Source organism: Sebastes fasciatus, chromosome 2 (assembly GCF_043250625.1).
Source record: "Sebastes fasciatus isolate fSebFas1 chromosome 2, fSebFas1.pri, whole genome shotgun sequence".
NCBI lineage: Eukaryota > Metazoa > Chordata > Actinopteri > Perciformes > Sebastidae > Sebastes > Sebastes fasciatus.
Genome location: NC_133796.1, coordinates 39,909,715 through 39,971,825, shown reverse-complemented (window position 1 = coordinate 39,971,825; position 62,111 = coordinate 39,909,715). Strand labels below are relative to the sequence as shown.

Here is a 62,111-nt window from a genome sequence, read left to right as displayed (position 1 = left end):
CACAGCTGAGGGGTGGCAGTGCTGGACAGGACACGGGACGGCAGACGACCTGCAGCGAGTCCTCATCACATATACAGTCGTTACAGTTTTCTGTCCACGTTGAATTGGCCTGAAAGGACACAATGTTTACGGCAGAATTATGGCGGGAGGCATGGCATTATCACCTATTACTGGCCAGTCAAAAGATGACGTAAAAAGGGAGTGGCATTGTAGACACATCACTTACCAGTAGCCATTTTCCATTTGGCAGCCGACAAATTTCTATTTAGAGAAACATATAAAACATAAAGTCAATTCCATTCATTTGGGGCTTTGGCCAGCCGGCCTCATGGAGCTGAGGCTAGTAAATCCTGAATGCATCCTCTCTGAAATCACGTTTAAAAATCGTTTTTAGGTTCTTGAAGACGTTTCACTTTTCATCCGAGAAGCTCCTTAAGTTCTGAGAGCTGAACCAGAACTGAAGAAGCTTCTTGGATGAGAAGTGAAACTAAAACAGGTGAAGCAGAAACCATATGAGTGCAGGCTACTAAACATAAGGGAAAGTTGACAATTCTGCAAAACGGTGGATTAGATAATGACATTTTTTAATGTTTCTTTAAAGGGACTTTTGTAACTTCTTACACGTATAAATCATTGCGGGTCGGTGTCCCATGCGCGCTCGCGTGTGGCTACGCTGTTCAGACAAGACTACAACACAAACTACACGGAAGCACCAAAACCTCAAAGTTGTATCTAGTGAAGCCCGTCTGTTAAACAGTGTTGGCCGCGGTCGGAGGACGCAGGGGAGACCGTAGCTTTGGTCTCCAGGACCTGAGTCTCTGCTGTACTCTGCTCCTCTGCTCCTCTGCCTGCTTGCCTTCACTCACACACCACGCTCGTTCTCGGTCTTTCGCTCCACTCTCACGTGCATGCGTGCACACTCCACACTGCAGAAGAGTTAGTTTAGCTCTGAGAATATCTAGTGAATGCACAGTTGACGTTTGTGCAGAAATAACTGCTGCAGCTCCTCCAGACCAACAGAGGTTTCCCGTGTCTTGTGAAGTGACGGGGCTCCGCAGAGAGAAACGTTATCGTCTCCGGCCAAAACTCCGGTGTCTCCCCTGTTCCCTCCGGCCGCGGTCGGGAGGCTGAGGCAGGAAAAGCCAACAATAGGATCAGCAGTGATTCATGGAGAGACCTTCGTCTGGTCAGCTAACATTACTGCCAAGCAGGTGAAATATAGAGTGATATTGTGGTTTTAGTTGACGTGTGTGGCCTCACTGTTTTGAGCGATGCTCGTTCATGTCTATGTAGAGCGAGCACAAGCGCGAGCAACAGGACGCTGACTTTCGTTGACTTAACGGCCACAGGTGATGCTGTTAACAAGCAATTTCTGATTCTTACAAACAGCCCCTTTAAGCAGTATCCCAACACATCAGCTACAGTATGGCAGTGTTATGGTAAACACTTTAAAGGTGGAGTCAACGATTCTGGAGAAAGATTGTTGCTATTTGAACTCTACACTCAAAAAATGTCCCTCCTCCAGATTTGCCGTCCCTCTCGTTCAAACTGCCTTTCTCTTTATACATCCATGGCCTTTCCCCTGTCCTCCTGTACACGAGCATGAACACCCTCTGTTGCTGATTGGCAGAGATAGTATTGTGTTTTTCCCCATTTACAGAGCCTGGGCTGTGTATGAACACAGTTTTTAAGCGCACACACAAAACGGACAGCTAGCGGAGGAGATATTCGCTGAGTTGTCGCTGACAAAATGTGTAATGGATTAGAATAAAAAAAAAAAAGAAGTAAAACCTCAAATCTGAATGGGTTGATTCCCCTGACCTCTACACGCTCAATACACTGTATCCATAAACTTGATAGAAAAATAAATAGGATTTTTGACTTGGTCACAAAAAGGCCATCAAAAATACAGCACATTCTTAAATGCATCATAGCTGTTGCCATACAGCAGTGCTATCTGCTCTTACCACAGGTGGGCACACATTCGTCAGAGTTGGAGGAGAGGAGGAAGGTGCCATTTGGGCAGTTGCAACCCTCCAGCTTCTCAGTTGTCATGGCACTGAACTCATTGACAGTATAGATGAATTTCTGGTTGTACCTGCAGAAACAACAACATATTGTGTAAGGCCACACCTTGATGTTGAAATTTGAGTCAAAGCATAAATGAACGAAAATTGATTGACTGTGATGAGCAGCAACAATGTGTTGGTGGATTGCTGTACCAAGAATCACAGGTCGGCTCCACCTGAGGGACACAGGCCGCATACACTTTGGGACTTGGACATTTATATTCTATTAAGAGATGAAGAGAAAATGAACATGTTTTAGTTGAGATCATTGCAGCAATGTTGTTAGTGAAATTATAAGTAATAATATTAGTGCTTGACTTCAACATTACATATTCCGATTGCATACCACAGAGTCCATCGGTGGCACTCCTCCAGTCAATACACACTCCAGACTCGGCACAGGCATCAGCATAGGTTTGTAAACTGGTGCAGCCAATGTGTTTAATGTGCAGGTGGCAAACGTCAAACTCACAGGCCAAAATAAATGGACTGTAGTCGATGATCTTGTGGCAAGCTCCAAACACACTGGGAGAAGATGGTATTTATAGTCAGTATGGACACAAACTGAATGCATCGTTATGCAATATCAAGACATGTAAATAAACTAGTGATGTGTTGCTTTGTCAGGTGTGTCTCAAAGCTGGGATTTGTCTAACTACTTCAGTGCCCGTTCAGACCTGGAACGGGCCGATTGCTTGGCACCCCAGAAGTGTTGCTTGCAGCGTTGCAGAGAACCGCGGTATGGCTGCTTGCAAGTGTGAAGTTGATTGGATGAACGGTTCTCGAGATATGTGAAGGACGGTCATGTATACATACACAGACAGAGATTCCTTCCTCAATAGTTAAATCATATCTACACATGCCCATCAAATGTGGTCGCAATAGCACAAAGCGTTCAGGAGATATGACATTGTTTGTAATAGAAGCCCTGTCCACAGCATTTGAGCAAACTGCTATAGAAAACTTTTATATAACATCAAAAATCCAAAAAAGTAACTATTCCTGGCTTGGTCCAAAGATGCTTTATACCAAATTTTGTAACGATTCTCAAAATGTGCTTAAAATACGATTTGGACACAATTAAAAATGGCGGAAAATCGACCCAGACGCAAATGGGCATGGTTTACAGTATATGGATAGATTTGTCTTGACCCACAAAATCCAGGAAAAAACTAATTTTGTTTTTGAGATTTTTGGTTAAAAGGTTACAGGACAAAATGGGAAATTCATTATCATAACGCCATCATTTGGCCAAATTGCACCACATTCGACACTGCACTCCCTTGGACCCTGAGCAATACACATGCCAAGTGTGAAGTCAATCGGATGAATGGTTATTGAGATATGCGAAGGACATACGACGAGACAGAGGTTCCTTGCTTTATAGTTAGATATCAGGGATGGAATGTGTAAAAGTGCTGGCTTCATTTATCTGTTAAAGTAATGGGTTTTTGTCATTCAGACAGAAGTGTCTGTTATCTAAATGTTTATAATGGCTTTAGACATGACTGTATCTGTATCAGACGCCGAGGGCCACTGATCATGGATATTGCAGATGACTGGTGCTATTTCTGACACGTTTTCACCTTTTCGTCTTACCTGCTCTTGATGATCTCACAGGTGGTTGTATCGCAGGGAATAGGTGTAGGTGTTGGTTTGGGGGGAACTTGTCCACAGTAACTGTCGTTAGCATGCCACTCGTGTGCCATATTAGGACATGAAGGATCAATTTTGCCACTGGGCAACATGCAGTCATCTGTCCGGTTGTTGTCACATGTGCCTAGAGAAACCCTCATCATTATCAATCATACTGATTGCAGAATGTGTCAATTTGTTACAATAAGGTTCTATCTGTTGCAAGTATAAAGGTTCACAAAACTAAAGATATGCATGTCATTTATCAACTGCTGTCCAAACTCTACATAGAGTAATTTATAACTATTAATTTCTACTGCAGGACTCACCACACTGTCCCCAGGTGTTGCCGCCAAATTCACTATAGGGCAGATTGATACTGAATATGAGCCCTGAGAAGGTGATCTTGGCATGGATTTTAGGGATGACGAGCACTGTATCAATACCGGTGGTGGTTATACGGAAATCACCAGTCTGGTATGCAGGACTTACATGCTTGTCATTCACAGAAATCTAAAACAAAAAGCATAATGATATAATGTCAGAAATAATCCTTTACAAACGTCTTTGTCAGGTCCAATGCACCTATAGTAAGCCCTTCTTTGGACAGTTTTGCAAATTTAGGATCAGGTACAGTTCAAACCAGTGCATTTGTACTGAAGACAAAAAACGGGGAGTTGCTGCTAGGATCATGACTAGAGTTTGAATAACAAATGGAGAAAGTTAATAGCGCCATTCACTTACCTGATTTGTGAAAATGCCATCGATATCTTTCTGTATCATAAAGATCTTGTAGCTTCTGTAGAAGATGGTGATGGACTGAGGACAGGACAAGCCATCATCTTTACCACAGTAGTAGTTATCGATCATAACACTGAAGTTGTATTTGGGCACGATCTCTTTCATCAGCCAGTAGGAACAGTTGCCTTGAAAACCATAGTAGGTTCCATCGAAGGTGACATAATGGGGGTCTCCCCAACCGTAGCAGATACCTTCATATGATACATATATTAAATTGAGAGGTCAAGTAATCTGGTATCATCTGAGACACAATATCCAGTGTTAAATAAAATATTAGTAAAATAAAAAAAGAAAGAAAACATTGTTATAGTTAAAATGCTTTACATGTTCAACCATGGGATTTTGCAACCAAGCAACATTTTAGTAGGTCAGACTTACATTGGCATTCATAGTGGAAGCAGCATCCATCATCATCCAGCACTTGTTTAGGAGGGAAGTTATTTGCGCACACTACAGGCTTTAGAATTGGACACTGCGTATGGCTATAGGACACCTTGCCATTATCACATGTTCCTACACGACAGTTCTTTTCCTTCCAAATTTCCCCATCCTATGAAGACAATCATAGATCGGAATTAAAGAAAAAAGAGAGGGCTGGTATTGTCATAGAATACCATATTAATAATCATGCATCATCTAGCAAATCTAATGATAGCCTTTTAAGGATGGAGCAGCACTGCTTAACAATTGCATATAAAAAGAAAGTTAAATATGTATGGAATGGAAAAAAAGAAGTACCTTTCTTTCTTCTTCATTTACAACACAATCGCTTGGTGTAGGACACTGGTGATGTTTGAGCACGACATGACAGCTCTCATTGCAGTATCCTGTGAAACAGTCGCCATCATTGTCCGTCTCATTGTAGACTATGGAGCCTGAAAATGAGGGAAGATTGTTGAATATCACATATGTGATCTCATATATTACAGAGACTATCGTATGTATGCACTATAAACGGTACATCCATAGATACATGTAGACTTGGATACCCTTGCTTATTTTACCACTTCAATCACTAATGTTTCTCTTCGACAAATTAAGCTGCCTTCGCATGAAGATATTTGCTCTTCACTCCCTGCGAGGTAGGGCACAGAGACTTTCAGGGGCAGCGGGTATATCTCCCCAAAAAGAGAGCATGAAACACCATTCACCGTTTCTAGGCAACAACAGTTGCAGCTGTTCTCATTGGTCGCGCTTTGAAAGGTCAGCTGCAACGAGGTCAAAGTTGAAATAATTTGAACTTTGAGCGCAGTGCTCGGTGGTGATTTTGAGCGGTTCGCCAATCCCAAAGGGTAGCGCTTTCGACTAGTTGGCTGGCACCGCTCTCCCCGTAGGAAAACAATGGCACAGCCAGCGCAGAGAGATTTTACCGCTGATCATGTGTGGATGGCTTTAAGGAGCAGCTAAACACTCTCTCTACAAGGCCATTACGAAGATGTTGATGCTTTGGCAACTCAGCTTGTAAATGACTAGCTGTGACAAAATGTGACAGAATTGTGCCTTTGAGCGGATGATTCATTTGCAGGGGCAAAGTAAATCTGTGCAAATGTTATGTTCCGAACACACAAATTTACGCCGTTGAACAATAGCAAACTATCTTGACAGTGCTGACCTCTGTGGGAACACAAAGCCTGAGAGTTCAAAACAAAAGGAGCTATCACAGTCTCAATAGCTGTGCACCATCTACTTTTGTGGGGAAAACTACTCTTTATTTCAACTTGGCTTTTATTAACACTAAAAATTGGTCCAACTCGGCAATATACACAAGCAGTCAGCGGATGACACCAGTTGTAGACAACTCGATAGTGTGTCCAGATAATCCAAACCACTTCATTTGGATGTAAAACCAAAAGTAAACACATGGAATGTCGCCAATAATCCCTCATTGCACAGGGAAACCGTGAGTGCATGAATCTACACAGCAGATCAAAGTTGAACAAGGAAGTCGATTTGTAAACTGTGATGTTTACACTATTTTTAATAATTTAGCCGTTCACCTTTCTTTACTCTTCCAAGTTTGGCTAACCTAGGTTGTGTTTCCAATGTTTCTGATCGTCTGACTGCTCATGTTTTCGGCCCTGAATTTAATGTACCGATGTCACTGGACTTTGTCAGAGCAATGAAAATGACAATTGAAAAACTATTTCTTTTTTTTCTTTTTTTCTATGACATTAATTGTTAATTGTTAAAACTACCTGTTGAGTGAAGGGTGGTTTGGAGCTTGCTAAATGTAAAATATTTAAGTTAGCCAGCCAACTTTTTCATGTGTTAAATAGGAATTACATTATTTTTACTAGTTTTGACAAGTTAACATGGAGACAAGGTTTCTGCACGTGCACAATACCAGCATAGTCTTTATGCTGCTCAGAAATTCGCAATGGTGTCTGAAATAGATGTGACACAACTGCAATAGAAATGTTGTTATAAAATGTGTGTCTTCGTTGATCAGAACTTACCAGGGGGGAACATTGTACCATTATGATGGCAAAGGCAAATTTGTCGCTCAGTAGCTGGTTGAGAGGTTTCTCCTGTCACTACAGGTAACTCAGCTGTGGTAGGTGTAGTGGTAGTAGAAGTAGCTGTAGTACTTGTTTCACTTGTGGTAGAAGGTGTGGGTGGCCGAGTTGTAGTTGTTGTTTCAGTTGTGGTAGAAGGTGTGGTGGTTGCAGTAGTTAAAGGTGTTGTAGTAGAAACTGTAGTGGAGAGAGTTGGACACCCACAGCATTTAAATTGAATCTCGTAATCAAAACACTGTTGCCGAAGCCCTTGTTGTTTGTTGTAGCATACGAGACCGACGTCTTTATTGCAAGTCACATCTTGTCCCACCTCTGTCATATTAAAATGTGGGTAAAGAACAGCTCTACACTTGACTTCTTCAGGAGCTGAGCATACATGATGACCAGCAGAGATTATCTTCTGGATGGATTCATTGTATCCACCATCAGAGCCTGTTGTGGGCTTGCCAAGATTGATCCATTCTGACCAACCACACGTCATATCATGTCCCCCAGGGCAAGGTGTAGTTGTAGGTTGCCTAGTGGTAGTTGTTGTTTCAGTTGTGGTAGAAGGTGTGGTGATTGTACTGGTAGTTGTGGGTGGCTGAGTTGTAGTTGTTGTTTCAGTTGTGGTAGAAGGTGTGGTGGTTGTACTAGTAGTTGTGGGTAGCTGAGTTGTAGTTGTTGTTGTTTCAGTTGTGGTAGAAGGTGTGATGGCTGTACTAGTAGTTGAAGGTGTTGTAGTAGGAACTGTAGTGGAAGGAGTTGATGGAGTTGGACACCCACAGCATTTAAATTGAATCTCGTAATCAAAACACTGTTGCCGAAGCCCTTGTTGTTTGTTGTAGCATACGAGACCGACATCTTTATTGCAAGTCACATCTTGTCCCACCTCTGTCATATTAAAATGTGGGTAAAGAACAGCTCTACACTTGACTTCTTCAGGAGCTGAGCATACATGATGACCAGCAGAGATTATCTTCTGGATGGATTCATTGTATCCACCATCAGAGCCTGTTGTGGGCTTGCCAAGATTGATCCATTCTGACCAACCACACGTCATATCATGTCCCCCAGGGCAAGGTGTAGTTGTAGGTTGCCTAGTGGTAGTTGTTGTTTCAGTTGTGGTAGAAGGTGTGGTGATTGTACTGGTAGTTGTGGGTGGCTGAGTTGTAGTTGTTGTTTCAGTTGTGGTAGAAGGTGTTGGGATTTTACTAGTAGTTGTAGGTGGCTGAGTTGTAGTTGTTGTTGTTTCAGTTGTGGTAGAAGGTGTGATGGTTGTACTAGTAGTTGAAGGTGTTGTAGTAGGAACTGTAGTGGAAGGAGTTGATGGAGTTGGACACCCACAGCATTTAAATTGAATCTCGTAATCAAAACACTGTTGCCGAAGCCCTTGTTGTTTGTTGTAGCATACGAGACCGACATCTTTATTGCAAGTCACATCTTGTCCCACCTCTGTCATATTAAAATGTGGGTAAAGAACAGCTCTACACTTGACTTCTTCAGGAGCTGAGCATACATGATGACCAGCAGAGATTATCTTCTGGATGGATTCATTGTATCCACCATCAGAGCCTGTTGTGGGCTTGCCAAGATTGATCCATTCTGACCAACCACACGTCATATCATGTCCCCCAGGGCAAGGTGTAGTTGTAGGTTGCCTAGTGGTAGTTGTTGTTTCAGTTGTGGTAGAAGGTGTGGTGATTGTACTGGTAGTTGTGGGTGGCTGAGTTGTAGTTGTTGTTTCAGTTGTGGTAGAAGGTGTTGGGATTTTACTAGTAGTTGTGGGTGGCTGAGTTGTAGTTGTTGTTGTTTCAGTTGTGGTAGAAGGTGTGATGGCTGTACTAGTAGTTGAAGGTGTTGTAGTAGGAACTGTAGTGGAAGGAGTTGATAGAGTTGGACACCCACAGCATTTAAATTGAATCTCGTAATCAAAACACTGTTGCCGAAGCCCTTGTTGTTTGTTGTAGCATACGAGACCGACATCTTTATTGCAAGTCACATCTTGTCCCACCTCTGTCATATTAAAATGTGGGTAAAGAACAGCTCTACACTTGACTTCTTCAGGAGCTGAGCATACATGATGACCAGCAGAGATTATCTTCTGGATGGATTCATTGTATCCACCATCAGAGCCTGTTGTGGGCTTGCCAAGATTGATCCATTCTGACCAACCACACGTCATATCATGTCCCCCAGGGCAAGGTGTAGTTGTAGGTTGCCTAGTGGTAGTTGTTGTTTCAGTTGTGGTAGAAGGTGTTGTGATTGTACTAGTAGTTGTGGGTGGCTGAGTTGTAGTTGTTGTTTCAGTTGTGGTAGAAGGTGTGGTGGTTGTACTAGTAGTTGAAGGTGTTGTAGTAGGAACTGTAGTGGAAGGAGTTGATGGAGTTGGACACCCACAGCATTTAAATTGAATCTCGTAATCAAAACACTGTTGCCGAAGCCCTTGTTGTTTGTTGTAGCATACGAGACCGACATCTTTATTGCAAGTCACATCTTGTCCCACCTCTGTCATATTAAAATGTGGGTAAAGAACAGCTCTACACTTGACTTCTTCAGGAGCTGAGCATACATGATGACCAGCAGAGATTATCTTCTGGATGGATTCATTGTATCCACCATCAGAGCCTGTTGTGGGCTTGCCAAGATTGATCCATTCTGACCAACCACACGTCATATCATGTCCCCCAGGGCAAGGTGTAGTTGTAGGTTGCCTAGTGGTAGTTGTTGTTTCAGTTGTGGTAGAAGGTGTTGTGATTGTACTAGTAGTTGTGGGTGGCTGAGTTGTAGTTGTTGTTTCAGTTGTGGTAGAAGGTGTTGGGATTTTACTAGTAGTTGTGGGTGGCTGAGTTGTAGTTGTTGTTGTTTCAGTTGTGGTAGAAGGTGTGATGGCTGTACTAGTAGTTGAAGGTGTTGTAGTAGGAACTGTAGTGGAAGGAGTTGATGGAGTTGGACACCCACAGCATTTAAATTGAATCTCGTAATCAAAACACTGTTGCCGAAGCCCTTGTTGTTTGTTGTAGCATACGAGACCGACATCTTTATTGCAAGTCACATCTTGTCCCACCTCTGTCATATTAAAATGTGGGTAAAGAACAGCTCTACACTTGACTTCTTCAGGAGCTGAGCATACATGATGACCAGCAGAGATTATCTTCTGGATGGATTCATTGTATCCACCATCAGAGCCTGTTGTGGGCTTGCCAAGATTGATCCATTCTGACCAACCACACGTCATATCATGTCCCCCAGGGCAAGGTGTAGTTGTAGGTTGCCTAGTGGTAGTTGTTGTTTCAGTTGTGGTAGAAGGTGTTGTGATTGTACTAGTAGTTGTGGGTGGCTGAGTTGTAGTTGTTGTTTCAGTTGTGGTAGAAGGTGTGGTGGTTGTACTAGTAGTTGTGGGTGGCTGAGTTGTAGTTGTTGTTGTTTCAGTTGTGGTAGATGGTGTGGTGGTTGTACTAGTAGTTGAAGGTGTTGTAGTAGGAACTGTAGTGGAAGGAGTTGATGGAGTTGGACACCCACAGCATTTAAATTGAATCTCGTAATCAAAACACTGTTGCCGAAGCCCTTGTTGTTTGTTGTAGCATACGAGACCGACATCTTTATTGCAAGTCACATCTTGTCCCACCTCTGTCATATTAAAATGTGGGTAAAGAACAGCTCTACACTTGACTTCTTCAGGAGCTGAGCATACATGATGACCAGCAGAGATTATCTTCTGGATGGATTCATTGTATCCACCATCAGAGCCTGTTGTGGGCTTGCCAAGATTGATCCATTCTGACCAACCACACGTCATATCATGTCCCCCAGGGCAAGGTGTAGTTGTAGGTTGCCTAGTGGTAGTTGTTGTTTCAGTTGTGGTAGAAGGTGTGGTGATTGTACTGGTAGTTGTGGGTGGCTGAGTTGTAGTTGTTGTTTCAGTTGTGGTAGAAGGTGTTGGGATTTTACTAGTAGTTGTGGGTGGCTGAGTTGTAGTTGTTGTTGTTTCAGTTGTGGTAGAAGGTGTGATGGCTGTACTAGTAGTTGAAGGTGTTGTAGTAGGAACTGTAGTGGAAGGAGTTGATAGAGTTGGACACCCACAGCATTTAAATTGAATCTCGTAATCAAAACACTGTTGCCGAAGCCCTTGTTGTTTGTTGTAGCATACGAGACCGACATCTTTATTGCAAGTCACATCTTGTCCCACCTCTGTCATATTAAAATGTGGGTAAAGAACAGCTCTACACTTGACTTCTTCAGGAGCTGAGCATACATGATGACCAGCAGAGATTATCTTCTGGATGGATTCATTGTATCCACCATCAGAGCCTGTTGTGGGCTTGCCAAGATTGATCCATTCTGACCAACCACACGTCATATCATGTCCCCCAGGGCAAGGTGTAGTTGTAGGTTGCCTAGTGGTAGTTGTTGTTTCAGTTGTGGTAGAAGGTGTTGTGATTGTACTAGTAGTTGTGGGTGGCTGAGTTGTAGTTGTTGTTTCAGTTGTGGTAGAAGGTGTTGGGATTTTACTAGTAGTTGTGGGTGGCTGAGTTGTAGTTGTTGTTGTTTCAGTTGTGGTAGAAGGTGTGATGGCTGTACTAGTAGTTGAAGGTGTTGTAGTAGGAACTGTAGTGGAAGGAGTTGATGGAGTTGGACACCCACAGCATTTAAATTGAATCTCGTAATCAAAACACTGTTGCCGAAGCCCTTGTTGTTTGTTGTAGCATACGAGACCGACATCTTTATTGCAAGTCACATCTTGTCCCACCTCTGTCATATTAAAATGTGGGTAAAGAACAGCTCTACACTTGACTTCTTCAGGAGCTGAGCATACATGATGACCAGCAGAGATTATCTTCTGGATGGATTCATTGTATCCACCATCAGAGCCTGTTGTGGGCTTGCCAAGATTGATCCATTCTGACCAACCACACGTCATATCATGTCCCCCAGGGCAAGGTGTAGTTGTAGGTTGCCTAGTGGTAGTTGTTGTTTCAGTTGTGGTAGAAGGTGTTGTGATTGTACTAGTAGTTGTGGGTGGCTGAGTTGTAGTTGTTGTTTCAGTTGTGGTAGAAGGTGTGGTGGTTGTACTAGTAGTTGTGGGTGGCTGAGTTGTAGTTGTTGTTGTTTCAGTTGTGGTAGATGGTGTGGTGGTTGTACTAGTAGTTGAAGGTGTTGTAGTAGGAACTGTAGTGGAAGGAGTTGATGGAGTTGGACACCCACAGCATTTAAATTGAATCTCGTAATCAAAACACTGTTGCCGAAGCCCTTGTTGTTTGTTGTAGCATACGAGACCGACATCTTTATTGCAAGTCACATCTTGTCCCACCTCTGTCATATTAAAATGTGGGTAAAGAACAGCTCTACACTTGACTTCTTCAGGAGCTGAGCATACATGATGACCAGCAGAGATTATCTTCTGGATGGATTCATTGTATCCACCATCAGAGCCTGTTGTGGGCTTGCCAAGATTGATCCATTCTGACCAACCACACGTCATATCATGTCCCCCAGGGCAAGGTGTAGTTGTAGGTTGCCTAGTGGTAGTTGTTGTTTCAGTTGTGGTAGAAGGTGTTGTGATTGTACTAGTAGTTGTGGGTGGCTGAGTTGTAGTTGTTGTTTCAGTTGTGGTAGAAGGTGTGGTGGTTGTACTAGTAGTTGTGGGTGGCTGAGTGGTAGTTGTTGTTGTTTCAGTTGTGGTAGAAGGTTTGCTGGTTGTACTAGTAGTTGAAGGTGTTGTAGTAGGAACTGTAGTGGAAGGAGTTGATGGAGTTGGACACCCACAGCATTTAAATTGAATCTCGTAATCAAAACACTGTTGCCGAAGCCCTTGTTGTTTGTTGTAGCATACGAGACCAACATCTTTATTGCAAGTCACATCTTGTCCCACCTCTGTCATATTAAAATGTGGGTAAAGAACAGCTCTACACTTGACTTCTTCAGGAGTTGAGCATACATGATGACCAGCAGAGATTATCTTCTGGATGGATTCATTGTATCCACCATCAGAGCCTGTTGTGGGTTTGCCAAGATTGATCCATTCTGACCAACCACACGTCATATCATGTCCCCCAGGGCAAGGTGTAGTTGTAGGTTGCCTAGTGGTAGTTGTTGTTTCAGTTGTGGTAGAAGGTGTTGTGATTGTACTAGTAGTTGTGGGTGGCTGAGTTGTAGTTGTTGTTTCAGTTGTGGTAGAAGGTGTTGGGATTTTACTAGTAGTTGTGGGTGGCTGAGTTGTAGTTGTTGTTGTTTCAGTTGTGGTAGAAGGTGTGATGGCTGTACTAGTAGTTGAAGGTGTTGTAGTAGGAACTGTAGTGGAAGGAGTTGATGGAGTTGGACACCCACAGCATTTAAATTGAATCTCGTAATCAAAACACTGTTGCCGAAGCCCTTGTTGTTTGTTGTAGCATACGAGACCGACATCTTTATTGCAAGTCACATCTTGTCCCACCTCTGTCATATTAAAATGTGGGTAAAGAACAGCTCTACACTTGACTTCTTCAGGAGCTGAGCATACATGATGACCAGCAGAGATTATCTTCTGGATGGATTCATTGTATCCACCATCAGAGCCTGTTGTGGGCTTGCCAAGATTGATCCATTCTGACCAACCACACGTCATATCATGTCCCCCAGGGCAAGGTGTAGTTGTAGGTTGCCTAGTGGTAGTTGTTGTTTCAGTTGTGGTAGAAGGTGTTGTGATTGTACTAGTAGTTGTGGGTGGCTGAGTTGTAGTTGTTGTTTCAGTTGTGGTAGAAGGTGTGGTGGTTGTACTAGTAGTTGTGGGTGGCTGAGTTGTAGTTGTTGTTGTTTCAGTTGTGGTAGATGGTGTGGTGGTTGTACTAGTAGTTGAAGGTGTTGTAGTAGGAACTGTAGTGGAAGGAGTTGATGGAGTTGGACACCCACAGCATTTAAATTGAATCTCGTAATCAAAACACTGTTGCCGAAGCCCTTGTTGTTTGTTGTAGCATACGAGACCGACATCTTTATTGCAAGTCACATCTTGTCCCACCTCTGTCATATTAAAATGTGGGTAAAGAACAGCTCTACACTTGACTTCTTCAGGAGCTGAGCATACATGATGACCAGCAGAGATTATCTTCTGGATGGATTCATTGTATCCACCATCAGAGCCTGTTGTGGGCTTGCCAAGATTGATCCATTCTGACCAACCACACGTCATATCATGTCCCCCAGGGCAAGGTGTAGTTGTAGGTTGCCTAGTGGTAGTTGTTGTTTCAGTTGTGGTAGAAGGTGTTGTGATTGTACTAGTAGTTGTGGGTGGCTGAGTTGTAGTTGTTGTTTCAGTTGTGGTAGAAGGTGTGGTGGTTGTACTAGTAGTTGTGGGTGGCTGAGTGGTAGTTGTTGTTGTTTCAGTTGTGGTAGAAGGTTTGCTGGTTGTACTAGTAGTTGAAGGTGTTGTAGTAGGAACTGTAGTGGAAGGAGTTGATGGAGTTGGACACCCACAGCATTTAAATTGAATCTCGTAATCAAAACACTGTTGCCGAAGCCCTTGTTGTTTGTTGTAGCATACGAGACCAACATCTTTATTGCAAGTCACATCTTGTCCCACCTCTGTCATATTAAAATGTGGGTAAAGAACAGCTCTACACTTGACTTCTTCAGGAGTTGAGCATACATGATGACCAGCAGAGATTATCTTCTGGATGGATTCATTGTATCCACCATCAGAGCCTGTTGTGGGTTTGCCAAGATTGATCCATTCTGACCAACCACACGTCATATCATGTCCCCCAGGGCAAGGTGTAGTTGTAGGTTGCCTAGTGGTAGTTGTTGTTTCAGTTGTGGTAGAAGGTGTTGTGGTTGTAATAGTAGTTGTGTGTGGCTGAGTTGTAGTTGTTGTTGTTTCAGTTGTGGTAGAAGGTGTGGTGGTTGTACTAGTAGTTGAAGGTGTTGTAGTAGGAACTGTAGTGGAAGGAGTTGATGGAGTTGGACACCCACAGCATTTAAATTGAATCTCGTAATCAAAACACTGTTGCCGAAGCCCTTGTTGTTTGTTGTAGCATACGAGACCAACATCTTTATTGCAAGTCACATCTTGTCCCACCTCCGTCATATTAAAATGTGGGTAAAGAACAGCTCTACACTTGACTTCTTCAGGAGCTGAGCATACATGATGACCAGCAGAGATTATCTTCTGGATGGATTCATTGTATCCACCATCAGAGCCTGTTGTGGGCTTGCCAAGATTGATCCATTCTGACCAACCACACGTCATATCATGTCCCCCAGGGCAAGGTGTAGTTGTAGGTTGCCTAGTGGTAGTTGTTGTTTCAGTTGTGGTAGAAGGTGTGGTGATTGTACTGGTAGTTGTGGGTGGCTGAGTTGTAGTTGTTGTTTCAGTTGTGGTAGAAGGTGTTGGGATTTTACTAGTAGTTGTAGGTGGCTGAGTTGTAGTTGTTGTTGTTTCAGTTGTGGTAGAAGGTGTGATGGCTGTACTAGTAGTTGAAGGTGTTGTAGTAGGAACTGTAGTGGAAGGAGTTGATGGAGTTGGACACCCACAGCATTTAAATTGAATCTCGTAATCAAAACACTGTTGCCGAAGCCCTTGTTGTTTGTTGTAGCATACGAGACCAACATCTTTATTGCAAGTCACATCTTGTCCCACCTCTGTCATATTAAAATGTGGGTAAAGAACAGCTCTACACTTGACTTCTTCAGGAGCTGAGCATACATGATGACCAGCAGAGATTATCTTCTGGATGGATTCATTGTATCCACCATCAGAGCCTGTTGTGGGCTTGCCAAGATTGATCCATTCTGACCAACCACACGTCATATCATGTCCCCCAGGGCAAGGTGTAGTTGTAGGTTGCCTAGTGGTAGTTGTTGTTGTTTCAGTTGTGGTAGAAGGTGTTGTGATTGTACTAGTAGTTGTGGGTGGCTGAGTTGTAGTTGTTGTTTCAGTTGTGGTAGAAGGTGTGGTGGTTGTACTAGTAGTTGTGGGTGTCTGAGTTGTAGTCGTTGTTTCAGTAGTGGTAGAAGGTGTGGTGGTTGTCGTAGTTGAAGGTGTAGCAGGAACTGTAGTGGAAGGAGTTGTAACAGTTGTAGTAGATGGTGGTATAGTTGGTATGGTTGTGGAAGGAGTAGTAGGTTTTGTTGTTGTGTTGCACTTCACCATCTTGCAACACTTTGTCTTTATTTCATAATTTAAACATATGGGAGGATACTGTAATTTGTTCTCACACAGGAGTCCCTGGTTATTACATGTAACCTTTTGTACCAAGTCTTTTAGGGGAACCCCCGGATAGCGCACAGCCTGACATTTCACTTCCACTGGATTCTCACAGGTTTTAAATCCTTTCTGGATTATGTGTTTGATGGTTTCATCGTCACCACCTCCAGGACCATATTCAGGGTAGTCTGAGTTCATCCAAGGTGACCAGTAGCATAATGTTTCCTGACAAGGTGTTTTAGTAAAATGTTCCGTTGTTGTAGGTATTGTTGGAGAATTTGCGGTTGAAGTTGGAGGTGTTGTAGAAGGAGTAGGCTTTGTTGGGCATGCACTATAGTCACAACACAGAACTTTGACTTGGTAGTTAAAGCACAACGCCAGTGGTCCTGTCTGGTCTTCATTTCGGCATGTCAGCCCCTTAGCCACATTACATTGTACCACTTGTCCCACATTGTCAATGGTGACATTAGGGAATTTCTCAGCTCTGCATTGGATCTGGCTTGGCTTGGCACATATCTTGTGCCCTGCCTCTCTAATCTTTTCGTAAGTTTCACTGTCTCCTCCTGGAGTTCCGAGCGTGGGGAAGCTAGTATCATACCATGGCGACCATTCACAAGGACTACATGTGACTGTGACAGTGTGTGGCTCTGTGGACACACATAATATAGGTATTGGTTATGCAGTAAATCTTAAGTTATACAGATGCATATATGTTCAGTTTCCAAAATGAATAACTTGCACATACCTGGTGTGGTTGATGAAAAAACAAAGGTGGTTGTAGGCTGGTTGCCTGTAATAGTTGTTGGCATATGTGTTGTTGGTGTGGGTACTGGGCATGGATATGACCTCTTGTCAATGGTACCATTCTTTCCACACACTGCTGTGATGCAGTTACCATGCCCATCTGTTGTGTTATAGATGGTATTCCCAGGGGGATATTTGTTTCCATGATATGCGCAAGTACATGCTGTAAAGAGAGGAGATGTATTGTTAACATATTAACCATTAACATAAGTATACTGTATTTTTTCACAACCCACAATCTTTCCCAATCTTTGCATACCTTGGGCATCATAATTGCATTGGATGTTCATTGAACTGCAAGTACTTCAAGAAAAAAAAACATGACATTTTTGTCAGTTTTGATTTGTTTCCATTTCATTTGAACCTGTCACAAAGTTATATAACCTTGATTGGGACATGTAATATATGCAAGACCTACCATGTATGACAGTTTTCAGATGTTGGCACTTTTTCACTATTATTATAGTGTCTCCCCTCTTTATCGTAGCAGCCACATTGTTCTTTTAAAACACATGTCATTGTATCCTCATCAAAGTATGGCTGAGCAGGAGGACATTTTGGATAGCAACCTAATTGAAAAGCAAACAATTGTTCATACAGTGTAAGAAATGTGTACTTTAATACTTGTTGGCATTATTGCCAAACCATGGGTACCACCAGTTGAAAGTGTATTTTGTGTGTTCACCTGGCATTGTGGTTGAATAAGTGATATTATTAAGCAACTTTATAATCATAACTATAAAAAAAAAAAAACATCAATGTGAAAAAGACAATTGATATGTTAAATCTTCAATCTTGAATTTAATTTGATCGGAGGTTAGGTCAAATTATAAAAACCTTATCTTGTGGCATACCTTCAAGCGGAGGCATCTGTGTAGAGCAGCTGCCTGAGGGACTCCTGCAGGTTTTCATACAAGGAGATCCACATGGCATGTAGTGCCATTCACATTCACCAGGGGGATTGTAGTAATCACAGAAGAGAGCTGGAAAACATAATAATAATTAGTAATAATAAAATGTACTTTCAGATAGGCACATTCCAGACTGCACTATTCAGAAAGCATACTGATGATTTTAGATGTGTGGTTGTACGTAGCCTAATTTTTACCTTTATACTAGGCTGACTTGGCCTGAAATCAGAGCATTGCAATACTCTAATCCTTAACTACTACAGTAATATCAGCCTGATAATCCCTTTTGAGAAAGTGTTTTCAGACTGGCATTGCCCCCAGTGCAGGATAATAACTGGTTGCAACAACTCTGTCTGCCTTTTTCTCCTTGCGATGAACATGCTTGCCACCAGGTGGATCTTACAAGGACTTGAGAAGCTCATCTCATGGGCAAAGATGAGTTTTAAACTATCAAAGTCAAGGTCCCTTGTGCTGAAGAAAGGGAAAGTTGTTGACAAGTTCTGCTTCATAATTTCTGAGACCATCATTCCAACACTGCCAGAACAGCCAGTCAAGAGCTTGGGGAAACTCTTCAACTGCAGCCTAAAGGACACAGCTGCCATCCACAAAACCAGCGGTGACCTTGAGGCCTGGCTTGCCAAGATTGATAAATCTGGGCTGCCCGGTCGTTTCAAGGCGTGGATTTACCAGCATGCTATTCTGCCCAGGGTTTTGTGGCCGCTGCTACTGTATGATGTTCCCATGACAACTGTGGAAGCTCTGGAGAAGAAGATCAGCAGCTATCTGCGAAGGTTGTTTGGCTTGCCAAGGAGCTTAAGCAGTGCTGTTCTGTACGGGTCCACCAACACCCCACAACTCCCCTTCAGCGGCCTCTCAGAAGAATTTGTGGTGACAAGAACAAGAGAAGCCATGCATTATAGAGACTCCAGGGACCCCAAAGTAGCAGCAGCTGGCATAGAGGTCCGCACAGGCAGAAAGTGGAGTGCTGCCAGAGAGTTGCAGGTGCCGGAGGCACGGCTAAGGCAGAAGGCCCTTGTTGAGACAGTGGCAACTGGGCGATCAGGCCTGGGCTACTTTCCAAGCTGCCAGATCAGCAAAGCAAAAGGAAAGGAGCGACAACATGTCCTCCAGGAAGAAGTGCGTGCAGGTGTAGAGGAGGTATGGTACTCTGTCAGTGAGGAGCCTGGACAAGGTGGGAAAACACACTGCAGGGGAAGATCACTTGGTCGGATTTCTGGTGGGCTGACATCTACCGCATCAGATTCGTGGTCCAGACGGTCTATGACACCTTACCAAGTCTGGCAAACCTTCACACATGGGGCAAAGTTGAGACACCTTCCTGGCCTCTGTGTGCTGCTAGAGGATCCCTTCAACATCTTCTCAGCAGCTGCCCTAAAGCCTTGGCTGATGGACGTTACCGCTGGCTCCACGACCAGATGCTCAAGGTAGTTGCGGAAACAGTCACCACAGCCATTCAGTGCAGCAAACACCGCCCCAGGAAGAAAACCATCCCGTTCCTCAAGGCTGGAGAGAAGCCCCATTTCCTACCACAGACAAGACCATGCCGACTGTCCACAGCCCCAGACTGGCAGCTGAGAATGGATCTCGGAAATCAACTAAAGTTCCTGATCACATCATACACACAAGACTTCGCCCAGACTTGATCATTTTCTCAGACTCCACCAAGCAGGTGATTATGTGGTAGCTGACTGTGCCCTGGGAAGAGCACATGGAGGAGGATCATGAGAGGAAGCTCACCAAATACCAGGAGCTAGTGGAGCAATCCAGAGGCCGGGACTGGCAGGCTCTCTGCGAGCCGATTGAAGTGGGCTGCCGGGGGTTTGCTGGTCACTCAACCTGTAAAGCTCTGGCAGGGGTGGAGTAACCAGAGCTGCAAAGAGGGGAGCCATACGTACCATCACTGAAGCTGCAGAGAAAGCCACTAGATGGCTTTGGATAAAGAGGGCAAGCCCGTGGATTGTTGCTGCTGGGATGCAATCCGGGACTTGATCAACCCCAGATGGGTCACCTGGGGGAGGGGGTCTGATTTTGAAAGACCCGAAACCCCCGATGACCCCAGGAATATCACTGATGATGCATCCCAGCGCATCCTAGAGATGTATTTTGCAACCATGTAACGGCAGCTGAGCGCAAAGACCCCATTACCAAGAGCAGTGCATGGCAGCCTCCATCATGGCTTTTATGGATGGCTGCACAGTGACCAAAACATCATTGCCAGGCAGTAGATGGGCCTGGAAAAACTCATCATCTGGGTATAGGTGAGTTTTATATAGTATAGGTGACCTGACAGTTAAATCCAGGTCCCTGGTATTGCTTAAGGGAATGGTTGTGGATAAATTCCACTTCCATCTTGGAGAAACCCGTCACAAGCCTTGGCAAGATCTTTGTATTTTCAAGGTACAGCTGCTGTTCAATCAACCATCCGTGACCTCAAGACCCAGCTTGCTAGTGTGGAGAAGTCAAACGTACCTGGCAAATTCAAAGACTGTATGGCATTCTCCGTTGTGTCCTATGGCCACCTCTGGTGAATGAGAGGTACCATCAACAACTGTGGAGTTGATGGAACATCAGCATTGGTGACTAAATCTCTCTTATAGCTTTAGCAGCACAGCTCTTGAGCTCCTGAACTCCAGACGGACTCCATAGACCCCAAAGTGACGGCTAGAGACACATAGATATCCGAACGGGGAAGATGTGGAGAGCCCAAAAGACAATGAAAGTTGCAGAATCTAGGCTGAGGCACAGGGCTTTGGTGGAATATGTAGCGATAGATTGGCCAGGATTAGGCAGCTTCCCTACCATGCTATGACGAGGCAGAGGCCAGAGAGTCTGAAGGCCTATGCATTACAGCAACTGACTGGCAGTGGTGTGTGGATCTGGGCAGGCAGTTCCCTGATCCCATTACACCAGTGTTTCTCAACCTTTTTTGTGTCAAGGACCCCTAAATTGATGCACATTAGGTCACGGACCCCAATTTGCTAAGATTTCTCTTCTGGGACCTGCATCTGAAAGGATTTTGGTTGTTCGATATGATTAAGGGTGCTTTCACATCAGGGACCCAGGCCCGGATCCGAGTACACTTGTCCCCAAAGTCCAGTTCGATTGATTAGTGTGAATGCTCCATACCGTACCGTCCACTTGAAAAGGTGGTCTCGGGCACAGATCATGTGTACAGATGTACTGTATGAACCATATGCTTATTGTATGTTTCATCTTGGTTACTCACGACAGATCTTTGGGGTCCTCCATCGTATGCAGATGCTAGCTTGATTACAGGATTCAGCATAAGCGGCCACAGCAGTGCAGAAACACTCGCAGTCTCCTCCCGTGTCACAAGCACATGAGTCAAACACACATGCGTCATAGTATGGAGCAGGATCCACCTAGAGACAGGTGTATGATGATACACTAATGAGTTAAACAGGGATGAAAGAGCAGCTCCACAACACAAATTGAAGGAAAGGCACTGCTGCACTTCTAGTTCACTACATCTAATGTGTTTTTTTACTCCATTTATCTGACAGCTACAGTTACCAATTATATAGCAAATCAATATTTTATCACAGGACATATGAACAGTTTATAGAATATGATACATTGTTGGAGATTAATGGGTTTTTGTTCAACCTCAATTGGTCCAGTATTGAGGGAGGGCGCTCAGCCGCTCACAGGCTGCAATGTAATCCTATTGGGGCAACCTGGCACCGTCATTTACCTCCACTAAAAGTTTTTTTTTTTTGCCATGACAGGCTCTGATTGTTATTAGAAGTGTCTGACATTATGGAAAGAGTTCAAGGAGAAATCTCCTTCTGAAATCTCGTGAGGTGACGTGTTGTCGGAAGACAACGGTGGAATAGTGGAATACATCCATGGGGGAAACACGAGTGCCAGCCGGGTGGAGTTTGTTGTGTTTGGAGTACAGAAAGCGTAGCTTAGTGTTATCTATAAGATTTTCAATGATCCACAATGTGGATGAAGTCTTTGAATTCGATGCCGGTCCCTATTTATTTGAGCATATAAATATTCAGATTTCACAACAAGGCGTCCCCTTGAGCGGGACATGGACAAAATATCAAACAGACCGGACCAAGCGAAAGACCAGGAAAAACATTCTATTTCTCAGTAGGGTCCTTTCCATAATGTCGTCAAACACTTATAATAACAATCTGAGCCCGTCGGTGGCAAAAAAATCACTTTTAGTGGAGGTAACATTAGATTGACGATGTTCACTTGACCTCACAGCTCGTTTCCCATCTGCCAGTTACAGCGTCATCCCTCAATACGGTATCAATTTCAAAAATGACTGTCCCTATTAGTCACATGGGAAAATAGGGTCCAGGTCAATAAATACCGAAGTTGCCCTTTAAACTACCCAACAGTATATAAAATAGTTCTTCGCAAAACTTCACCTCAACTAGCTACAACATTACAATTCTGCACATCTGCAATGTTAACGCATTGCTAATAATGTTATCAATGTAATTACTATCAAATAATATACTGTGCTAATTTAACACTCTATAAGGGGGCAATGTACAGAAGAGGATTAGGGCCCCATGTGAAAAAATGATTTGACTTCTGAGTTTAAAGTCAGAATTCTGAGAATAAAGTCAGAATTCAAATACATTTCTCCCATGTGGCCCTAATCCTCTTCCGTAGCAATGAGTACTTTTCCTTTTATACTTTTTTTTGTACTTCTGTAAGATTTTGAATGCAGGAGATTTTCTTGTGATCGAGTAGTCTCCAATATGGCATTGCTACTTTAACTTAAGTTAAGGATCTGAACACTTCTTTCACCAGTTTATGACTCGACGCGCCAACAAACATCTGAATGCGTCCATATGTGAAGACACCTTATGTAGTATAAACAGAACCATGTGCATGTCTGCTGCTTCATGGTAATCTGACTATAGGTTATGTGATGTCTTCTTAACAAAGTTGATCTGTTGGCCCTAAGGCACAAGAGAAAAGCTCATGAAAAGTCTAACATGGTCTCTGCTTCAACAACAACTTACAATGGAGTGGCAGGAAGAGAAGACGTCGCTCTGTATGATGCTGCACTGTTTCTGGGCCCACGCCTGTCTGTATGGGTTGGCTGTACAGGGGCTGGTGATACTCTGAGCGTCGGGGCAACTTGGTAAATCCTTCCAGCTGTTCCCAAACACCAGTGGGTTGACCACCACAGCATGGCACCTTGTGGTGAAGTCGTTATTTGCATTGCCGTCATAGTTGCCACACAGCCCGCACACACGACCCTGGAAAAAAGTATAGTTCCTTATGTCATGTTGGTCAACTTAAATATCAAAACAAAGCTTGTCTTTTGTTGTCTAACCAAACCAATTTTAGTCACAATAAAACCAAAATCTTCCTTCACATTTTTGCAGGGTTACCTTGTATTTTGGGCTGAGCTTGATGAACAAGCTGGTCTTCCTGTCCCACATGAAAATGAGTCCATTGTTGGCTTCAATTACCAGGTAGATGCCCATAGTGCTGTAACGGAATGGAAGTGTTTCTTCATTTCCGCTTGAAAGCAGCCGGTAGCTTCCCTCTGTTAGAATCAGTTCTGCACTCTGAAAGGACAGAAATTGATTGTTGGTCAAAAATATATTGTTGGTTAATCTTATCTATCTATCTAGGCATATATAAACTGTATATATACTGTATATGGCATGCTGTTTAGGAAATTATTATTATATAGATATATCTATATATTTATATATAGATATATAGATATATCTATATATAATGTGAAACCTGAGAATATTAAATGAAATGTGAGAATATGGAATGAAATGTGACGTCATCAAGGCGCTGCTGCCATCTTGTGTTTTAGGTCATTATCCGTACAGATGTTGGTGCTGCTAGACGAGTGTCACTATGAGCGAGTCAGCATGAAATCTAGCATCAGCAATCCTAAATAACGAGGAGATAATTAACACCCTGGTGAATGCGTGCACCACGGGCCAAAATAATACTGGTAAACATATTCAATACTGTTCTACAGATGAAGAGTTTATTCACTTTTTCATGGTGGAAGACCGATTGCAGAACTGAACTAGTTCACTAGAGTTGGAAAGATATTCACAGATTCAAACTTCCCGGATCAATAACTCATAAACGAAACGTTGGTAAAACACAAACGAGGGCTCTTTCTAACCGTGGTGAGGTAGACAACGAGCTACAAGCTCATTTTAATCACAACGAGCCGTCCTCCGAGCTGGACACATTACCTTGGTCTCCAAGTGCTGCCCGCTGTGAGACGAGTGGTCAGGGACCGTCTACAAAGTGCAACGCCAAAAACAGTTGCTACCAAAATATTCAATAACTTCACTATTGTACAGTGTAGTGATACCAAAATCACTTCACACATCAATGGTGTCTTACTTCAACACTTATTTTGGAAAAATGTGCTTTTGCATAATTTTGGTGAATTTTTATTGGGAAAAATATTCAATAACTTCAGTCTTATGCGGTGTGGTGCCATGTCTTCACACATCAATGGTCTCTTCCTGGTTATACTACAATCGGTTTCGTTTATACAGAAATTTGCCTGCTACAACGGCCCCTATGGCAACGGTACACATAAAGATGGCCGCCGCACTGACCATACTGCTATGTTGATTTGAATGGGGATTGTTGTAGTATAACCAGGAAGAGACCGTTAATGTGTGATGACATTTTGGTAGCACTCCACTTTATAACAGTGAAGTTATTGAATATTTTCCAAAAGAAAAATTCACCAAAATTATGCAAAAGCACATTTTTCCAAAATAAGCATTGTAGTATAACCAGGAAGAGACCGTTGATGATGTGTGGAGTAGTTTTGGTATCACTACACTGTATAATAGTGAAATTATTGAATATTTTTATAGCATCTCTTTTCAGCGTTGCACTTTGTAGACGGTCCCTGACCACTCGTCTCACAGCCGGCCAATGTAATGTGTCCAGCTCGGAGGACGGCTCGTTGTGATTAAAATTAGCTTGTAGCTCGTTGTCTACCTCACTACGGTTAGAAAGAGCCCTCGTTGGTGTTTTAACAACGTTTCGTTTATGAGTTATTGATCTGGGAAGTTTGAATCTGAATATCTTTCACACTTTAGTGAACTAGTTCAGTTCTGTATTAGTTATTCCACGATGAAAAAGTGAATAAACTCTTCATCTGTGGAACAGTATTGAATACGGTTACCAGTATTATTTTAGCCGGTGGTACACGCATTCGCAAGGGTGTTAATTATCTCCTCATTACTGAGGATTGCTGATAATAGATTTCATGCTGACTCGTTCATAGTGACTCACACGTCTGGCAGCACCAACATCTGTACGGATAATGACCTAAAACACAAGATGGCAGCAGCGCCTTGATGATGTCAGATTTCATTCAATATTCTCACATTTCATTCAATATTCTCAGGTTTCATTCAATATTCTCAGGTATATATATATAATAATAATTTCCTAAACGGCATGCCATATATAGAGTACATAACCCATATAACTCCACCACCCTCATACATCAAGTGGTTTGAATCTTCATATTATATTTTTGTCTTCAAGATTTTTTTGTTTAAAACATGCCAAGTTAAAACTGAAGAAGCCTTTTTGATGAGAGGCAAAGCGTCTTCAGTCCTGTTGCTCTTTAACGTAGCACTTCTAGATCGGCCAAATCAGTTTTCTTGTGTGAATCTATCTTAAATTTCATCTTTGTGTCAGCAGTTCTCATTTAGTCACGACAATGCTGTTTTTTTTAAACGTTTTACAATGACTGTTTACCCCCAGGAAGATCTTGATGGTCTTGGAGCAGGTGGTTCCTGTGGTTCCACATGGAACATTCTCAGTGAGCACTCTGAAGGTTCCATTGCTCTGAGCACTGCCACAGTAGTCCTGAGGAAGACACACACATACACACACACACACACACACACACACAGATCATCAATATTAGTGGCTCATTGCCACTATCATTGTCTTTCTATCTTATTAATGTCTTATTATTATAAATTATTATGTCATTTTAAGTTGTATTTTATTGCTGTACATCCTATACATTTCATTGTACCTTTGACCCTATGTTAACCTCTACATATGACAAAACTGAAACTGAACTGCTCTACTTAACTCTTGACTTGCTGGTTATCAACTTTATCATTTGCCAGAGATATGGGATGTTTCGTACTTATACAAAAAGAAAGATAGAGTTAAAGCCTTGATGATACTCCCGAACGGACGTGTACACGGACAGCTGCGGACACCATGGACGTGTAGTAGTTCTGTTTACTGTCCGCTTATTGTACGTGTCCACAGGGGCGTTTTTGGACGTGGTCCCAGCATTGGATGCTTGATGGGCTGCACCGGATCGACACCGGTTAGTTTAAAAGTTTCTTGGGAGTTTCCAGAGGCGGCGAGTCGCACCGGACGCCCCTGATTTGCATAAAGTAGACTAGACCTCAACTTTATACAAATGAGGAGCAGCCGATTGTGACGCCACGTCTTTTGAATCGCACCACCACGCTACTTATATATCAAATTTGTACATCTGAAGACAACAGAAAATACCCTGTTAACACGTCAATTTTTAACATTTAAAGGTCCCATATTGTAAAATATTTGATTTTCATATCTTTTATATTTAATGCAGGTTTAAGTGCCTTTAAAAAACTGTTATAATATCAAAGCGTTCAATATACGGAGAAACACTCATAGCCCGTATTCAGAAATTGTGCGTTTGAAACAAGCCGCTGGATTTCTGTCCATTTGTGAGGTCACAAATATACAATATTTAGACCTTTACACGGTTTTAAACGTAAACATTCTAAATGTGTCCCAGTTTATATCCTGTTGCAGTGTATGTAAATAACATCAGCTTTGAGTGACAGGAAGTAAACATGGACCCAAACTGTTGCCTAGCAACGCGATTCCGTTGCAATTCCGTTGAAATGCACTAAAACGGAGCGTTTCAGACAGAGGGTAAATACAGGTATATTCAGGTAGACAGTAAGAGGAAAATAAAGTTGTTTTTTAACATTACAGCATGTAAACATGTTCTAGTAGAGACACAAAATACAAGTATGAACCTGAAAATGAGCATAATATGGGACCTTTAACGCATTTCAAATTGGGTGTTACCACTTCATCAGTTTCTGAACCCTATACAATCCAGTGGACGTAGAGATATTAATGCATGTAAACCCTCATTGCAAGAGAGAAAACAATTCCCAGATATCAATTAACAAAGGCTTTTCATTTAATGTGGTGTGTTTACCAAAATCTCCACCAGAGAGCAGTATTAGAGCACAAATAGCAACCTGTTGAATTTTGAGTATAGGTTGGGGGAGAGGAAAGAATTTGGTGTTCTGCAAGCCATTCAGATTTCGATGTAGGAGTCTGTCATTATTGACAGTGTGTGTGTGCACTCATCAATCCAAACACCGTCCAAGCTCATCAGGTCCATCCCTCTGTTCATCATCTGTTTTTGTGTGCATTCATACCTGAGTGAGAATGTATTCACAGCTTCCATCAAAGGTGAAGCGCTTCTGATCAAATGTCATGTAGTGTCCAGCGCCATGGACGGAGCAGGTTCCGTCACACTGGTTGGTAGTGCACTGCCACTTCCTGTCTTTACAAGTGCTGTAAACAGATACACAGTAGATGCCACCAGGCTTATAATAAAATACTTTTTATTTCTACATGTCAGTCACAGATATACTAAGTATATCAAAAGAATTAAGTAGCCTATACCTGCTGCATATTTCTAGCTTTACAGCATTTCACTCCACTTGTGATTCACCTACCAGGTGTTGCAGTCCACCTTGGTGGTCTGTCCAGGCTGGTAGGAAACGCCGTTGTGAACACAGGAACAGGCCTCTGGCTTCATGCAGCCTCCTTTACCGTCAGACACCATCCCAGAGGGACACATACAGCCGGAGACACACTCTGTGGTCACCTGGAGAAGAGAATCTAACTTACAATCCGCAGTCCCAATTGTTTCATCTGTGCTCCAGCAGAGAAAATATTTGACTTGACCTCAGATTATCCAAATATTTAATATGAACTAATCATCTGTATTTGCGGGTAAATGTTCCTTTATGTTGGGGAGAAGGTGACTCACACAGGCCATGTCTAATGTGTTGCAGCTCTTCTCACACTCAGTTCCTTTTGCAGCTGGACCGTTAGCAGAGCAGTTGAAGAACACCATGGGGGAAGCACAGGCTGCTGAGAAAAGACATATCTGAAATTAATTTAATGCATTTCTAATATTAATCTTGGTCTAAGACTATTTGATGTACTTGAATGTTAGTAGGACATTTATTTTATTGTTTACAAATTTTCACCCCCCTCACCCCCCAAAAAAAACATATATATATATATATAAATAAATAAATAAATAATTATTTAAAAATTAAATAAAAATAACAATAAATAAAATTGGATTTTCTGAAATAGAACTGAAGCCAACACCGAGCTAGCTTTCCCCCCTGCATCCAGTCTTTAACCACGTCCTGACTCCAGCTCTGTACTTACTGTAACACACATACCATTCTCATATCGGTATCCATCTTATCATCTTACTCTCAGAGAAAGTAAATGAACACATCTCCTTTTAAACTGTAATGAACTCAGACTATAGATCCCAGGTATTATTTTCAAATATGAACTTAGTTAAAATGATGCAGCCAACTATAGTATTTTAGCTATATGCGGGCGGCCAACAACTGTCTCGTTCTACATCTAACTGCACTGCCATTTGGGTTAATACGGTACTATCAGGAATGAATGTAGCACACACTACTTATCAGGTGATTCTGTATTATATAACTTACATGGCTGTATAATAATCTCTCCAATGCAGCTGAGTTTGCCCTCCTTACAGGTGCTAATGGAGAAATATATTAAAAAAAAAGCACATTAATATTCACACATATAGAAACTTGCAACACTCTGTAATTATGATTGGCTTAGAAACACACAAAATGCCTTTTCATGAATAAATCAAACCCTTCATTTTATATATTAATATACTTCACATTTTAGTGCTCAAAAACATTACAGGCTGGGGCTTTAAGGCTTAGACATTAGGTATAATGTACACTCGTTTGAACCTACCAAATTCCACTACAGATCACTGCAGCGACACGATAAAAACTTGCACAAAATATAATTTTCATACCACATGAGCCCGTCTTTGTTGACGACCTGTCCGGGAGGCACCACTGAGCCTTTGTCATAACAGGGACAAGCCTGAGACGGGACACACTTCCCATTGTCATCCAAATAGGTTCCTTCTGCACAGACGCAGCCGTCGATGGGCGGGAAGGAGAAGTGACAGCTGAGGTCCGTGGTGCTGATGCAGCGGCATGTGTGACCGCTGGACGTGATGTTGTAGGAGTAGACCATGCTGCTGGGGCAGGAGCTGGCATATTTCCCTGATGAGGTCAGACGAACAGAATCAGTGGAAAACTGTGAGACTGTTGCACTGCGATCATGCCACATGAAGATGTTTAAAGGACCATACCAGTGTTAGTGCTCAATTTAGTCTATTGTGCTATAATGCTACAGCAACATTTTCTATAGGCATAGAATGTGTATAAGAAGTGGACGTAGTCACGGCGACGTCACCCATTGGTTTGTGGACTACCGTTTTAAAGCCTCGAGATTTGGCATTTTGTCCGTCGCCATGTTGTTGTTTTTTGCAACCAGAAGTGACACGAGAGGGTGGAGCTGGACAACTCACCCTACAAGCGGAATGTAGTGGGGTTAATCCTACCCTGCATGCAACAGGAGGATAACTTTGACAGCAATAAAAGCAGACATGAAGTTCACTAACTCAAGGAGGTTTCATGACCATCAAGTTGATTTTCATACTTTGGATGGAAAGAAATAGTTGACATTCAAAACAGGTATGACAGGCAAAATAAAAAAATATATACATGTAAAACCTCCGGAGTGATCCTTTAGTATCACATACGTAAGTGGATATAGACAGTGAGCTTGTATGTCAGAAAACTCAATAGAGATGTTACGCTCGAAGCAGCTCACTCGACACGGTATCAGTCTTTCAAAGCACAAGTATAAGCAAAATGTTTCAATGACTTGTTTCACCACGCCAAAGGTCATGTGACCATCCCAAATGAGGCTTTGTGACGTCACACGCGTTTCCGACAAAAATAGCAATAACTAGAATGGCACTCGGAGAGCGCAGACCTCCGCCAACGCGTTACTTTAAAAACAGATCACAGCTCACAGCTGGCGGTACCGTGAGGTGGTCGGCTTATTATTAACACGGTGTGTTTCCGTGTATCGTATCGGCGGATGCCTCTCTCATTCAGCAACCTTGTTATGTCTGTATAACGTTACACTATGCTGTCTGTCATCCCGTCATCTACCGCTACCGTCATCAGTTACACTGCGCATGTGTTATACCCTGTGGTTTTAATGCTCAGGCTGATCGGAATCCTTAAAGATATTCCTGAATCCGGATCATTATCCGGATCGCCACCAAAATCTAATGGATTGTCCATTGTGCCACACCCCACCCCTCCAAAAAATGTAATTCAAATCCATGACGGACTTTTGGAGTAATCCTGCTAACAGACAAACAAACAAACAAACCAACAAACAAACCAATAAACCACCGGCGGTGAAAAACAGTCAAAGCAGTAAGACCACTGGTATTATGATTGTTGTTTCATCGCGGTCTCAGATTGAATCCTTCCATACAAATGCATGGGTTGGGTTTGGCTTTTCTGTTTCACAATTACTCACCACAGATGGTCTTCCTCCAGCCGCTAAGCTGGATTCCTGCAGCTGCACAGGCATGGGCGTAGGAGGAGACTGCAGCACACATGCAGTCCTCACTTTTCTCACAGTTACAGCTGTCATACATGCAGTTCTGTGATGAGACAATAAAAAAACAGCAGTGGAGTGTGAGGTCACGTCACAGGTCCGGAGACTGCTGTACAGTAGCTGTGAGACTTACCTCTTTGTAGGAATCGGGGCTGATCTCTGAGTGACAGGAGGCAAACACTCCCTGAGGGTCACTCAGCATGGAGCACCAGTGCTTGGCATACTTCTCTGTCATTGACAAACAAGGACCAACATCAGTGATTCTGAAGAACCCACAGTCAAATCAAAATCAATCAAAATGAGTCAGACCTACCATTATCCAGGCTAAGACTGCAGGGGTTCTCAAAGTTGCTCTTAACATCGAGGCAACCAGCACGGGTCTTCCAGCTGTTGACAAAACCGGCTGCTGTGGCATCTGGAACGCCACTGAGCTTGAGAAAGTCATCAGCTTGGTTACTGTTGAAGTTCCCACACAGACCTGCAGACAGACACCATCACGGCAATGACAATACAGACGTGGCAAATTGGATTGATTGTGCGGTTACTCTTTCCCCACGGGGCAGAAGAACCACAACTCGTCATCTTTCTGTCTTTCTGTCTGTCACGCTTTCTTCTTCTTCTTCCGTACTAAAACAGACTGATGAGTGATAAATAAAAATCCCATGTTCCAAACTATTCAATACAGGGAAAGTGATCCACACCATGCCGCTATAGCTGGCAACTATTGTCCATGGCAGTATATTTAAATATCGGTATTTTCTACATTCTTCCTCTAATGGAAACGTTTGATGCTATTTTACATGCTGTAAAACAGATCATTTGAGTACACCTACCACATGTCTTGGCCTGGTAGGCGCTGGTCACTGTGACGTAGAGCTGCATGATCGGCTGCAGCTGCACCTCCAACAGAACGCCAACAGATGTCTTCACCAGCAGGTAGAAAGAAGACGCTCTGAAGGCCGAGATCCCAGCTAGGGGGGGTACGAGAAAAGTTGAGGATGGGAGTTTGTTAAAGGAGACAACATTGAAATACTATTTATCTGTTCATCTGGCTAGTCCAGGGGTCGGCAACCTTTACTATCAAAAGAGCCATTTTAGGCAAAGAAAAAGAAAGAAAAATCTGTCTGGAGCCGCAAAACATTTGATCATTGTGATGAAGGTAACACAGTTTATAGTCTAAGTATATAGTATATAAGTCTAATGCAGTGAGGGCCTAAGAGACAATGTATTACAAAGTATTAGGGTCACAATGAAGGAAAAAAATTGGCGATTTTCAGAATAAAGTCAGAATATTATGAGAAAAAAGTAGTAACATTACGAGAATAAAGTCATAACTTAACGAGAGAAAAAGAAAATAACACGTAAAATTACTACTTTATAATATTCTGACTTTATTCTCGAATTCTCAGATTTATTTTTTTTTCCTCAATGTGGCCCTAATACTCCGTTGTACCGTCGTACCATAGACCTACAACAATGATAAATAAAAATGAAAATCCACAGGGAGCCACTGGAGAGGGCCTAAAGAGTGTGGCTCCGGAGCCGCAGGTTGCAGACCCCTGGGCTAGTCAGAAAAACAGTTCAAAGTTAAAGCATATCACTTTAATATATCATCCTATTCAGGCCAGAGGCGATTGAACTGATGCTGGATCTGCAGTAAAGATAATCAAGTTGTTGGAGATGATTTTGTGGAAACAGACGCCGGTTATTGGAATCAGCTTCTGTAGAAGTTGATAAATGATGCTAACCAAGTGTGCTTCTGAGCTTAATTCATTGAATTTTTTTTCATTGATTATTAATTTCATTTCACATTTTTGTATTTCTTCTTGTCATCATCACTGTTGAGCTATGGTGGTGAGATAGTGACCTCACATTGGACACAAGATGTCTCCAGCCACTCCTTTTTTATCAGCCAGCAATGAGACTCATCTCATAAGACACACTAGCACTCTCTCTCCCCACACCCTGGCCCACCAGTAGGTGTCGCCAGTGCAGCGGCGATGACCTTCATCCTCACTTGTTTCCCACCCACAGCCTCAGGTATTTATGTTCACTGGAATTCACAATCAAGGCTGAAGGACTGCTGCCAGGAATTGAACCACACAGCTCCTCACATGGGTTTTGCCCATGTACTACCCTTCGCTATGTTTTCAACAGAATTAATGTCAGCGGCAACCAGGACAGAAGTGTGTGTGTGTGTGTGTGTGTGTGTGTGTGTGTGTGTGTGTGTGTGTGTGTGACCCGACAAGCCAACAGGATTTCTATAATAAGGCAAGGACAGTGGCAAACAACTACAGATGCCTATGGAATATAGAAACCAGCTCTAACTCTGTATCATACATGAGGATGAATTTAAGGCCGTATTTAAATATTGATAGAGTAAAGGAAGAAATCAGATATGATAGTTTGGGCCTGACAGGAACTGGAATGAAGTGTTGATCCACTCCTCGGTCATCCAGCTAAACTAGAAAATATACTGTAGCTTGTAACGTGGCCACACAGTGTATCTTTCTACATGTCAGATAGAGAGAAAGTCAGAGGTGAATACTGTTCAGTGGAGTGTCTCTCACCAGCAGAGAAGGGTAACTGAGCGTAGATGCCGTTCACAAAAACCTTGCCGTTAGGATGGATGGTGATCACCTTTATAGAAAAGGAGACCAGATGTTAGTATTGAAATCTTTGCAGTCTGGGTGTGTGAGTTCAACGCTGCTCAGTCCTGCTCTCTCATTCTAGAACAGGTATATGGTACATATTTGTCATAGTATTTTTATATGTCATATTTATTGTAATTTTTCATTTCTATATTTATGTTCTTGACTTTTTGCAGTACTTTTCCTGTATTTTTGATTTCCTCTTAACATGTTTATTGTATTCACCAAACACCAAGGCAAATTCCTTGCAAGTGAACAACCTACTTGGCAGTATGGATTCTGCTTGTACTGCATGATCATGCAACTTGATAAAACAAAACATGATATAACATGATTTTCACTGTGATGGACTCAATCTAGTTCCAAGATTGCAAGATGATTTAATTGCATATTGAAATGAATATAGAAACCAATTGCTGGCTGAAATATAAGAAAAACATATTGAACAATCCACAACTCGATTGTAGGCTATGCTTTGGAAAATGATGATTTGAAGACAAGCAAAACAAAACTGGTTATGGTTTCCTCATTTCCTTTCTATAATACAAATAATGTTGAATAGCTTTGGAAGGAAGAAATGTTTTTTATTCATTTTGTAATATTGTTTTTTGGATTCAGGACCATTCATGAAACATATCTATTACAGCCCAGTCTCAAGGCAAAGTGCGGTCGTGTCTAGAAGGTAACCCGCAAATTGCGAAATCTGATCTGAGATCTGCAAAAACGTGCAAAAACTCTTGTGAGACTCGCTGCCCGATGACCTATCCTAACCTTAACTATTCGAGATCGCTGCTTAACCTTAGGCTTGGTTGAGATGAGCCAGGCCTGCGCAGAATCGATCACCGGCCATCGCCGTGCCATGCGTACTGGTTAGATTTGTGTCCGACTTTCTCTGACATAACGATGACCTCACGAGATCGAGGTGGCCGCAGTTTTTAGAGCTAGGCGCCTCAGTTGCTCTCCACCGACTGCAAGACCCAGAGCATTATGGCAAACGCCTGGCTGTCACCTGATCAAAGGCTCATAAGGCCCAGTTTGGGGCCGTCGGTGAGCGTCCGTCGGACGAGTATTTTCGGTGTGTACCGCGCCGTCGGCTCTAGTCTACCCATATAGTTGACATAGTTTTTTTTCGGCCTTCGTTTGACAGCAAACGCCACGTGTTTCTAGAAAATCCTAACTTTCTGTGATATTTTTTTAGAGGCTATTAGTCTCATGTTGTGCGATGAAGGTTTCTTCTGTTAACAAATACATCTTATGGGGTCGATAATAATAATAATAGTGAACATTATTTATATGTAGCACTTATCAAAACGAGTGGTCTTTACAATGTGCTTTACAAGGCGGACACAAAAATAATGAAGATTGATAGAATCCAATGCCAGATACACGCACATTTACACATAGATTTACAAACAAATAGAAATAAATCTGAACGTGGTCTGAAAATTACAAGTGGCCTACAGATCGGATCTAACAGGATGTAACTATCTCTGTGACTTCCTGTAAATTCTTTGAAGGCGGCTGATGTGATGTTTGTCACGTGATGTTTGTCACGTGTAGTGTAGTGACGGAAGTCTGACTTCAGAGCTAGTTATGTAGTACATACAGTAGAGTGAGAAAGACCACTTCTGATGGCTGAAGGGATGGATGGATGGTTGGATGGTGAGGTGGATGGGTCCAGCAAACACAGGACTTTTAACTGGGAGTCTCGTATTTGTGACTGCCGATTTATTTTGCAAGTTATGCTCTTTGTCACATGTTTGTAGTGACGGTTGTCACGTGACGTTTGTCACCTGGTTTCCGTACGTATTTTACTTAGTTTACGTACTTATTTTAACCATGACGTTTTCCCTTAACTTAACTAACTGGTTTTCTTGCATGAACCTAAATCGGTGTCTTTGTTGCCCCCTGCTGGTACTGCACATTAAAGGTCCCATATTGTAAAAAGTGAGATTTTCAGGTCTTTTACATTATAAAGCAGGTTTAAGTACTACAGTATATGTATACTGTTAAACTATCAAAACGCTCAATATACAAAGAAACACACACAGCCCGTATTCAGAAATTGTGCGTTTGAAACAAGCCGTTAGGATTTCTGTCCATTCGTGATGTCATAAATATACAATATTTAGACCATTACACGGTTTTAAACATTCTAAATGTGTCCCAGTTTATTTCCTGTTGCAGTTTATGTAAATGATATCAGCTGACAGGAAGTAAACATGGACCCAAACTGTTGCCTAGCAACGCAATTCCGTCGCAATTCCATTGAAATGCACTAAAACGGAGCGTTTAAAACAGAGGGTGAATACAGGTATATTCAGGCAGACAATAATGTGTTTTTTGAAATTACAGCATGATTACAGCATGTAAACATGTTCTATTAGAAACACAAAATACAAGTATGAACCTGAAAATGAGCAGGATATGGGACCTTTAATACAGGCGTGTAATAGTCAGATCTCTGCAAGGCAACTGACGCGCTGCCCTCAGGTGGACAGGCGGGTCTATTACACCCTTTGGTGTGATGCCAACTTCAAGGATTGTCTTGTGAAAATAATGAAGCTATCATTTTTTTCCAGTTAAAAAAGTCAAATAGTGTTGTGTGTATGTGTGTTTATGTGTGTGTGTGTGTGTGTGTGTGTGTGTGTGTGTGTGTGTGTGTGTGTGTGTATCATACTCACATGAAGCCCTCCAGACAATCCCAAGGTAACAGACTTGAGGCAGGTTTCACTCTCAGTCAGTCCACACTGCGTCAGCTCTCCCTGAATCACAAACTGGTCTCCACTGCAGTCCTAAACACACACACACAAAACTATCCAACTACTGCTGGACTGAAACAACATAGCTGCAGACAGCAGTGTAAAGGGTATAAAGGAGAAATGACAGTGGATGTATCGGGTCCCGACAGTGCATCAGTTATCCACCCTATTGACAGAGAGAGCTTGTGTGTTGTGTAGGAATGTTAATACACTAACTGTGTGGCTGGAGGGGATTAGGAACAGAAGAAAAGCGGTAGCCTAATATTAGAGAACTATAAGATATTAATATTGTGTACTCTGTATTCCTCAATAAAAACAACAATTTAAAAAAAGTATTGTTTTATCTTGACTGATTATTGTTGACATATGATTGTTGATGCAACAAAACAATGACATCATCATAAAACGTTATTCACTTATTCTTATTTTCAACACACCCTTCTTTGTATAATAACTTATATTTAGTTAATGTCATTGTTAATATTAACGCGTTATTAAAAGACCTGATCAGATTAGTTTGGAGGCGATAAGAGTTTCCAAGCCTTGATCTTACTGTAGGGGATGGGGACTTTTGGATACATTACTACATACTGATTAAATATATGGGATGGTACAGAGATGTTTTTTTTTATTTACAACACTAATCACATTTCTTCTGTTCATAAAAGCTTTAACTGGTTTGAGGTTGAGGTCTTGCCTAGGCTTGTGTAGCAGTGTTATGCATGTGTTACCATGGCAGGGGTGTGTGTATGTGTTTGTGTGTATAACAGCACTGATGATTAATGTGTGCTACCTTAGCCAGGACGTAGGAGCAGTCCCCATGGAAGGTGTAGACTTTTTCATCGAAGGTGTTGATGTGAGCCCCTCCCTCGACAGAGCAGCTTCTTGGACAGTTCTCCTCCGTACAGTTCCACTGGCCACTCTCACACACACTGTCAGCACACACAGTTTCATCTTAATTGCCAGTGGATAGCTGATCTCTAAAACTAACTAGGCTAAACATATTCTGGGACCTACTCTTACTCTGCACTGGACACTTACTGAGGAAACAGAAATTGTAAATTATATAATTGACCAGTGATGTAATCTCATCCTTAGACAAAGATCAGTTTACAGGAACAATTTTTTTTGGTTGACCATTATCACCTTCTTATACCTTCCTTCTTTATGCTATTGGTGTTTGTCAACAGGCATTATTCTGGTTTGATTCTTATCTTCATAGTCGTTGTCAGTGTGTTTCTTTTCATTTTAATCAATCCGATTATTTAATCACTAACAAGGGTCTATTTCAGGGCCTTTACTTTTCTCGACTTTTTTTAATAACGATCTTCCAAAATTTGCTCTAAATCTTTTGTTCCATTCTATGCAGATGACATTGTTATCTCTCTCTCTCTCTCTCTCTCTATATATATATATATATATATATATATATATATATATATATATATATATATATATGTGTGTATTGTTAAAAAAAACATTTTTTGAATAACAATCTCACATTAAACACACTGTTTGGTATTAAATATAATCTCAATCATCCATCTGCTGAATTAGCTACTAACTTCACTGATGGGTCTCCACAGTTGATACATTTAAATATTTGGGACTTTGGATTGATTCAGAATTTTCTTTCAGGCCTCATTTATTCTATTAAAAATAAAACAAATGCCAGTTTCTTTTTTCGTTTTACTCTCAGGTAAGAAAACAAATTGTCTACACTTTTATTTCTCATTACTGATTATGATGATAGCATATACCTAAACACTTCTGAAAGACATCTTCATCCTTTAAATGTAGTTTACAATAATAGCTGTAGCTTTGTCTCATGTTTTGTTTCATGTATGATACACTGGTTAATATACAGTAACTGGTTACCTTTAACTCTAGGTGGTTGCTCTTGTTTTCAAATGCTTTTACTTCAACTTTTCTTTTCCATTTAGATCATCATATACTCACTTAGACACACTCAACACCCCTTTCTTATATGTGCCTAAAATTATTAAACAAATTGGGGAATGTGCTTTTAAGTTTAAAGCACCATGTGACTTCCATGACTTCAAGACTTCTTTGCTTGTTTACCTCAGATGTACTTGTTTTGTTTTGTCTTGAATATATTCATCTTAGGTTTTTGTTCCTAGTTGGACTCAGTAATTTGACATAATGTGTTTTTGTCGGGCAGTGTTAATGTATTTAATTTCTCATTACTTCTGTGCAGATGACACTTGTTACAGATATGTAGTGTGTGTGTGGTTTGGGATACTGGGAGAGTATTATTACAGTAGTATTATAGTACTTATGTGTGTGCTCTTGCTGATGTTACTATGTTAATTGTTTTGTATTGTTTAATTTACTATCATTACTATTATTTATTTTTGTTGAAATATCTGTTCATATCCATGTTATTGTGTCAGAGGACCTCAAGATGGTGCATCTTATCCTCAAATTAAAATTTGAAATAAATAAATTGACAGTGATTTTTCGAACAAATAAACGTATTTTCCATATAATGTGGAGTCTTCCTTTAACATGCAGACAGACTGATATATTATATATCATACCATTTTTTGCAGTTACTGGAGTAGGATTCCCCCGGTCCATAGATCTTGCTGTTGTAGCTGCAGGAGCACTTGTTCAGTGGGACACAACCCTCTCCGTTTAAATCATCCAGCACCGTGCCTGAAAGTCATCAAAGAATCACTGCATTAAAACACAGTGTGTGTGTGTGTGTGTGTGTGTTCTTGTACTTGCTACATAGTAAGGACCCAAACAAGTTTTTAACCAACAGAGTTAGGACATTTTTGGGAACTGAGGACATTTCTCACTTTTTCAGAGGCCTGTTTGAGGGTTCAGACTGGGCTTTAAAGGGACTATTTGTAACTTTCAGAAATGCTTCTTAACAGCGACACCTGTGGCCGTGAAATCAACGAAAGTCAGCGTCGGGCTCGAACTTGCTCGCTCTAAATATACCTGAACGAGCATCGCTCAAAACAGTGAGGCGACACACGTCAGCTAAAACCACAATATCACTCTATATTTCAGCTGCTTGGCAGTAATGTTAGCTGACCAGACGAAGGTCTCTCCATGAACATGATTTAGATCTGATCTTAGTGTTGGCTTTTCCTGCCTCAGCGCAGGCTGATGCAGCGGGTCTCTGCAGCGTGTCTCCCTGCTCTCTCCGCCCGCAGCCGGAGAGAGCAGAGGAGACACCGGCACCCGGTCGGTAACGAGAGGGTAACGTAACTCTCTGAAGAGCTCCGTCACTTCACAAGACACGGGAAAGCTCTGTTGGTCTGGAGGAACTGCAGCATTTATTTCTGCACAAACGTCCCCTGTGCATTCACTAGATATTCTCAGAGCTAAACTAACTCTTCTGCAGTGTGTAGTGAGCACGCGTTCACGTCTAGAGGTGGAGCGAGACAGCGAGGACGCGCGCGCATTCTGAGTGAAGGAGAGCAGGCAGCGGAGACGAGGCTCCAGCCACACGCGAGCGCGCATATGCGAACGCGCATGTGTGGCGACCCGCTACATTTATACACTTAAAAAGTTACAAATAGTCCCTTTAAGGTTCAGATTAGAATTAGGTTTAGGGTAGGGTTAGGGTAAGGGTTGGGGTCAGGCATTAAGTAGTGATGGTTAAGTGTGCGTGTGTGTGTGTGTGTGTTTGTGTATGTATGTGTGTGTGTGTGTGTGTGTGTGTGTGTGTGTGTGTGTATGCATGAATGTGTGTGTCACTCTGCTGTACCTGCTGGGCAGAAGCATCCATCGATACAGTGGTTGTCACAGGTGTTGCTGGCGTCTGGGTTGGAGCAGGCATCAGCACAGGGACTCCCACACTCCTTGTACTCCATTTGGTGGGGACATGACTTCCCTGTGAATACATCAGTTGTTTTTCACCACTTGACTTACGTAACACCTCTGATTCTCATTCTGAACATTCATTTAGGAGATCGTGTTAGTCTTGAGATGTTTACAGCCCCTGGTGTAGTCTTTGTCTTGCTTGTTCTTGGTTGGAGAAACACCTGAGCCACCAGTGGCAGTGTGGAAGGGCCATCAACAGTTTAACCACATCTCTAAGCCAAGGTTCATGATATCTTTAATCAACTATATTAAGTGAATTAACCCATAAATCCCTGGTTTTCCATAAAACATTTAGTGTTAACAGAATTTATGATGGCTGCTGTTCTTGGATTTCTCTAATCCTGGTGGTATATTTGGTCTTTGTGCCTGAGATATTTTGTTTGGACTAAAAGCAGAGGTGGGTAGTGACGAGTTACAATTACTCCTTTACATGTAGTCAAGTAACTTTTTTGTGTAAATTGTACTTGTCAGAGTAGTTTGCAGCATACATATTACTCTTACTAGAGTAGATTTTTAGAGAAAAATCATTACTTTTACTCGTTTACATTTGGATACATTCATCTCGCTACTTTATTTATTATTTTATGCATTCATGATTTGTTAATCAGCTGGTCCCAGGTCTGCGGGCGCTCTCTTATCCTACCTCAGCGACGCCTTCACACAACTCCGTTCAAAGCAGCACGGCTGAAGCTACAGCTGGAGTAACGTTAACGTTATGGCTTTCAAATAGCACTAGCAGCTAACATTCGAGACAAATTAACAGTGTGCTATGCAGCGGGCTCCGGTTGTGAACGCCGGTCTGAAGTCAGTAGCCTACATCAAAGAACCGTGCGGACACTGAGCTGACAGAGAGCAGCGAGTGTGTCTATTGTGTTAATATTGCTAAGTTTAATAATATAGAGTATACACAGTATATCATGCTTCAAAACTACTGCTACTCCTGCTTTCTGTCCTAATGTAAGTATTCAAGCTAACGGTGTGCATTTAAGAAGTCATGCTTTTTGTAGCCTGATGAAGAGAGACAGAAAAGTAGAGACCAAATTATGCACACGAAAAAAAGACAAACTGCTTTTATGTCAAGTGCACATGGCTGATATGTTTCAACCACAGATGGTCTTCCTCAGGTCAAAGTGAAGAAGTGAACACACCTGTGTTTAACAGGCAATTCATGATGAAACATCACAGCATTGACACATTTTCTGATTTATTTGTCAAATCATAATGTAATATAGGATCATCACAAATAAATACAGGTGTATGTTGACTTCTTTAACTTTACCCGACGAAGACCATCTGTGGTCATGTCCACATCAAATAAAAGACTTCGGGGCAAAAGACAGTAATGTGCTGGTGTTTTTTTTATTTAAGTTACTCGCTACTCATGATACTTTTTCAGTAAATACTTTTGTAATCTTCCTCAAGTAGTTATTTTGATGACTACGTTTACTTCTACCTGAGTACTTTTTTTTGCAAAGTAAAAGTACTTTTACTTGTGTATAGTTTTTGGCTACTCTACCCACCACTGCACAAAAACCCAGATAGGGCAGATAAACCCCTCCTACCCAACCCATGGAATATTCAATGAGCAGGATCTAATGAGTGTACTAGTGTACTCACAGCAGAGCTCTTTGGTTCTCCAGTTTTGGGGTTTGCCTCCAGCATGGGCGCACTGCCTGGAGAACTCTGACACGGTATTGCACAGGCAGAAGGAGTCTGCGTGTTCATCTATGGGATTGCCACAGTGGCAGAGGTCTGCAACACAGGCTGAAGTGAAGGAGTCAACATCCAGCAGACTGTGACAGCTGTTGAAGGCCGGCCCTGTAAGGATCTGCTCACACAGAGGTTTCTATAGTAAAGACAGACAGACAGACAGGAATGGAACCAAAGGAAAAGACAGGAAGAGAGCACATTTTTAGGCAGTCAAAGCTAAGATAGAATTTCAACAGAATTGATGCACTAACAAAGGCCGCACATATTATCCATGCCAACTTGTGGAGTACGGGTTAGGGTTAGGGTTAGGGTTAGGGTTAGGGTTAGCGTATGTAGTTATCTGAAAATAATGCACAGCCTCTAACAAATCAGAGACTGGCCATCGTATAATAATGATATATATATATACAACAAAAACATAAAGTGTAGAACATTCCATGTGGCTGTGGCTCAGAGGTAGAGCAGATCACCCATCAATCGGAAGGTCGGCGGTTCGCTCCTCCAGTCCACATGTCAAAGTGTCCTTGAGCAAGACATTCAACCCCAAATTGCTGTGAAGCCTCACCATGTTGTTGCAGCTTTGTGTTGAATCCAGTGTGTAGTCAGAGCAGCTTTCAGTTGGACCATCCATTTTCCAGAAGTTAGCAAAATCCTGGGGGGATATTTTCACACCTGTTTGGATAATATCAAAGAAACATCTCAGTTCTGTTGCCATGCCTACACTGACTGACTGACTTGTTAAAGTGGGTCAAAGTGTACCATGGCTGTAGAACTCATTGTAGAGCTGGACCCCGTTAAAGTCTCCACAAAGACCACAGGTTTGGTTCTTGTACTTCGGGTCTAGTTCCACCTGTGAGGACAAAAAACATCGGTTTGAGGAGTAGTGGAGCTCTCTACTGGGGTATACATACATACTGTACATATACAGTATATTCAGTCAGTCATTTTGTGATCCTACTCACCAAAAGAAATATTTTTAGGGCTGTCCTTAGTCGACTAACACACTACAATCCGTAAAACTGAATTTCTCCACAAAGGCACCACTTTAAAACTTGTGTTTACCAGAGATGTGCTCATATATGTCTTGGAAATAACTCATTCAGCATGAAAAAAAGCATAGAAAATGACTGATCGACTATAGAAATCCTTGTCAACTAAGACCAAAATGATCAGTCGACTAATCAACTAAGAGGGGGCAGGCCTAAATATTTGCACAGAAATATTTGTTCAGTGTGCAGCCTAACCTTGTAATACTTATTTTATGTACTATTTTAAACAATAATGGTCAGAAAAAAGTTCTTCTATCCTACCAGAAAAGAGTCCTCCTCATTCCAGATAGCAACTAATCCCAGCTTTGCTTTGATTTTGATGTAGGTGGGAGTTTTCTCAATGAGCACCCCTGCATGACTGAATGGTAGGACGACTCTGCAAAAAGAAAAAAGAGAAGTCACATTATTTGGTCATTATTTTACATTCGTTCAAGGTAGATTGTCAATGGTATCTAACCATGTGGGAAGGTATGAAAGCAAAGGGTGGCAGTAGATGCCAATATTTTGTTAGGGGATTTTACTTCTGTAAAATGTCTGTGCCTTTAGGTTCTGACAACACAGTTCTAATGAGAATCAGTCAGGAAAGAACGATTCTCAAGATCAGGTTGCATAAAGCATCATAAACAAAGCATAAAACATTTGCACAGAACCACATTTTTCTTCTAAAGATTTATTTTCCAACATGAATTTACTTAACTAACCACTGAACTGAACAGTGTTCATAGAAACAAATAGATTTCTAAGGTAACATACTAAAGTTGCCATGGTAGGTAACTCTGTTCTTGTTCATGCTAATCAAGTCAATCCAAACCATTCCTGTTTGCGTTTTTATGAGATATTATTGAATATGACCCATATGTACCATCCAGTCTGAAGCAATATATTATGCAGGCAGAGTGAAAGGGGCTTAGGGTTTTTTTAGAGAAAACTTACGATTTGTCATCAACGACCACTGAGCCCTCAGAGAGCTCCACTACTGAACCCTCCAACTTCATAATGATGCTTTTGATGGTGTGATGGCTGCCAGCCTCCTGTCTCCTTATCTGGATGTTGAAGTCCTTGTAAGTGCCCCTGCACGAAGAGGTCAGGACGTAGTTGCAAGTGGAGTGCAACTGGAAAACATCTCCATCAAAGGTCTTGAAGTGGAAGTTGCCCCACGTACTGCAAACCTGGCCGTTGTGGATGGGACTCACACCTACAAAGACCGATCAGGACAAGACACCACAGCATTGGCCGTATTTTACACAGTTCTTTACCGACATCAATGAATTCTCACACATTGCTCACATAAGGAAACAGTTTACAGTCACTGACCAACAACCAACAAGCTCACCTATTATTTTTTCAGGAATCTGGGACATCGAGGAGAACGTGTTCACAGCAGACTTTGCCTCTGTTGAAAGAAGTAAGAGTTATTTGTCAAGTAATCAGTAATCAAATCTCAAACTGCATTAAAACACAATAAGGCAGTAGCAAATGGGTAAACATTTGAACTGTTAATAGTTCCATTTGTCATATTTGCCAGGCTGCCTAATGGAATGGAAATATATGTACCGCTGTGCCAAGCAGCTACGATGGCTGACAGGGTCAGCCATAACAGCCACTCTTTAGCCATAGCCATTTGCTTCTCCAAAGGAATTCTGAGGAAGATGGGAGGGAGGCCCAGCTCTTTATAGCAGGGGGCAAGGTCTCAATGTGGCAGCTAAGGGAGTGGCAATCCCATAGCTTGACATGGTGATTCATAACTGTTGGTCTTGCTTGTGCCATTTATTTCCATGGTCCTTGGTTCACTCCTTCCCCTTCAAACAACTGATATGAAGGGTCACATCTGTGATGGAAACAAATTAGCACCTACAGTAAAGGCCACAACCTACACTAACGTGGAGTCCATGTCAGCAATGATGGCCAAACTAACATGGTGTTGGTGTTTTTACTTGGTCCCCCTAATGTCTTCTTGGATCATACAGATTGATAACTTTCTGTATCCATATAACATCAATGCAGCAATGAAGTAGAAAATGGCCGCTCTTTTCAAATTTGTACTTTTCTCAAAAAATGGATCTCTGTGATTATGTTTTTTTCCTTTACTTCACTACATAATAAAACAGAAAATAAAATGAATACTTTTTTTAACAAAAGCTGTTTTCTTGTTGTATATAGTGTGGTGTTTCCAAATAATGAGTTGCTCCAAATTGAAAAAAAATATAAAACCACTGTGTACAACAAACCCACAGACCAATATCTTAATTTAAACTCTAACCAGCACTTAAAACATAAGAGACTAGTTGAGAGGATGTGAGGTTTTGGTTTTGTTTGGACCCCAAAATCAGAGACGGACACAGGTAAGTAAAAATGAACAGAGTTTATTTTCCAACCAAAAGGAAAAACGCAGGCAGTGGAGGCAGGGAGCCGGCTGACTCGTGGAGGAATCACCGGTGAGGAGATGAGGAGAGAATGGACACGAGGGCTGAGCACATGGAAAAAACTCAGTCACTGAAGACACGGAAGCTGGTGAAACAGCGAGGCACACAGGATTACCTGAGCACAGGGAAAACACAGGTAAGTACGGGAATCACAGGCAACACTAGAAAATAGCAAACTACAAAAAACACTGAGGAAAAATGTACGCAGAGCACTACCGAACAAGACGGAATTATCTGGCAGAGTAGTGGAGTGAAAACCCGGGTTGCATTCGAATAGTCCTTTTTGGTTAGGAAGGTTCCTAACGGAGTGAAATGACCCGGAAGTACCTCAGTAGCAGCCGTGATAAGAGCTGTTAGAATTCTCCAAATGCTAAGGAAAGGAGCTTCAATGCTTCCTTTATTGTCTCCTTTAGCAGAGGATAGACTGGACCATCCTTTACCAAAGGAAAAGAGAGAATAACATCCCACAATTCCTTGCGGCCGCAGCATTTAAAGCGACGCACCATTCGGCCGTTCATAATAACAAACGATATGCTTATCTTGCATATTATTTTCATACGCTCATACACTAATTGGGATTCATGTCTAATATTCTTCTTCCTCGTGTCCAGCCATCTTCTATATCACGTCTTTACAGTGGTTGTTTAATATGAGTGGACAACCATTTCGTTTCACTTTACATACACGAACATGTAACAAATACCTAAGAAAAAAAAAAAAAAGAATAACAAATATGTTCACATTACATGTATTATTTTTTGTCATATGGATTGTCTATGTTGTATTTTCATTATGTTGTTACTCTATACACACGACATCTGTTGCTCGTCTGTCCATCCTGGAAGGGAGATCCCTCCTCTGTTGCTCTTCCTGACGTTTCTTCCATTTTTTTTCCGGTTGAGTTTTCCTTATCCGATGAGAGGGTGGCACTGTAAAGGTCAGAGGGTGTCGTATCCTGTACAGATTGTAAAGCCCCCCGAGGCAAATTTGTGATTTGTGATTTTGGGATATACAAATAAAATTGACTTAACAACAATGAATGGAATTTAGTGAATGAATGTGAATGAACCTGCTGATCAATGGATCTTTACGGTGAATCACGGCGACTACCGAGAGGAAGAATAAGAAAAGGAGTTTTTCTGACACAGAGATCGAGGAGCTTGTAGGTGCTCCTCGATTATCCTGAATAAGAGGGAAATTGTTCCTGGAAAGAGAGGATACTGTTAATTTTTTTTAATGTAATTATTCAGTGCGGTGAGCACCACAAACTACATGCCAATCACCTCCACTGTATTGGGGTGGAGACAGATACTGTATCTCTAAACCTGCACAAATGCAGCCCAAACTGCTTGGAGACATTAGTGTTGTTCTGTAATGTGGTTGAACTGATCCTTTTATAACATCAACAGTGAGTTGAGAGGAACTTTAAGGATTGAGGATAACTATTGCTTAAAATTGCAACTCAAACCCAAACCCATGTCCTGTATTGGAGCAGATTTATTCAGCTGGTTTCTACCTGTGGCAATGACCAGTGAGAAGGAAAAGCAAAGGTTCTGTTTTTCCTGGCTCCGAGCTTCAGGATTTGGCATTATTCAAAGTTCAAGTAGGAAACACCCACTACTACCAAATCTGATTTAGACCTGTGAGAACAATAGACCACTATTACAACCAATTATGGATTGATATAACAAAAGACTTTAGATAAAAAAAAGACTTCACTAAATACTCTCCAGTGTGTTTTTATTTGCTTTGCTTTGTCATATTTTGACTCAAGCGATAAAAGCTTTCAAGGTGTGGTTAGATCTCTGAGTGATTAACCCTTTTGTCTTTTGTTTTCTTATCACTAGCAGTCATCTTTAACAATAGAAAGACTCAACAGTAACTCAACACGAATGGAAAGCAGAGATTACTTTAATTCACCTCAGTTCATTACAGATCCATTAGTATTGTTTTACCGTCCACCCAAATGAGATCATGTGGCTGGCCCATGAGGGTCTGACGTGTACTAGGCCTAGCCCTGCCATCTAAACACTAACACAAATTGTTTTCAGTCATGCTATTTGAATCCTGTTGTTTCAGAAGAAGTTCTGTAAATCACACCCAAAACATTAGCTCACTTGTAGGGATGTAACAATTCATCTACTACATCGATGTATCGATTTATATTACTACGATCCAACGACATCGATAGGTACCCGTCAATTTGTCCTTCGCGGGAGATGTATATCGATATAAAATCGATTTGAACCTCAAAAATCGATTGTATCGATACTAAGGATTTGCACCTTGTATTTAAGGATGACAAACGTTATATGAAAGTGTTTTTTAGCACTTTTATTTGTAAAGAAATGTTAAACGTGACTCCGGTTCACTCTCCAGACATGCGCCAGCTCGCCAGCTCTGCACTCTGCAGCGCGAGCACGCAAACATGGCGTGCATGCAGACAAACGGAGGCGTGGAGGGAGACGGGCATCGGTTCTGCATGAGCTGCTGGAGTTTCAGGCGCTATCAATCCATAATTATTCTTGCGGACCGTCTGCTCTCCGGGTGGATACGTGAGGCTGATGCTGCATGCACATAGATATCATGACGGGAAAAGGAAAGTCATTTTCTCTGAATGAAAAAAGCGCCTGAAACTCCACAGGCAACTTTCCCCGTGCGCTGTCATTTTTTAATTCAGAGAAAATGACTTTCCTTTCCCCGTCATGATATCTATGTGCACGCAGCATCAGCTTCACGTATCCAGCCGGAGAGCAGACGGTCCGCGAGGATAATTATCACGGGAGTAACAGATATTCAACTAACGTTAGTCTAACATGGTTTTAAAATGTTGTTCCGTATGTGTTCATGTATGAAAAGACCCCAAATGAACACTGTAGGCGGACTACTTGATTATCAGATTATTTAATCAGCGTTTGTAGAGGAATGATTCTGTCCCAAGCTGTTTGATCACTATCAGTTGATCTCTGTATTATTACTCTACCGTTTATATTGAAAATGAGGACAGAAGTAGCAGGTTAAACCACCTTTCATTTATCTTGAATAGAATTTGGTTTATTATATTTTGTGTTAAATATTGCACTGCCTTGTATCTTGAGAACTGAATCAACAGGTCCTGCAGTTGTACTTTTTATTATTTACAAATAAAAGCTGTATGTATTTGCCATTAATGGTTGTTTACTTGTTTATATCCATAATTAATTTATCCCTGATTCCCTTACAAGAAAAACTTTGATGAATCCTGACCTGCACTGTCCAGAATCAGTGATTTATTTCACAGTCACACTGACTGAATTTTTGGCAAAAAAAAAAGGTACTGAATCGATTTCAAATCATTGAATCGTATCGTATCGCTCTAGATGAGCCAAATATCGTCCTTGAATTGTATCGGAACCATGGAAATCATATAGTATCGCATTGTTGTAAAAACGTATCGTTACACCCCTACTCATTTGATTAGATTAGATAAGATCAGATTCAACTTTATTACCTCCTTCCTAGGCCGAAGGCATTGGTTTGTTGGTTTGTCCGTTTGGAGGATTACTCCAAAAGTCCGCAATGGATTTGAATGAAATTCTTTGGAGGGGTGGGGTGTGGCACAATGAACAATCCATTCGATTTTGGTGGCAATCCGGATCATGATACGGCTTCGGGAATTTTTTTTAATAACTCCGCTCAGCCTGTGTATTACCACCACAGGCTTTAGGACAAGCGCAGTGTAACTGATGACACGTTCATGACGCATCACCCTGCCTCTTTCCTTCTGCTTGCAGAGAGAGGGACAGAGAGAGAGCAGGGAGGGGACAACAACTGCAGAATCTGAGTTTTTTCACATTAAACTCTGTGAAATTACAGTTTTGTTCAACCAAAGCACACTTGGTGATTGTTGGAAAGAGTAACGACGACTGTTTAAGTGAGTCTTACTTTGTTTCTGTCCAGTTTGAATGAAGTGTTTAACGATGCTCCGCTACATACAGCTGATCTCAACATAAACAAAAATACACGTGGATGATGGCGCAATCTGCACAGGGGGGGGGGCAATCGTACTCGGGCAGCTTAGCAGAGGTCTGCGCTCTCCGAGTGCCATTCCAGTTGTCATTGCAGAGTACAGGTGAGACAATGAATACAGTTTAGTATCTAACCGGGAGTGCAAAAAAAAGTAAAAGGCAGAGTAGCTTAATGTACAGAGTATATACAAAATTAAATATAGAAGAAATAGAATGTAGAATAAACAGTAAGGGGTATGAACATACTAAAAGTATTCAGTATGAGCAGTATTTAACAGTATTAACGCTGTGTATGATGAACACGCTAAGATACAGTATGAACAGGTTGTTGTCTCTGAGGTGCATAGTTCAGCAAGGTGACAGCTGAGGGGAGGAAGTTGTTCCTGAGTCTGCTGGTCCCCTCCTTGGTGATCAGTTTGGAGCGGACGACGGTGTTGAATGCTGAACTGAAGTCGATGAGCAGCATTCACACATACTGTAGGTTGTTGTTGTTCTGCTGCTGTTTTAAAGCTCGTCGGGACAGCTGCTTGGGCCAGTGACAAGTCGAGTCAGTGGCTGTGCTTGGCCTTCTTGATGCCCCTCTTCAGGTCAGCCCTGGATGAACTGTAAATGGATATAACTGACGAAGTAATTAGCAAATTTCCAAATAAAATACAGGAACATTACCGAAAGTAATGTTATTCTAAACATGATATATGATTGAGTTTTGTCCGATGCCCAGGATGCTCGCTTGCGCCTACGGAGTGGGAGCATACGCGCGTACAAGCAACAGGATGCTGACTGCAGTTCACTTAAGGCCACCGGTGTCATTCTGAAAATAACATATAGTACCTTTAAGTGGATGCTGAACTCGTGACAAATTGTGGTGGATGACAAGACAAATAATGTGGTTTTAAGAAATTCATTGTATTAGCCCATAGGCATATGTCTTTTGTCTCATACTGTCTGCTGTGTCTGATAGTAGAGGGGCTTTGAAAAAAGCCAAGACAACATAACCTCGACGTCTTCAGCGGTAACTCTGGCTCTGACTTGTATGGAAAGTGAAAATGTTGCACAATATTGAGATTTTCTGAGTCATCCTGAGATGTGACAACACCGGGTGTTTGGACAGTGTTCCCCTCCTTTAACCAACAGTGATAACTGGGCTGAGACCTCGGTGGTTTGGGCCCAATCACAATAAAGCAGCACCTGTGGTTTGACCAGGATTATTTGAAGAAATCTGACTGTATTTTTTTATCAAAGCAAGGTCACACATCAAATATATGATAAGATGAAAATAAAGCTAGCATGCCTCAATCTTGTGTACCTATTAAAAAAAAAAAAGCAGTGGAAACTCCCATTTATATCATCCAGACTTATCTTGATTAAATTGTTGAAAAATATGACTAGTCAGCTGGTTTATTATTGCAACACATACTTTTATTTGTGAGTTTCAAGTTGTTTTTAAACTGATTACAAATGTGCCATGAGCTACAGTAGCTTATGGCAGGTATTTGTCATTATTATGTACTGCAAACATAAATACAGGATTTGTATGAAATAGTGCCATTTAACAAATGAAAACACAATGCAGAGAATCTAATCCCACTGTGTCCCTACTGTGTGAATTAAATTAAATTAAAAACGGTAACTCATGAAACATTTAGCTCACACAGTAAATGATCATTTAAAATCTCAATGAATTAAATTTGAACAGAAGTAAATACTAAACTAAGCCCATTCCACCTGTTACCCATCTGGTCTCTTAGATGTTTTTTGGTATTTTTCACACACTTAAACCGCTGTATTCAACATGCAATAGATCTGCATTCTACTCGTACTAGTGCAGTGCCCATTCAAAACCGGTTCAGAACGGGCTGAATGCTTGGCCTGTGGTTGTTTATCATTTACCACAAGGTAGGCAACTGCATGGGAGCCTAATTAAATGGGCCCTAATTGCTAGATAGAAATGACAAATAATGAATTATGTTACAATTCTAACTCATTGTAGCCAGAAATAACTTACAAAAGGCCCCAAAAGCACTTAAAAATATGCAACTCAACTGTATACTACCTACTGTCAAGTCAAGTCAATTTTATCTGTATAACCCAAAATCACAAATCAAAACTTTGCCTCGGGAGGCTTTACAATCTGTACAGGATACGACACCCTCTGTCCTTGACAGCGTGACCCTCTCATCGGATAAGGAAAAAACTTAACCAAAAAAAAAATACCTTTTAACAGGGAGAAAAAATGTTAGAAACCTCAAGAAGAGCAACAGAGGAGGGATCCTCCTTCCAGGATGGACAGACGTGCAATAGATGTCGTGTGTACAGAGTAATAACATGATGAAACTACAACATAGACAATCATATGACAAAAAATAATATGTATAATGTGAATATAAGTGAGAAGGTGGATCCAGGAGGATGTCAAGCAGCTTCCTGGCATCGTCAAACAGATAGAGCCAAAGCAACACGACCTCCTCTCCACGCCAAACCGGTAGAGTCAGAGCAACACAACCTCCTCTCCACGCCAAACCGGTAGAGTCAGAGCAACACAACCTCCTCTCCACGCCATAAAGGTAGAACCAGAGCAACACAACCTCCTCTCCATGTCAAGATAGATAGAGCCTGAGCAGCACGACCTCCTCTCCACCATGAACCTAGAGAGAGGACCATATTTTTGTTATTAATTCACAGTTGCTTAGTAATATAAACGTATGTTACCCATGCCAATGACCCCCTTGGACTGAGGTAAGTTGTTAGAGAGGCTAAATCTCCTGGAGGACGGAGGTCCATGTCTGTGTACTTGTACTTCAGAGGAAAACACTGTAGTACTACATTTACCTGATAGAGAAATGTTACTGATTACGTTGCAGATTCACATTTCACAAAACATAACAATTAAAACATAATGCATTATTATTCAGCAATCTATCCAACATTATATTAGAATTGAATGCTCCACATTGAACAGATGTTCAGTAAATTGAACTACATTGTGGTTATAATACCTACCTAAGTACCTCAGTTTTCTTCTGTAACACATCTCAAAGACTCACTTTTGAAATTTGAAAATCGTCATTTATATAAATTATCAATGCAAAGCCATGTTTGATCCAAATTAACTACATCCATGAATTCCCGTGATGAAAGAATGTGATGAAATTGATCTATGGTTCTGGTTTTTACACATTACGTGTCTGGCATAGAGGATATTTAGTTTGATAAGATTATCTCACACGAGCACTAGCTACTATAGTAGTCAGTATTGATGCAATAAATCTGCCGCCATGGCAGCTGTTGCAAGATGTCATTATGATACCCATCATAACCATCTCCAACCTTCTGAGAGTTCCACCTCCCCTTCAAAAAGTGAATGAGCGTCACTCCTCATTCCCTCCTTTGTGAGTAACAGTCACAGTCACAGTGGAACTTCGAGTCACCTGCTTCCTCTGACATGAACATAGTCATTAATCACGCTACACCTGTTTCCTCTATTGTTCAGTACTGTCAGCTGCGTGTTAGCAACACAATACAACTTTCAACATTGGCAAAGTTACAGCAGCAGTCGATCTTCAGTAGCAGCCAGTGCATAACACTTAAGTGCTTAAGTGCCAAGTATGCTCACCACCTGACACACAGAACCTCGCATTGGAAAATGCATTGTTATTATTTATTGTTATTCAATTATTGTTGATCTTTATTTGCGTCACTGGTTGTGAGACATTCTTTGATAATACCGTACCATCTATTTGTCTTCTATGGAGCCCCGGGAAAGGACATGGAGGGGGGAAAGAAATCAAAGGTTGAAACCTTTGGCAAAATCTTGATTAAGGTAAGTCAAGGTTTTGCAGCTGAAGCGGTAAGACAGAAGACAATAGGGATGAGATGAGCAGGGTTTGGGTTTGGAAAGCTGGCTATTTAGCTGCCTTTTGTTGAAACATTCCTTCAAAAAATTTTACTTTTCATGAAGTTGATGTCACTCAATGTCACTTTTCATAAACCAACCAATCACAGCCTAGATGGGACGGGACATTCAAAAAAGGTTGACATGTTACAGCAAACCCATTGTTATGCATGGTTACGGTTATAACGGTTAATTCAGACAGGACTCAGACTTCTGTTTGGCAAATTTATCCTCCCCGGTGTATTTATTTGTGTTTGTTTTTTCCAGACAGCAGCCGGCAATCGGCATACACATGTACACTACAGGGTTTCTGCGACACTGCTACACGCAGACTGATGAAGTACTGTGTCGCTCAAAAGAACAATACACTTCTTCTTCTTCTTCTGTATAACAAACAATAAAAATCAATCAACCAAAAAGCATAATTAAATGATGTACAATTTCTAAATTAAATAAGGGCATATCTTTCTGTAGAAGCCTGGCCTATTATGTTTACATAAACTTTATACGGTTGAAATATATCTAGGTTGCAAGAGACAGATGACATATAACATTATATAATTAATATTATACTGGTCAGATGGCTCCAGAGATTCTTGTCACCTTGCTGCCATTGTGCCAATATATGCTCCTTTTTGACCGGGGGTCAGCAACCTTCACTATAAAAAGAGCCATTTTAGGCAAAAAATAAATATATATAATCTGTCTGAAGCCGAAAAACATTTGAGCATTGTGATGAAGGTAACACAGTTTATAGTCTAAGTATATAGTATATAAGTCTAATGCAGTGAGGGCCAAAGAGCAAAAATACTACGGAGTATTGGCCACATTGAGGGAATAAAAATCAGAGATTTCCAGAATAAAGTCGTAATATTATGAGAAAAAAGATGTAATATTACGAGAATAAAGACATAACTTTACGAGGAAAAAAGTCGTAATATTGCAAGAATAAAGTCATAACTTTACGAGAGTAAAGTCGTAATAATACAAGAATAAAGTCATCATTAATGAGAAAAAAAGTCGTAATATTAAGAGAATAAATTAAACACGTACAATTACTACTTTGTAATATTATGACTTTATTCTTGAAATCTCAGATTGATTTTTTTTCCTCAATGTGGCCGTAATACTCCGTCGTACCGTCGTACATAAGACCCACAACAATGATAAATAAAAATGAAAATTTAAACAAAAATCCACAGGGAGCCACTGGAGAGGAGCTAAAGAGACGCATGTGGCTCCGGAGCCGCAGGTTGCAGACCCCTGTTCTAGACGGATCTTCAGTGGCAGTAGCCACGCAAATTCAATCAGCTCAAACCCCAGTACTGGGGGTCACAGTGGGCTGGATGACAACCTCAGGGTCTTATCTGTGTAATTGCGGCAACAGAAAGTTTGCTAATCCAGCGGGGTCCGGGATCAGACCCCTGACGCTGGGGTTTGCGCCGGCTGAATTTGAGTTGCTCCAGCCGCTAACTGGTCCTTCCCAACGGGCTTCACCACGACAGCGTAAGCTGCCATTTGAACTGAAATCAGGTTTGTGTCTTGATGGTAACCCTTGATTCGCGAGAGTTTTTGCAAGTCTAGGGTTACCATGTAGACATGACCTGAAAACAGCAATGCATTAAAAGGCTGCTTTGGGCTGCATTCACACCAGGTGTTGCGGCGATTCGCTGCAGGGTCGTGCAGTGGTATGGGATAGTCACTTTAAAGGCCCATTGGCTGCATGACGATTAACGTCTTTTCTTTTCACTCATGGCTTTTCACTCATGGATCGCCAGTTACGTGATTGGCCACTGCAGCATGACGCCGGGTTGTGTTTCTCCAAAAGCTGCTTCTGTTGCTACTTTTCCGACGCAGGCCGCTGCATTTTTTTTTTAAGCATATTGTTTCAGGTACCAGTTAACTCCAGTTCCAGTATAGTTTGAGAAAGAGATTTTTATTTTTATAAGCATGTCTGTAACATAATGTATTAATCGTTGTTGTATATTATATATATATATATATATATATATATATATATATGTGTATATCGTCGTATTCTAGCATTGTGGATTAGTGGTTGTAATTACTCTTAATGGTTCCACCGCTCACTTTTAAAGTGAAGTTACAGTAACTCCTTGAATGGTATAGTTATGACAGTTTCAGATAACGGGACTGTTTGTAAGAATTAGAAATTGCTTGTTAACAGCAACACCTGTGGCCGTTAAGTCAACGAAAGTCAGCGTCCTGTTGCTTGTACTCGCACTTGTGCTCGCTCTACATAGACATGAACGAGCATCGATCAAAACAGTGAGGAGACACACGTCAGCTAAAAGCACAATATCACTCTATATTTCAGCTGCTTGGCAGTAATGTTAGCTGACCAGACGAAGGTCTCTCCATGAATCAATGCTGATCCTAGTGTTGGCTTTTCCTGCCTCAGCCTCCCGACCGCGGACGGAGGGAACAGGGGAGACACCAGAGTTTTGGTCAGAGACGATAACGTTTCTCTCTGCGGAGCCCCGTCACTTCACAAGACACGGGAAACCTCTGTTGGTCTGGAGGAGCTGCAGCAGTTATTTCTGCACAAACGTCAACTGTGCATTCACTAGATATTCTCAGAGCTAAACTAACTCTTCTGCAGTGTGGAGTGTGCGCGCATGCATATGGGAGTGGAGCGAAAGAGTGAGAACGAGCGCGGTGTGTGAGTGAAGGCAAGCAGGCAGGCAGAGGAGCAGAGTACAGCAGAGACTCCGGTCCTTGAGACCAAAGCTACGGTCTCCCCCGCGTCCTCCGACCGCGGCCAACACTGTTTAACAGACGGGCTTCACTAGATACAACCAAGAGGTTTTGGTGCTTCCGTGTAGTTTGTGTCGGAGTCTGAGTCTGAACAGCGTAGCCACACGCCAGCGCGCAAATGACACCGACCCGCAATGATTTATACGTGTAAGAAGTTACACGTTTAAAGTTTACTCCATTTCAGTATCAGTATATCTGTGATCAACCTCGTGGTCTGTTGGAGAAAAGCCGTGAACGCGCATCCATCTGAATTACTTCCAACTGGCTCAACCTAGTCGCCCCTCCTCAGCTTTGCTTGGTCTACGTGAAACCTATTAAGCCGGGATGAACTGACTAGACTAGGTCAAGCCTCGCTTTCTCGCTTATCCTAGATTTATTCATTCTGCTTCTGTGAAACAGGCCCCAGGTGTATTGACAAAGCCTTTGCTTTACACTTGCGAAAGTTTTATTGCACTTAGTTACAGTGACGAGCGTAGTTGTCGTCAACTTGACTTCACCTGGATCAGCTGTTCACTGTGTGTCTGTGTATGGAGAGCTCCTCCGCACCCAACATAACATGTTAATAAATACTACGGCCTTTAGCCCCGGTGCCCGTTTAATGTCGGGTTTGGGTAACCGTCCCTAAATATAATGATTTTTGTTATTCATCGCATCTCAGACAGTCTGTTGCGATGTGTTTATCACGCACATTCATATCGCGATGACGATGAAAATACAATTTATCGGTCAGCACTAGTTGAGTGTAGGTGTTTATCGAGATTTTGGATATAAGAATAAACTTATGGTGAACTTGTGGAGATCACTCGTGGTGCCTCACATGAGAGCATTAATTCCTCTATTTTAGCACGAATGTATTTTAAACCTCATTTTAAGACTGAATTTTGAACTCAATTGACAAAAATTGGACTTGAATTTGTATTAACAATATACTGTATGTTACGCATGCACAGAAATACATTAAATCACTTGTGCGTTCTGATTTCAACAGTAGATTCGTCCTTTTTGTTACATTAAACTCTGTGAAATTACAGTTGAGTCAGACCAAAGCACACTTGGTGATTGTTGGAAAGAGTAACGACAACGGCTAAGGGGAGTTTTATTTTGTTTCTGTCCAGTTTGAATGAAATGTTTTACGATGCTTCTCTACATAGGCTGGAGTTGTCCCTTTGCTCCATGTTTGCAGCCAGTTGTTGAATGAGCAACTACGTACATGCAACAATAGCATTGTCGTAGATAAAATATAGTACACATGGATCAAATACTAGTTTACTTAAGGCAAAATTGTGTTTTATGTTTTTCAACTGCAACTTCAAGACAGACCACTTGTTCTGAAATGCATAAATAATAAAAAAGAAAACCACTCCACCACTAACCCAAGTTTTTGAAACCTCAAGATAATTATCTGTCCACAGCACACAGAAGCCACAGGTAGGGTTGCACTTGGCATGCGAGAGAGATAAGCCTGATATGTAGGCGTATGAGCTGTTATCAGTGTGTATCAGGTTAGAATGATAGCTCTGGGCGATGCCGAGTGCTGCTATTTGTCTAGCAGGAGGGGTGCTGGACAGGGAGCAAAACCCAAGGAGTAAGTAACCAGAGGGAAATCTGAACTGATGAAAAATATAATATAGGAAAAGTACAGACAGAAAAAAAACAGCATTGCTTTGCCAGCACAGTAGTCCCAGGACATATCATATTGGGATATCATATTTATATTGGATGATTTTGGTGTAGGCCTACACAATTTACACGTATTGCCACTATTCACTTCCAGTTCACAAAGTAGTGTGACATTTTTACAGTACAGAGGAAGGATGACTCAGGCTGGTGTAGGGCTGGGCATCGGTATGCTCCTCGATACCTTAGATGACTCAGTACCAAGTGATATTGAAACTTCTCCAGTCAAACGATGCTGCATCCTTTTTGTACCTAGGTCTAAAAATCGCTGCCAGCGTTCTTCAATTTAATGCGACGTGTGATTGGCCCACTGTCGCAGTAGCTACAACCATACAGCCTGCACACAACGGCAGCCCGTTCGCCCGAAAAGGCGTATGAATGACACAATGATGCGCAAGGATTTGGTGTGCAATAAGAAAGCCTTTCTTAATTTCCGTGTCATTCGTACGTCATGTATCCTGTACAATGTAAATGCATCGGCATATAAATGCTACAGTTAGAAAAAGACCGCTGGTGGCGTGACGGTGGGGAGCCGGATGGGTCCAACAAACACAGGACTTTAACCAGGAGACCGGTGTTTGAGTGTTTGTTTTTTTTAAGTTATGGTAGTGACGTTTGGTACGTTAATGATGTTCGTCACTTGACGATTAGTTTACATACTTATTTTAAGCCCAACCATGAAGTTTTTCCTAAACCTACCTAAGCTAAGTGGTTTTGTTGCCTAAATTTAAAGCTTCGGTGATACTTTCCGTACGGACGGCCGCACGGACATGAGCTGACGTGGAATCGTGACGAGGAAACATTTGGATCTTTTATACTCCGTGTGGGTTTCCCCTTGCGGCAACCATCATTTTCAAAGCTCCTCAAAGTTCTCCCATTTTCTCTTCCAATCCGCGTAGTTAGAAAAATGTTGATGTGCGCGGACAGGCGAAACCCTGCTGCAAGGAAACCCTGCTGCGAGGAACACCCGCGAAGGGCCGTGTCGGATGGTGTGACGTTGGCTGTGCGGACACTCACAACCCTCGCGGATGTGGCAAGCATAAATCATGCATAAGTCAGTGGTTTTGTTGCCTAAACCTAACTGCGGACGTTACCGTAGTTTTGTTGCACGGTGTAGGCCTACAGATGACACACGAGAAGCCTAAATTATGTCCACACAACATGCGGAATGTCCATGTAATCTTGTGCTATTTATGCACTTTCCCGTGAGACCGAGTTGAACATGGAGATGGCTGTGCTAACAACAGCAACGGTGATGACAGAGCTAACAGTTTTAATCTGAGGGGAAACCGGAGGGTGGGCGGTACACTTCCACGACAACACCGTCCCACCACTGTGGGTAGGGAGATGATGTTATAAGCGGTAACGGCTGTATGAGCGCAGTACAGAGCGGCAGTAATTAGCTTGCCAATGGGACACATACGGCTTCCATTCACATAATGGGTATCGAATAAATTAGAAATGAAGTACTCTATTGGTATCGGTATCACTTTAAAGGTACTGGTATTGTAATTTTTTAAACAATACACAGCCCTTGGCTGGTAGACAGGTGTACAACTCACTTTTGACAGAGGTTTGCTTCCAGTGGCTTTCTTTAATATTTAACCTTGGCAACAATTCGACCCGAAATGGTAAATGGACTTGCACTTATATAGATAGCGCTTATCTAGTCTTCCGACCACTCAAAGCTCTTTACACTACATGTAAGCATTCACACACTGATGGCAGAGGCTGCTAAGGTGCCAATTTTGCCCATCAGGATCTAAACTAAATACTCATTCACACACCGATGGCTATGCCTTCGGGAGCAATTTGGGGTTGAGTGTCTTGCTCAAGGACACATCGACATGTAACCCGGAGCAGCCGGAGATCGAACCACCGACCTTCCGATTGGTGGACGACCTGCTCTACCCTCTGAGCCACAGCAGAAATGAATCAAGACTTTTACTTTCCTGAACCTGACCATCACCATAGTGTCGTCCACCCATTCATCCATTATCTGTAACCACTTATTATAGGGTTGCGTTGGAGGCTGATCCCAACTGACATCGGGTGGGAGGTGGGGTACACCTTGGGTAGTTAAATCTATAACACAGCGTCATATGTTATATACTGATGTATATAACGTGTTGAAATTTTGATCTGAAAAGCAACTAGTAAGTAAATATACCTGTCAAATAAATGTAGTGAGTACAAAGTATAGTATTTCCCTCTGAAATGGTAAATGGACTTGCATTTATATAGCGCTTTTCTAGTCTTCCGACCACTCAAAGCTCTTTACACTACATGTCAGCATTCACCCATTCACACACACATTCATACACCGATGGCTATGCCTTCGGGAGCAATTTGGGGTTAAGTGTCTTGCTCAAGGACACATCGACATGTGACCCGGAGCAGCAGGGGATCGAACCACCGACCTCCCGATTGGTGGATAACCTGCTCTAGCCACAGCCGCCCACAAAATATAGTGGAAGCCTAGAAGTAGAAAGTAGCATAAAATGAAAATACTCTCGAAAAGTATCTCAAAATTCTACTTAATCCTGATGTGAACCTTACAAGGTTAATTTAAAGCAGAAATCAGTGCTGACGCCCACAGAAGTGATGACTGCCCTCCTGTGGTTGTGAAGCAGTGGTGCTTTGTTTTGGTTCACACATCTCGGATTTATATTTTCCCACATCTCAGGTCATAGTTCACTAAGCAACCAATGTGAATTTTCTATGTCAGTGTGACAATCTGTTGTCTGTTGAGATTGTTACTTTACAACATGACAGCAACAGCACAAGCTGGATAGACGGATGGATGGACCTGTACCACATGCATGGATGACTGCGAAGGAATTAAAGCTGCAGTGGGTAGAAATGGAGCAAATATGATCAGAAATTATTTTTAAAAGTTATTTTATGAAAAGGATCACTATATCCTAACAGTAGTGCATGAGACAGGTAATCTGGAAAAAAAATCATGTTCCTCTGTGTCCTCCGGTGCTCCTAACGGCATCTGCAAGATTTCACAGACCAGAGGAAAACAACCAATCAGAGCTGAGCTGGATCCTTGCCGTCTTTAAGCAGCTGTCAATGACTCGCAAACTCCGATCAAACGGTCAAACTAGGCAGCACTGATCAAATATGAATCAATATTCTGTTACGTTAATGCTAATTTCTCTCCTCAGATGTTTTCAGAAACATCTTGTGGTGCACGATTTAGCTGTAAATGAGAAAGTTTGTGACCCGGCAGCCATGTTGGGATCTGTTGAGGAAATACCAAGCACCGCCCACCAGCCAGATCACAGCCAATAGGAACGCTCTCTCTCTGAAATGACCTGTGATTGGCCAAAGTCTCCCGTCACGGGCTAGATGTTCTAAAGCCTGAAAACAGAGCCATGAGGAGGAGCAGAAGTCTAGTTATCTCTCAGAACACTTGAATTACAATATGCTGAAAGGTTATTATGGAATTTTGCCCAATGATGCCAAAAATATTATTATATTTATTACTATATAGAAAGTAAAGGATATATATATATATCTAAATATCAGAGTGGCTTTAGGAGAGGAAGAAATAATCTGGATCCAGCTTTATGTTTAGAGCGTGACATGAGGAAAACAGAGAGAGTGTAGTGGATGTCTTTTTTGATATAGAGAAGGCATATGATATGATAGGATGTGGGGAGAGGGATTATTAATCAGACTTTGTAAATTAGGTATCAAAGGTCAAATATGTAGATGGATCAAGGACTTTTTTACAAGAAAGATCACTACAGGTAAGAATAGGAAAGAGTTATTCAGGGAGGGAAAATTGTTGATAAGAATGGAACAGGTAGCATAGTAAGCTCTTTATTATTTTCCATAATGATAAATGATGTATTTAAGGAAATAGGGAATGGGTTGGGGTATTCGCTGTTTGCAGATGACGGGGCAATTTGGAAGAGAGGAAGAAATCTGGAATTCACTGTTAAGAAACTACAAGAGGGGATTATGAAAACTGAAGAGTGGTCATATAAATGGGGATTTAAATTCTCAGTTGATGATACAAAGACAATGTTCTTAGTAATGAGGTAAAGCTCAAATAAAAAAATCAAGAATTGAAGAGAGTGAAAGACTTTAAGTTTTTAGGGGTTATGGTTTGAGGAAAAAGAAATGACATGGGCTGTACGTATACAGAAATTAGTGGACAAATGTAAGAAAGTACTGAATGTAATGAGATGTTTGGTTAGAAGTGAATGGGGGGGCAGATAGAACTGCTTTGAAGGCCATATACATTGGGTTAATTAGATCAACATTAGATTATGGTAGTGTAGTATATGGATCAGCAGCAAACACATCTTTAAAAAAGTTGGATACTGTACAATACCAGGCTCTGAGACTAAGTACAGGTGCATTTAGAATGTCTCCAATAGCAGCATTATAGATAGAAATGGGAGAAATGCCATTAGAAATGAGAAGGATACAGCTATCACTTAGCTATTGGGTTAATTTACAGGGCCATAATCAAGATTATCCAACACAAGACCCTTTAAAACCTTGTTGGGAAAAGAAAAATAATCAAA

General features: G+C 41.7%; 4 protein-coding genes across 4 annotated transcripts in view; all 4 read right to left on the bottom strand.

Annotated features, from left to right (window-relative positions):
- LOC141760707 (intestinal mucin-like protein) overlaps positions 1 to 7,189 on the bottom strand; it is a 13,084-nt gene extending 5,895 nt beyond the window's left edge. The window contains exons 1-11 of the mRNA XM_074623751.1: positions 6,962 to 7,189; positions 5,244 to 5,380; positions 4,884 to 5,055; positions 4,449 to 4,696; positions 4,034 to 4,217; positions 3,669 to 3,849; positions 2,416 to 2,594; positions 2,223 to 2,292; positions 1,968 to 2,098; positions 227 to 261; positions 1 to 109 (exon numbers count right to left, since the gene is read on the bottom strand). The exon at positions 1 to 109 is cut by the window's left edge and continues 60 nt beyond it. Of these exons, the coding sequence (XP_074479852.1) occupies positions 1 to 109; positions 227 to 261; positions 1,968 to 2,098; positions 2,223 to 2,292; positions 2,416 to 2,594; positions 3,669 to 3,849; positions 4,034 to 4,217; positions 4,449 to 4,696; positions 4,884 to 5,055; positions 5,244 to 5,380; positions 6,962 to 6,974 (1,459 nt within the window). The 5' untranslated portion in view covers positions 6,975 to 7,189. The remainder of the gene's footprint in view (positions 110 to 226; positions 262 to 1,967; positions 2,099 to 2,222; positions 2,293 to 2,415; positions 2,595 to 3,668; positions 3,850 to 4,033; positions 4,218 to 4,448; positions 4,697 to 4,883; positions 5,056 to 5,243; positions 5,381 to 6,961) is intronic.
- An 8,252-nt stretch (positions 7,190 to 15,441) lies between these two features.
- Positions 15,442 to 25,653, bottom strand: LOC141761647 (mucin-5AC). The gene is made up of 10 exons (XM_074625134.1): positions 25,427 to 25,653; positions 23,305 to 23,484; positions 22,930 to 23,169; positions 21,141 to 21,297; positions 17,837 to 17,965; positions 17,401 to 17,551; positions 17,242 to 17,285; positions 16,924 to 17,145; positions 15,820 to 16,825; positions 15,442 to 15,469 (listed from the first exon to the last, which is right to left on the bottom strand). The coding sequence occupies exons 2-10, from the start codon at positions 23,398 to 23,400 to the stop codon at positions 15,442 to 15,444; spliced, it is 2,073 nt and encodes a 690-aa protein (XP_074481235.1). The 5' UTR covers positions 23,401 to 23,484; positions 25,427 to 25,653.
- Positions 25,654 to 27,260: 1,607 nt separating this feature from the next.
- LOC141760721 (mucin-5B-like) lies at positions 27,261 to 43,157 on the bottom strand. The gene is made up of 18 exons (XM_074623786.1): positions 43,049 to 43,157; positions 42,498 to 42,588; positions 42,304 to 42,410; positions 41,646 to 41,874; positions 39,913 to 40,038; positions 38,729 to 38,846; positions 36,961 to 37,099; positions 36,090 to 36,200; positions 33,325 to 33,394; positions 31,588 to 31,725; positions 31,068 to 31,232; positions 30,888 to 30,982; positions 30,674 to 30,800; positions 29,079 to 29,334; positions 28,732 to 28,784; positions 28,020 to 28,123; positions 27,703 to 27,854; positions 27,261 to 27,538 (listed from the first exon to the last, which is right to left on the bottom strand). The coding sequence occupies exons 3-18, from the start codon at positions 42,367 to 42,369 to the stop codon at positions 27,394 to 27,396; spliced, it is 2,094 nt and encodes a 697-aa protein (XP_074479887.1). The 5' UTR covers positions 42,370 to 42,410; positions 42,498 to 42,588; positions 43,049 to 43,157; the 3' UTR covers positions 27,261 to 27,393.
- On the bottom strand, positions 42,487 to 44,406 carry LOC141761643 (mucin-2). Its single transcript, XM_074625119.1, has 5 exons — positions 44,342 to 44,406; positions 44,121 to 44,180; positions 43,721 to 43,982; positions 43,049 to 43,163; positions 42,487 to 42,588 (listed from the first exon to the last, which is right to left on the bottom strand). The coding sequence occupies exons 1-5, from the start codon at positions 44,400 to 44,402 to the stop codon at positions 42,487 to 42,489; spliced, it is 600 nt and encodes a 199-aa protein (XP_074481220.1). The 5' UTR covers positions 44,403 to 44,406.
- Positions 44,407 to 62,111: the final 17,705 nt, after the last annotated feature.

What these genes read in the sequence shown, in the direction of transcription:
- LOC141761647 (XM_074625134.1), bottom strand. Translation starts at nt 23,400, where the DNA reads ATGGGCATCTACCTGGTAATTGAAGCCAACAATGGACTCATTTTCATG. An exon ending in TCTCTTCCTGCCACTCCATT is followed by an intron (nt 21,298 to 22,929) that starts GTAAGTTGTTGT and finishes ACCTGTCTCTAG; the next exon opens with GTGGATCCTGCTCCATACTA. An exon ending in ACAGATGCCTCCGCTTGAAG is followed by an intron (nt 17,552 to 17,836) that starts GTATGCCACAAG and finishes CTTTTCAATTAG; the next exon opens with GTTGCTATCCAAAATGTCCT.
- LOC141760721 (XM_074623786.1), bottom strand. Translation starts at nt 42,369, where the DNA reads ATGGATGGTCCAACTGAAAGCTGCTCTGACTACACACTGGATTCAACA. An exon ending in CAGTCTTAGCCTGGATAATG is followed by an intron (nt 30,983 to 31,067) that starts GTAGGTCTGACT and finishes TGTCAATGACAG; the next exon opens with AGAAGTATGCCAAGCACTGG. An exon ending in CTGGAGGAAGACCATCTGTG is followed by an intron (nt 29,335 to 30,673) that starts GTGAGTAATTGT and finishes TGACCTCATCAG; the next exon opens with GGAAATATGCCAGCTCCTGC.
- LOC141761643 (XM_074625119.1), bottom strand. Translation starts at nt 44,402, where the DNA reads ATGGCTAAAGAGTGGCTGTTATGGCTGACCCTGTCAGCCATCGTAGCT. An exon ending in CGTAGCTGCTTGGCACAGCG is followed by an intron (nt 44,181 to 44,341) that starts GTACATATATTT and finishes TTCTTTCAACAG; the next exon opens with AGGCAAAGTCTGCTGTGAAC. An exon ending in ATGAGGAGGACTCTTTTCTG is followed by an intron (nt 42,589 to 43,048) that starts GTAGGATAGAAG and finishes TTGTCCTCACAG; the next exon opens with GTGGAACTAGACCCGAAGTA.